A 72089-nucleotide genomic window follows, 5' to 3' on the forward strand; every position below is an offset into this window, starting at 1 on the left:
CCTTCCCAGCTCTATATAAGGAGCCTCGCACTTCACCGGAGGTACGCGATATCACATATTCGACGCCACTTGCTTGTTCGCTTACCTGACTTGAGCATCGGAGGGTCGTCGTCGGGAACCCCTTCCCGGCCCGACTTCTGTGCAGGTTCACCGGAGGCCCGTGCGAACAGTCAGGAGATCTATGTCAGCCACTTGGAGAGCGCCACGTGCCCAGCGTCCATTGATTCAGCTTTCGGACAGGATCAATTAGGATTAAGAGCACACAATTACATAATAACTAAGGTCTTGTTCTTTTATTACGTCAGCATAAAAAGAACTTACCTTAAATGGTCCTGCTCAATTCACTCAGAGTGTACTAGTGTAATTTTATAGTTAAGATAAACTAATACCAAATTACACTACCATTATTCCAATGATTTGTTCCTTTCCATTTTAGTCATGAGCTACTATTTATAATTTATAAGGAATTGATAATATGATCTTCTGTGTGTGACACCACACACCATGTTATCTACAATATAAATTAATTGAACAACTACACTTAGCATATAAATGTAGACATTTGACCAATGTGATTCTTATTTCTAAATAAATGTTTATACAAAAAGCTAGGTTTTTAGTATATACTCTAACAATAAAGAAAGGGCAGGATGAAGATCCTAATATTCAGAAGATCAAGCAAGGAATACAAGAAGGAGAAAATGGGGAGTTTCGAATATCATACCGTGGGATGCTATATTATGGTAATCATCTTTGTGTCCCTAATCAAGAAGAATTGCGAAAGAAAATTCTAGATGAAGCCCATAAAACACCCTATGCAATGCATCCTGGTTCCACCAAGATGCACCAAGATTTAAAGGAACGCTTCTGGTGGTCTGGAATGAAGAGAGATGTTACTAGATACATCAGTACCTGTCTGACATGTCAACGGGTTAAAACAGAACATCAGAGATCAGGCGGAGTTCTGTAGCCTATCCAGATCCTAGAGTGGAAGTGGGAGGACATATCTATGGATTTTATAGCAGGATTACCCAGAACTAAGAATGGTTATGATGTTATCTGGGTAATAGTGGACAGATTGACCAAGTATGCTCACTTCCTAGCCATCCAAACCTCCTACTCTACTGAACAACTAGCACAAATGTATGTTAAAGAGGTTATCAGATTGCATGGAGTTCCTAAAACCATAATTTCTGATAGAGATGGTCGTTTTACTTCACACTTCTGAGAGTGTGTTTGGAGAGCTCTTGGCACTAAGTTACGATTCAGTACTGCATTTCATCCTCAAACTGACGGGCAAACAGAACGGGTGAACTAAATTTTGGAGGATATACTACGGGCTTCTGCCTTAGATTTTAAGGGGAGCTGGTGTCGATACCTATGCTTAGCAGAATTCGGATACAATAATAGCTATCAAACTACTATCGAAATGACACCCTATGAGGCTCTATATGGGAGGAGATGTAGATCTCCTATTTGTTGGTATGAAGGTGGTGAAAAGAAGGAAATGGGACTCCAGACAGACCTCATCGAAGACACCACCAAAGCTATTCAGAACATTCACCAGAGAATAGAAACTGCTCAGAGCCGGCAGAAAAGCTATGCGGATGTGCGTCGTAGACCGCTAGAATTTGAGGTTGGGGATTCAGTATTCCTCAAAGTAGCTCCTATGAAAGGCGTGATGCGGTTTGGGAAGAAAGGAAAGTTAAGTCCACATTATGTGAGGCCATACCTTATTACTAAAAGAGTTGGCAAGGTAGCTTATGAGCTGGAACTACCTCAGGAAATGTCAGCTATTCATAATGTCTTTCATGTCTCAATACTGAAGAAGCATGTTCCCGATGTAAATCAAGTGATTGAGCCACAGACGGTACAAGTTCAAGAGGATCTCAGTTTTAAAAGTCGACCTATTCAGATAATAGATCGAGAAGTTAAGAAGTTGAGGAACAAAGAGATACCATTAGTAAAAGTGTTGTGACAAAGTCAACAGTACGAAGAAGCAACATGGGAACTGTTATGATGTATACTAAAAGCCTAGCTTTTGGTATAAACATTTATCTAGAAATAAGAATCACATTGGTCAAATGTCTACATTTATGATAAATGTAGTTGTTCAATTAATTTATATTATAGATAACATGGTGTGTGGTGTCACACACAGAGGATCATGTTATCAGTACCTTATAAATTATAAACAGTAGCTCACGACCAAGATGGAAAGGAACAAACCATTGGAAGGTCGCAGTGTAATTAGGTATTAGTTTATCTTAACTATATAATTACACTAGTACACTTAGAGTGTATTGAGTAGGACCATTTGAGGTCGTTTCTTTTATACTGACTTTATAAAGAAACAAAGACCTCAATTATTATGGAAGTGTGTGCTCTTAATCCTAATATAATAACAAGCACATATATTTGATATTTATTTCTTTAATTTATCAATGGGTGAGATTTAGTTCGATAAATCAATAAGCCCGATAAGTTGGGAAATGATATCACTTATAGTGTGTGTTGTTGATTATAGAAGGAAACTGTGTCCTAGTAATCTAGGTTGAGAATGTCCCCAAGAGGAGCTCATAAGGATTGTCATGTTAAACCCTGCAGGTGGACTTAGTCCGATGATGGCATAAGGTTGAGTGGTACTACTTTTGGAAAAGATATTAATTAAATGAGGTCAAATCACTTAATTAGTGGGCATTCGACATCTTAAAACAGGGAGACTAACACACTCATAATAAGAAGGAGCCCAAAATGTAATTTGGGATTGGTGCGGTAGTTCAATAATAGTTCTCTAGTGGAATGAAGTATTATTGATAAAATTAAGTTGTGTGTTCGAGGCAAACACAGGATGCTTAATTTTATCGGGAGACCAAAACCAATTCCTCCTCTCGGTCCCTATCGTAGCCTCTTGTATATAGAGATTTATACCCACCACATACCCACCTTCTTACCCATCCAATGGGGTCGGCCAGGCTAGCTTGGAACCCAAGCTAGGGCCGGCCAAGACCAAGTGGATGAGCCAAGTTGGTGGCGGCCAAAGCTTGGGTCCCAAGCTTAGGTGGCCGGCCACTAGAATATTAAAAAGGATTTTTATTAAAATTATTTCTTATGTGGATATTATGGTTTTAAAAGAGAGTTTAAAAATTAAAAATTTCCTTTTATACCTTTCTACAAAAGATTAAGAGAAGAGATTAATCTCTTTCCTTATTTGTAGATTAAAAGGATGGTTTTAATTTTTGATAAAAACTTTCCTTATTTGTAAATCATCTACATGTTTAAAAGAGAGTTTAAAATTTGAAATCTTTCCTTATTTGTTGATTAAAAGGTGGATTTTAAATTTTTAAGAAAACTTTCCTTTTTAACCATGTTTATGATTTAAAAGAGAGTTTAAAAATTAAATATTCTCTTTTATAAATTTCTACAAGAGATTAAGAAAAGATTTGATATCTTTCCTTATTTGTAGATTAAAAGAGATTTTAATTTTTAGAGATAACTTTCTTTTTATCCACATGTTTAAAAGAAAGATTTTAATTTATAAAATTTCCTTTTTACTAACCATGAAGGGATTAAATTATTGGAGAAATTTTATAAATTTCTGGAGACAAATTAGGAGGTTTTAATTAATTAAAACTCTCCTTGTTTATAGCTTGTGGTGGTCGGCCATATGAATTGATGAGAAGAAAATTATTTTTAATTAAATAAATTTTCTTTTTCAATGGAAAAATAATTAAGAAAATTTTTATTAAATTTTCCTTATTTGCCAAGACCAAGGATTATAAAAAAGGGGGTAGAGGAGGCTTCATAAAAAAAAAACCTCCATTATTTTCTCCCTCTTTTCTTCCTTGGTGTGGCCGGCCTCCTTCCTTTCTCTTCTCTCCATCTTGTAGCCGAACCTCTCTTCCTCCTTGGAGATCAAGTGGTGGCCGAATTTTAGCTTGGAGAAGAAGGAGAGAAAGCTTACATCCCTTGGATCTTGGTTGGTGGAAAAAGATCTTCATCTTTTGGAAGCATAGTGCTTGGCCGAAACTTGAAGAAAGGAGAAGAAGGTGCTTTGGTGGTTTCTCATCTCGAAAGATCGTTGCCCACACAACGTCCGAGGTTAGAAGAGGAATACGGTAGAAGACCTAGAGGTTTTTGCTTGCAAAAGAAAAGGTATACTAGTATTTAATTTCCGCATCATACTAGTTTTATCTTCATGTAAAAATACCAAATACAAGACGCATGTGATTCTAGTATTTCAAATTTGTTTTCGATGTTGTGTTCTTTTGTTTTTTATTTTCCTTGTGATTTGATTGTTCTTTTTGGTTGACCTAAAGTTATTTAAGGAAATTAAATATTAGCTTTCCTTAAAAGGCTTTGTCCAGGCGGTGGTGGTTGTTCCCATATCCAAGAAGGTCATGTGCCTCGCCATGCAGTCCTAGAAGCCAATTCTGGAAATTAATATTTAATGGAATTAATAACCTAGGTGATTTGGATCGAACGTGTTAAGTTCCGCAGGAGATCCAAGTCTAAACCTAAAAGAACAAATAAATTAAACTTTGGATCAAACGTGTTAAGTTCCGCAGGCGATCCAAGTTTAATTTAAAAGAACACATGGTAGCTAGGAAAAGGTTCAGACCTTTGTACAAAATTTTGTACAGTGGAACCATTAGGTTTTCCGAGTAGCAACCAACAGGAACGCGAGGGTGATATGAGACAGAAGTATCCACAACTGTTTTAAGTTCGAGGATGAACTTTTTATAAGGTTTGGGGGATTGTAACACCCATAAATTTATTCTATTTAAATACAGCGAAAAGAAGTAGAAGAAGAGATAAAAGAAATAAAAATAGATTGATAAATGGCCTTGGGCTAGGATTGAACCCAAGACCTCTTATTTATGATTGGTTAAAGTTGTCATTAGGATAGTGGTAAAGCATCACATGAGCAATAGGAAATAATTCATTATATATAGAATATATGTGAAGAGATGCTTCAACTTCCACTTGGTATAAAAGGGAAAGGATGAGATGAAAACCTAACTTTTCATCTCCCTCTTCCTCTTCTCCTCTCTAGCCGAAATCCTCTCCTTCACCTTTGTGGTTTTCAGCCAAGATCTAGGACTAGGGTTTCTAAAGTTCTAAGTCTTCAAGGGGAGGATCTAAGAGGATAATTCCACAAAGTTCGTACGCACGTGAAGGGTGTTTTGGAGATCAAGGTATACAAAAGAGAGGATTTTCTTCCCTACACCCTAAGATCTAGCGAAAGGATGTAAGTACTACTCACCTGCAGTATAAGTTGCTTCGATTATGCATGTATGAACCTTCTTGTTGTGGGTTGTTATGGTTGTATGCATGATTAAGAGATATACATGTTAAAGAAGATATAAGACATGTTATGTAAGATGCCCTCTACAATTTTTGGGATTAAGAGCATGTTTAGAGGGTCTTGGATTACTTCCCATGTAGTTTGGAGCTAAGAAGTATATTCCAATGCCCTAAAGTGCTTCTCTATAAGTGTGAGGGATTAAGTGCACACAAGGTGTTTGTTGAAATGACAAGCTAGTGCAAGTATAAGAAAGCGATATTTAAAGAAAGTATTTTACTTTGATGTGGCATTGTACTGGACACAAGGTCCATGGGTGGGCTCCTAGATCGCCCCTAGGCTCCTAGATCGCCTAATAGTACCTTAATAGGTTTGGGATTAGCTACCTCGGATATTATTAAGGATGCGCGCAAAGTAGTACAATGCTGGACCCAGAGCAAGTTGATTATTATTTTCACTAGTACATAATATGATGTTTTCCCAAGTTCATTGTTTATTTAAGTGAAAACATTCTTAAGTTTGGGAATTAGAGATTATAAGGTGCAGTTTTGATGAACTCTATTGTATAGCAAGGTCTATGGTTTTCATTACTTGTTTGCAATACAAGCATGGTTTTATGTTGACGTCTCATGATAATCCTATTTAAAAATGTTGATGTTTGCATGATGAGTCTATTTAAAAATACATGTTATGTACATATTTCCAAATTATGGGTTTTAGCATGAGTAATTATTGAGTGCATGTTTTGTGTTTCTTCAAGCAGTTTTGCAAAGCATGTTTTCCCTTTTTAATGCATTGTTTTGTGAGTAGATGGTACTTAATAAGTGTTTGCTTATAGATTGTATTTCCTTATACTACAGATAAAGGTAAAGGAAAGCTCGAGTAGGAGGAGGCAGCAGGAGCAATGCTTCGGGGTGTGTGTGTGGCGGAACAATGGAAAGAGATCTAAGAATTATTAATTTGGAGAACATGTAGAACTTTAGTTTGTTTCTTCTCTCCATATTATATAAAATACTAGCATAAGTTGGTTATGAAGGAATTGATGGCTTGGCAGAATGCTTGGATGGCAAGTGAAAGCGAAAAAGAGGAGAACAAACTCTTCCGGAAGCGAAGGGGGAGCCTCCGCACTGTTGGTTGCTACTCGGAAAACCTAACGGTTCCACTGTACAAAAAATTTTGTACAAAGGTCTGAACCTTTTCCTAGCTACCATGTGTTCTTTTAAATTAAACCTGGATCGCCTGCGGAACTTAACACGTTTGATCCAAAGTTTAATCTATTTGTTCTTTTAGGTTTAGACTCGGATCTCCTGCGGAACTTAACACGTTCGATCCAAATCACCTAAGTTATTAATTTCATTAAATATTAGTTTCCAAAATTGGCTTCCAGTACTGACGTGGTGAGGCACATGGCCTTCTTGGATATGGCAACAACCACCACCGACTAGACAAAGCCTTTTAAGGAAAGTTAATATTTAATTTCCTTAAATAACTTTAGGTCAACCGAAAAGAACAATCAAATCACAAGGAAAAGAAAAAACAAAAGAACACAACATCGAAAACAAATTCGAAATATTAGAATCGCATGCCTCTTGTATTTGGTATTATTTCCAAAAATAACTAGTATGATGCGGAAAGGAAAATACTAGTTATACCTTTTAGAAAGACCTCTTGATCTTCTACTATATTCCTCTTCTAACCTCGGACGTTGTGTGGGCAACGATCTTCCGAGATGAGAACCACCAAGCACCTTCTTCCTCCTTACAAGTTTCGGCTATCAAAACTTCTCCTAGGATGAAGAGGTTCGGCCACCACCACCATGCTCCAAGGGATGCTAGAAACAAAACTTTCTTTCTCTCCTTCTTCTTCTTCTTCTCTAAACTTGATCCGGCCACCATATGAGTCTCCACAAGAAGGATGAGGTTCGTCCATCAAAGAGAAGAGAGGAGGAGAGGATGGCAGACTACACCAAGGAAGAAAAAGAGGGAGAAAATAGAATAGAGTTATATGCCATGAAACCTTCTCCACCTCCTCTTTTATAATCCTTGGTCTTGGCAAATAAGGAAAATTTAATAAAAACTTCCTTAATTCTTTTGCCATTGAAAAGGAAAATTTATTTAATTAAAAATAATTTTTCTTTTCAATTTACAATGGCCGGCCACACCATAAAATTTCCAAGCAAATAAAATTTTAAACACAAATTAAAACTTCCTTATTTGCTTCCGGAAATTTATAAAAATTTCTCCAATAATTTTTATCCCTTCATGATTGATTAAAAGGAAATTTTATAAAGTAAATCTTTCTTTAAACATGTGGATAATTTCCGGAAAGTTATCTCTAAAAATTAAAATCTCCTTTCAATCTACAAATAAGGAAAGATATCAAATCTTTTCTTAATCTTTTGTAGAAACTAATAAAAGAGAATTATTAATTTTTTTAAACTTTCTTTTAAATCATGAACATGGTTAAAAGAAAAGTTTTTACCAAAATTAAAATCAACCTTTTAATCTACAAATAAGGAAAGAGATTTAGCTCTTCTCTTAATCTTTTGTAGAATCTTATAAAAGGAAATATTTAAATTTTTAAACTCTCTTTTAAATCATGTTATCCACATAAGAAAAATTTTAAAAAATAAAAATCCTTTTATTTTAATTTGGGCCGGCCACACCAAGCTTGAACCCAAGCTAGGGCCGGCCACCTTGAAGCACCCATGAACCAAACTTTGGCCGGCCCTAGCTTGGTCTCCAAGCTAGCTTGGCCGGCCCCTATGGGATGGGTAAGAAGGTGGGTATAGGTGGGTATAGTACTCTATAATTAAGAGGCTATGATAGGGACCGAGAGGAGGAATTGGTTTTAGTCTCCCGATAAAATTAAGCATCCCGTGTTCGCCCCGAACACACAACTTAATTTTATCAATAATAATTCATTCCACTAGAGAACTATTATTGAACTACCGCACCAATCCCAAATTACATTTTGGGCTCCTTCTTATTATGAGTGTGTTAGTCTCCCTGTGTTTAAGATAACAAATGTCCACTAATTAAGTAAGTTACTGACAACTCACTTAATTAATATCTAGCTCCAAGAGTAGTACCACTCAACTTCATCGTCATGTCGGACTAAGTCCACCTGCAGGATTTAACATGACAATCCTTATGAGCTCCTCTTGGGGACATTCTCAACCTAGATCACTAGGACACAGTTTCCTTTTATAATCAATAACACACACTATAAGTGATATCATTTCTCAACTTATCAAGCTTATTGATTCATCGAACTAAATCTCACCCATTGATAAATTAAAGAAATAAATATCAAATATATGTGCTTGTTATTATATTAGAATTAAGAGCACACACTTCCATAATAACTGAGGTCTTTGTTTCTTTATAAAGTCAGTATAAAAGAAACGACCTCAAATGGTCCTACTCAATACACTCTAAGTGTACTAGTGTAATTATATAGTTAAGATAAACTAATACCTAATTACACTGCGACCTTCCAATGGTTTGTTCCTTTCCATCTTGGTCGTGAGCTACTGTTTATAATTTATAAGGTACTGATAACATGATCCTCTGTGTGTGATACCACACACCATGTTATCTATAATATAAATTAATTGAATAACTACATTTATCATAAATGTAGACATTTGACCAATGTGATTCTTATTTCTAGATAAATGTTTATACCAAAAGCTAGGCTTTTAGTATACATCCTAACAATCTCCCACTTATACTAAAAGACTAAGCTGCCATATCTGCTGCCATACATCTGATTCCCAACATTTCAAAAGTCTTGCCTTAAGGACCTTAGTGAAAAGATCTATAGTTCATCATCTGATGCAATCTAGGCAGCAACAACTTTTCCTCGTTTGTATTGGGTGGTACTTGCGCTCTATTGTGTTTACTTGCCTTATAGACTTATGGTTTCTTCGAGTTTGCTACTGCACCAATATTATTACAATAAATTGTAATCATCTTTGGACAAACCAGAAATCATATCTAAGTTTATCCTGAGGTTATTGAGTCATTCAGCTTTTATGGCTACCTCGGAGGCTTACCATATACTAAGCTTCTATGGTGGAGTCCAGAAAAACACCTATGCTTATCACTCTTCTATAGTTATGACTGTACCTCCTAAAGTAAACACAAAATCCCGAGGTTGACTTACTATTGTCCCTTTCCGATTGGATGTTAAAATCCATGCAACCCACAGGGAACAAATTATCTGCCTTATAAGCTAGCATATAATCTCTAGTGCCTCTAAGGTACTTCAATATATGCTTTACCACAGATCAATGTCCTTGTCCAGAGTTGCTTTGATATCTACTAACTATGCCCACGACAAAATAGATATCCAGTCTCGTACACAGCATTGCATACATTAGGCTTCCCATAGCCGAAGCATAAGGAACTGCCTTCATGTCCTTTATCTCCTTTTGATGTCTACGGAGACATTTCTTTAGATAAAGTTACTCCATGCTAAAAAGGTAAGAAACCTTTCTTAGAGTTTTGCATGCTTAAAACGAGCAAGGATTTTTTCGATATATGAAGCTTGGGATAAGTAAAATATTCTTTTCTTGCGATCCCTTATTACTTTGATCCCAAGAATATATACATTCTCCCAAGTCTTTCATATCGAATTATTTGGACAACCATACCCTTACTTCTGACAACATTTTGATATTGTTTCCAACTACCAAAAATGTTATCTATGTATAGTACAAGAAATACCACCACGTTTCTATCTTACTTTTTGTATACACAAAACTTATCTAGTTACTAAATAAATCCATAGGTCAGGATTCCTTTGATAAACTGAATGTTCCAAGACCTTGAAGTTTTGCCTCAGTCCATAGACTGATTGAGCTTGCACACAAAATGCTCTTTGCCCTTTGCAATGAACCCTTCTGGTTGTTTTGCATGGATGCTTTCTTCAAGACTTCCATTAAGGAATGATGTCTTGACATCCACTTGCTAAATAGATAAAAGAATCCGGATAGACTTAAGCATGACTACCAATGAAAAAGTTTCCTTTTTCATCAAGCCTTGCTTTGAAAGTTTCCACCTTCCTGTCTATCCATCTTTTCCTATTGTAGACATATTTTCACCCAATGGCTTTTACACCATCTGGTGGTTCTACAAGCTTCCAGATTTGATTAGAATACTTATATTCTAATTCTGTATTCATTGCTCTTTGCCAAGATGCTGCATCTTTATTTTGGAGTGCTTCATCATATTTCCGGGATCAGACTCATGTTCATTTGGGATCAAGTCCAAAAACTTTCCCAAAACATGAATCCTTTTGGTTGTTTGACAACCCTCCCACTACGATGATGTACTGTCTATAATTGTGTATCAATTGTGATACGTGTTGCAGTTTCTTGTGATATTTCATCTTGTACAGTTGGTACTAGATTAGACATGTCCTTTATAATTTGTTTAAGAACAAATTTACTTATGGGCTTGTGGTTTATTACATAGTCCTTTTCTAAAATCGATCATTGATGCTAACAATGACCTTCTGATTTTTAAGACTATAAACCTACTTTCATTTCTCTAGGATAACTTACAAACAAGTGAATTCCTGTCCAACTTATCATTGTCTCTCTTCAGCATATGTGCTGGACTACCCGAATCTGAATATGCTTCAAAATAGGCTTATGCCTATTTAGCAATTCTATATGAGTAAAGAGTTCTGACTTTGGAAGGTACAATGTTCACTTCTATTTCCAGAGTATATCTTAAAATGAATTTGGTAATTTTCCAAATAACTCATCATCAATCTACTTATTTCCATGAGAGTCCTATACCTTCCTTTTTCTACACCATTCTGTAGGAGTGTACCAGGTGCAGTTAGTTTGGATTGAATCCCTACTTCTGATAAGTGACTCCTAAATTCTCCCAAGAGGTACTTGCCACTACGATCTTACCGTAGTGTCTTGATACTTTTACTTTGACGTTTCTCCGCATCAGCCTTGTACTCTTTGAACTAATCAAAGTACTTAGTCTTGCGGCACATTAAGTAAATGTATTTATATCTTGAATAGTTATCTATAAAATAGATGAAATATTCGATACTACCTCTTGCTTGGATAATCATAGGATCACACAAATCAGAATGAACCAATTCCAACATATCTTTGGCTCCATACCCCTTAGACTTAAAAGCTTCTTGGTTATTTTTCCTTCCAAGTAAGACTCGCAGGTTGGAAAGATTTCCACTACTAATGAACCCAAAAGTTCATCAGCTACCAATGAATCCTACTTAAGTTAATATAACCTAGCTTTAGATGCCAAAGATATAATTGGTTCATTTCCGAAGGTTGCTTTCTCTTAAAGTTAGAAGATGTGTTACTAATTTCCATTTGTTACATCATGGGAGTTATTGGATTATAAATTGTCAACCAACATACCAAAATAGATAACTTCCCTATTTTTCTTGATAACAACTTTGTTATCAAAATAGACACAATATCTATTCTATAATAGTTTAGAAATTGAAATCAGGTTCTTTCTAAACTTAGTATGTAAAGACAATTTCTAATAATCCATATTTTATTCCTATTAGAGAATAAACCTCTCCCACTGCAACAGCTACTACTTTTGCAGTAGTGCCCATGTGGACGGTGTTTTTTATTTTCATTTAGTTGTCTGATTTCCTGGAACCCTACAATGAATTGCAGACATGATTAATGGCATCTGTATCTACACTCCAGGTTCTGGTAGATAACACCACTAGACATGTTTCAACTAATGAATTAAATACACCTAAATTGTTCTTAGTTCTAAGAAGACAGTCTACCTTAATGTCCAAGTCCTATTTCCAATCATTACAATTAAGACTACTAAGTCTTTTCTATAGTATAACAACTAGGGGATTGACAAACATTTTAAATCCTAAGAATCACAAAAATATTTGGTCAAGATCAATTTTTTTAAAATCCCTATGAATTTTGTATGCCACGATAGTGTGGACGTATACAAAATCAAAGAGGAGATTTTATCCATTAATTTTATTATCTCGTCAACTTTACTTTATGACGAATAAAATTAATAGTTAATCTGTCTTTGATCAAATATTTGATCAAAACTCTTTGAATTTAAAATAACATTGATTCCTCAAACAATATTATTTAAATTCACCAACACCTCAAACACCGTGAATTTTGCATGCCACGATAGTGTGGACGTATACAAAATTTAAACATTTGTAAGAGGAGGGTTTTACCCATTAATTATCTTGTCAATAAATCTTTATGACAAAATAAAATTACCTCAAACACCGTGAATTTTGTATGCCACGATAGTGTGGACTTATACAAAATCAAACATTTGTAAGAGGAGTTTTTAATTTTATTATCTTGTCAACCTATTTATTTGACAAATTAATAGTTGGTTTTCTTCGGTCACACAAATAATAGCAGTGACTCCGATGGGGAGGATACTATTAGACGTGCCTAAGTGTATACCATTACTTGACACTAAGTTCATTAATAAGATTGTGCCCCTTCCGATGGGGAAGATCACACGCTCTTAATTAACTTCCTATAGTCATCCATAATGGAAGTTTAAGCTAGTGATCTGCAAACAAGCTCATCCGATATGGAGGAAGGCACTCAGAGCCAACGCGCAAGCTTGTTGCATCACTTATAAACCAGTAATGGAGACCGTGGAATTTATTTAAAAATAAATCCCTCTCCCACTTAGTTATTTAAAGTGAGGAATTTTGACTATGCTAGCCTACTTAGCATGCATACTAACAAGCACACATCACACAGCATAAAAAGCAATAAATAGAAAAATTAATTTTCAACTATTATGGCTTTTATCTATTGCTGTCCTCCGTGTGTCGCCAACCCTAGCTGCTGCCATCTTTGGCCACCGCCACCGGGTCTAGTTGTCGCATTCATCTTGCTCCTTGTTCCGCTGCGCCTCTGGTCCTCAAAAGGTTCCACGCCTTGCAAGATTCGATCCGCGACATAAATAGAATTTTATATTTTTTGATCCTATATTCCTCGAAGGAATGTACCTGTAAACTAGATCGAACATAAAATAAAATTTACATCCATCGATCCTATATTCCATAAAAGGAATGTACATGTAACTATATCAAAAAATAAAATCCTAATAAAACTAAATACAGCTCCTGCTGTATTTTATAATACAATCATACACACAGAATAAAATGCCCTTGACATGTCCAAGGGTCCAATCACACACATAATAACTATAAGCCATAATAGTTGGATCCTGCATCCACAAAGTTAGCACATCCTACTATTAACCTACCTAAATTATGTATGACATGTGCATAATTAAACTAATACCAAATACACAGAGGCAAAACTCTAGCTCTGATACCAATTGTTGGTTGCTACTCGGAAAACCTAACGGTTCCACTGTACAAAAAAATTTGTACAAAGGTCTGAACCTTTTCCTAGCTACCATGTGTTCTTTTAAATTAAACCTGGATCGCCTGCGGAACTTAACACGTTTGATCCAAAGTTTAATCTATTTGTTCTTTTAGGTTTAGACTCGGATCTCCTGCAGAACTTAACACGTTCGATCCAAATCACCTAAGTTATTAATTTCATTAAATATTAGTTTCCAAAATTGGCTTCCAGTACTGACGTGGCGAGGCACATGGCCTTCTTGGATATGGGAACAACCACCACCGACTAGACAAAGCCTTTTAAGGAAAGTTAATATTTAATTTCCTTAAATAACTTTAGGTCAACCAAAAAGAACAATCAAATCACAAGGAAAAGAAAAAACAAAAGAACACAACATCGAAAACAAATTTGAAATACTAGAATCGCATGCCTCTTGTATTTGGTATTATTTCCAAAAATAACTAGTATGATGCGGAAAGGAAAAATACTAGTTATACCTTTTAAAAAGACCTCTTGATCTTCTACCGTATTTCTCTTCTAACCTCGGACGTTGTGTGGGCAACGATCTTCCGAGATGAGAACCACCAAGCACCTTCTTCTTCCTTACAAGTTTCGGCTATCAAAACTTCTCCTAGGATGAAGAGGTTAGGCCACCACCATCATACTCCAAGGGATGCTAGAAACAAAACTTTCTTTCTCTCCTTCTTCTTCTTCTTCTCTAAACTTGATCCAGCCACAATATGAGTCTCCACAAGAAGGATGAGGTTCGGCCATCAAAGAGAAGAGAGGAGGAGATGATGGCCGGCCACACCAAGGAAGAAAAAGAGGGAGAAAATAGAATAGAGTTATATGCCATGAAACCTTCTCTACCCCCTCTTTTATAATCCTTGGTCTTGGCAAATAAGGAAAATTTAATAAAAACTTCCTTAATTCTTTTTCCATTGAAAAGGAAAATTTATTTAATTAAAAACAATTTTTCTTTTCAATTTACAATGGTCGGCCACACCATAAAATTTCCAAGCAAATAAAATTTTAAACACAAATTAAAACTTCCTTATTTGCTTCCAGAAATTTATAAAAATTTCTCCAATAATTTTTATCCCTTCATGATTGATTAAAAGAAAATTTTATAAATTAAATCTTTCTTTAAACATGTGGATAATTTCCGGAAAGTTATCTCTAAAAATTAAAATCTCCTTTCAATCTACAAATAAGGAAAGATATCAAATCTTTTCTTAATCTTTTGTAGAAACTAATAAAAGAGAATTATTAATTTTTTAAACTTTCTTTTAAATCATGAACATGGTTAAAAGGAAAGTTTTTACCAAAATTAAAATCAACCTTTTAATCTACAAATAAGGAAAGAGATTTAGCTCTTCTCTTAATCTTTTGTAGAATCTTATAAAAGGAAAGATTTAAATTTTTAAACTCTCTTTTAAATTATGTTATCCACATAAGAAAAATTTTAAAAAATAAAAATCCTTTTATTTTAATTTGGGCCGGCCACACCAAGCTTGAACCCAAGCTAGGGTCGGCCACCTTGAAGCACCCATGAACCAAACTTTGGCCGGCCCTAGCTTGGTCTCCAAGCTAGCTTGGCCGACCCCTATGGGATGGGTAAGAAGGTGGGTATAGGTGGGTATAGTACTCTATAATTAAGAGGCTATGATAGGGACCGAGAGGAGGAATTGGTTTTGGTCTCCCGATAAAATTAAGCATCCCGTGTTCGCCCCGAACACACAACTTAATTTTATCAATAATAATTCATTCCACTAGAGAACTATTATTGAACTACCGCACCAATCCCAAATTACATTTTGGGCTCCTTCTTATTATGAGTGTGTTAGTCTCCCTGTGTTTAAGATAACAAATGCCCACTAATTAAGTAAGTTACTGACAACTCACTTAATTAATATCTAGCTCCAAGAGTAGTACCACTCAACTTCATCGTCATGTCGGACTAAGTCCACCTGTAGGGTTTAACATGACAATCCTTATGAGCTCCTCTAGGGGACATTCTCAACCTAGATCACTAGGACACAGTTTCTTTTATAATTAACAACACACACTATAAGTGATATCATTTCCCAACTTATCAGGCTTATTGATTCATCGAACTAAATCTCACCCATTAATAAATTAAAGAAATAAATATCAAATATATGTACTTGTTATTATATTAGGATTAAGAGCACACACTTCCATAATAACTGAGGTCTTTGTGTTGGTGCAACCTTAGGTCAAGGTTGACCTGGTTGACCAGACTCGAGTTGACTTGAGTCGAGTTGTGTTTTGATGTTTGACGAGTTATGTTTGTACCTTGGTGTTTTACAAGGATACAAGCTTGGAAGATTGTGGGTGCAACCCGTGGTCAAGGTTGACCTGGTTGACCCGAGGTGAGTTGACCTGACTCGGAAAAGTCCAAGCAGGGAGCTTGGCACGGGAAGAGTCCAAGCAGGGAGTTTGGCATGGTGAAAAGTCCAAGCAGGGAGCTTGGCACGGGAAAAGTCCAAGTATGGAGACTTGGCACGGAGAAGTCCAAGTATGGAAGCTTGGCACATGGGAAGTCGGAGAGGGCTCGGTAGCTCGTTCTCCGGACTGTGGTCAGAGAGGGCTCGGGAGCTCGTTCTCTGGACCGGATGGAAGTCGGAGAGGGCTCGGTAGCTCGTTCTCCGAACTGTGGTCAGAGAGGGCTCAGTAGCTCGTTCTCTGGACCGGATGAGGAAAGTCCTGGTGAGTGAAGCCAGGCAGACGGATAAGTCCTGGTGAGTGAAGCCAGGCAGTTGTGAAAACCCTAGTGAGTGAAGCTAGGTGAAAGTCCTGGTGAGTGAAGCCAGGCAGTGGGAAAGTCCTGGTGAGTGAAGCCAGGCAGTTGGAAAGTCCTGGTGAGTGAAGCCGGGCAAATTGGAAATCCTAGTGAGTGAAGCCAGGTGAAAACCCTAGTGAGTGAAGCTAGGTGAAAGTCCTGGTGAGTGAAGCCGGGCAAGGGAAAATCCAGATGGATCAAGGGTGATCGGACATCTGGTGTTGAGAAGGTCAAGTAGGTCAAGGGAGTGACCGAATACTTGACACGAAGAGAACAGTCCAAGTGGGTCAAAGGGATTGACCGGACACTTGGTGGGGAGTCTTAGCAGGTCAAGGGAGTGACCGGATGCTAAGCATGATGTACCAAGAGGTCAAGGCTGACCGGATATTGGTTTGGACTTGGTTTGGGCAAAAACCAAGACCTGGATCGGTCTGGAGACCGATCAGAAAGCGATCAGTGCCTCTGTGAGCTTACTGATCGGTCTGGGGACCGATCAGCAGGAAGCCTGATCGGTCCCCGGGACCGATCAGGGTACGCACAGAGAGTTGGGCAACTCTCTGTGAGAGTATTCTGATCGGTCTGGGGACCGATCAGCATAGAGCCTGATCGGTCCCCATGACCGATCAGCAGCACTCTGGACCGATCAGGGTGGAGCCTGATCGGTCTGGCCCTAGCCGTTGTGACTCAACGGCTAGGCTATTTCGGGCTTCTGTGTTCTGGCCTTTTTGCCTTGCAGGTTCGCAGGTTGGCTCAGGATATCAGAGGTTATAAAAGGATCGAGAGGCACTACAGATCTTCTTCCTTCTTCTTCCTCCTCTGAACTGAGCTGCTGTTCTTCTGAAAGCTGTGCTCTTGAGCTTTGCTGAGCTCCGAAGCTTCGTGTGAGCTTCTTTGACTAAGTTGCTTGTTGGCATTCGTCCGTGAAGTTGGTGCTTCATCCGGGACTTCAGTCGACAAGAAGGCAAGCGAGTATTTGTACATTCATTGTGTATTTTGTTCTTGCTCTTCTTTGTATTTCCATATTGCTGTTGCAAGCTATTGTGGCGAGGTTTCTCCACCCACAAGGAGTATTTATTAGCCGATTCTCCGGGGACTCATCCACCGACGGATTGATAGGCTTCGTCCACCTTACGGACACGCCGAGGAGTAGGAGTTTATCTCCGAACCTCGTTACATCGCTGCGTGTTGAGGTTTGATCTTCTTGTCTTTGTTTCTTTGTTTTATTTTCCGCTGCGCTAACTCGACTTGTAGAAAGAAACGAAGATTTGGGGTCGGCTATTCACACCCCCCTCTCTAGTCGCGATCATCGATCCTAACACTTTGTTCCTTCATAAAGTCAGTATAAAAAGAACGACCTCAAATGGTTCTACTCAATACACTCTAAGTGTACTAGTGTAATTATATAGTTAAGATAAACTAACACCTAATTACACTACGACCTTCCAATGATTTGTTCCTTTCCATCTTGGTCGTGAGCTACTGTTTATAATTTATAAGGAACCGATAACATGATCTTCTATGTGTGACACCACACACCATGTTATCTACAATATAAATTAATTGAGCAACTACATTTATCGTATATGTAGACATTTAACCAATGTGATTCTTATTTCTAGATAAATATTTATACCAAAAGCTAGGCTTTTAGTATACATCCTAACACGCACGGCCTCGGGCTGTCTCCTCTCGGCCAAGGCTACACGGCCGTGTGGAAACACACGGTCGTGCCCTTCCTCCTCTCGGCCAAAGGTGACACGGCCGTGTGATTCCACACGACCGTGCCCTTCTTCCTCTCGGCCGAGGTGACACGGCCGTGTGGGATCACACGGTCGGACACCTCCTCCTCTCGGCCATTGCTACACGGCCGTATGATTTCTACATGGTCGTGTCTTTCCTTCTCTCTGCCGAAGTGACACGGCCGTGTGAGGATCACACGGTCGTGCCCCTTCTATGCTCTACCAAGGGTCACTGCCGTGCAACCCTCACACGGTCGTGCCCTGTGTCAGTTGAGAGTACAACACCTGTCAGGGTCACACGACCCAGACCCCTCAACAAGTTTAGACTAGATTTCTGAATCGAACGAAGTGCAAATAACAATGTCCTTAGAAGGTATAAAAAAACAGTACTAAGAAGGGAGTAAAGTAACGCCTGTACTCTAAGGAGGGTCTTAGTCAGGCGATCGTTACACTAAGGGTAATATACATTGTAATATAAATTTGTGGATTATATTTAGACGTGTATCTGGGTCCCACTATCGACTGACCGAGGGTTGTTTGACCTGGACATCATTAACTCGGTTGTATTGAATGGAGCTATCGGCTTGTTCTTCACTCGGTCTTACTATTATTGGAGGCGTGCATTATGCCTGATCGGACCTAAGGTTCGATCGGCAAGGGCAGTGGTCGGATAACTTAGTATTTGGATCTTAACCTCGGCTGCAAGTGTTATGGATGGTTGCTTGGATGGTCTGGTCGGCCTTTTATGTCTGACCAGCTCTCGAGGCCCTCTCTGCCATCCACAGTCCCTGGTCTTATTGTCTACCCGACCTTGTGACTTTGACCGTTTGACTTTGACTTCCATGTTAGCCGATCTTTATTTCTTTGACCGACTTTTAGAGGGTCTATCTTCATCACTGTATCACTAACTAATTGGATCAATGATTCTTAAATAATCGATTGAATAAATGAATATCTTATCATAACTTTTAAGGTGTGTTTGGTTCAAGATGTCATAAATAATCTCGATTAAGTGATCATTACGTAATCACATAATTAAGATTATGGGGAATAAAATATAACCTAATTTATATGGTTCAACCTAAATAATGTAATAAAAATTTATTTATTTAAAAATTTTAATATATAATTTAATTTAATATTTTATTATATTACCCTCCATTATAAAATCAATGGTAACTTTAGGTGTTTTGTTTTTTAACTTAACGTTTTTTAACATTTGTTTTTTTAACTTTACGTTATTTTTTTTAACTATACGTTTTTAAAAAAAATTTAAAGTATATTTTTTTACTTTCCTAATAAAAAATACAACTTTATTTTTTAAATAAAATATCACTTATTTTAAATTTTACTTCATTTTTATAATTTAAAATAAATTACTTATGCAATTGGTTAATCAGCATTGATGTTATCACTCAGATATTCAAATCCTAATTATAATGTATTTGTAGAGTGTAATCAAATTTCTAACTGGATCGTCGAGAGATAGTTAATAAAACTAAATAGAATTATCATTTTTTAATTGACTAATTTGAAATGTTTATATTTTTATTAAAAATATAAGAATGTGCGTAAAATGATTAAATAAAATTAATCATGTAATATATAAAAAAATATTATTATTAATAATAAAATTAGGATTAAAATAAACAAAATAATTTATTTTAAGAATTAGGCAGGGGCTGCGTGAACGCGTACCCCCACTACCACAAATTATGACATCCACTTTCCCAATTTAGAGAAATGGTAGACCAATACCCCTCCAAAGTGCAATAGAAGTCATTGGGGTAGATCATAGGTCATCTTGATCATCCATAGACCCCATCCAAGTAAGTATGGAGCAAAGACTCATGTCCATATGCTTTAATAGCAACTTTCACATTTTGCTTCTTATTATTTTAATGGTATGGGACTAATTATACTTCCTCTAGATTAAGTGTAGGATTTTGTTAATCCTTCCATGATTCTATATATAGTTTTGTTTATTTAGTTTTAAAAGTTCTAGGAATATTTGACTATTTTAATTAAATAAGAATATATATTATAAAAATGATTAGATAAAATTAAAATGATTAACTACCTGGAAAAAAATTCCATCTTAATTTTTTATAATAAATAAATAAATTTTTTATTTTATTATTGTGGGTTAAATAGATAAAAAATTAAGTGGGCATATAATTACTACCCAACAAGCCAAGTTGTTTAGCAAAAAACTTGTCTAATACTTAAAGACAGCGTGAAACTTTGTATTATTTTACAAATTAAGTAATGGTTTAGGTATTTATGTATTTTTATAATTATATGTATTTTTTATATTTTAGTTTGCAACGCCAATTAAAAATTAATATTATAATAAATCTCAATATGATGAATTAAAAAGTGAATGAAGTAAATTCTTCTATTCTTATGTGTATGTTTAAGGATAATGTATGTTATAATATAAATTTATAGATTGTATTTAAAGATTTATGAATATATTGATATTTATGATATATTTAACAAACCTACTTAGCCTTCTATATTTGCCTAACTCTTATTGAACTTATTTATCTGTCAATACCTTTTGCTAAATTTCTTATTAACATGATTTATTTGGACTTCTTTAAATTGTTGAATTTTTATACCTCAACATTTAATAAACCATAATCAAATACATTATTAAATCAAAACCACTTGATTCAACTCATCTAGTTGAAATATAATTGCATCAAAACATCACCCACGAGCAAAAGCAAGAGTATAGGTTTTATTAACCTAATTAACCGATTTGATGGTTTCAAATTTAACAATAACAAGAAATATAGCTTCATTTATTTAGTTTTTTTCTAAATTTATTAACTTTTAAAAGGAATAAGAAGTCAAGAATGTAATAGAGTACTTTTAATATTTTGCCCTATAAATATTATATTTTAATTAAAATATTTGTTTATTTCTAATTAAATTTTGCTTTCTTTCAAAACGTAAGATTATAATCCTAAATGATTAACATGATTAAATAAGACTAGATATAAATTATTATTATTATTATTATTAATAAAATTAGAATTAAGATAAATAAAATTTTATTTTGAGATTTGGATAGGGTTGTGCAAACACATAATCCTATTACCACAAATTATGACATCGATAGACCAATGTCCTTCCAAAATGTAATAGAGGTCATTGAATTAGGTCATGACCTTCTTAATCGCTAATAAACCCTGTCCAAGTAAGTACGGAGCAAAGTTCATGTCCACATGCGGTAATAGTAGTTTTTACATTCTTGTTATTTTAACGATATGAGATTAATTATAATTTAAAACTTCATTATATTAGGATTAGGGAAGTAACTTGGATGTTTTAAAAATATTTCCAATGCACATATGAAAGTTAAAATATTTCTATTTTATTAAAATTAAGAATAAGCAACCAAAATAAAAAAAAACATAGAAAATAAACATAAAATATTTTTTCATGGATTAAAATCCTAATATTTTTATTTCTATGAATCAATCTTAAAAAATCATTATATCAATTTTTATTATAGAACCTTTTAGAGAGAGAGAAAGCTTTCTATATGCATGAAGTTTGAAGTTAAACACTTCAAGCTCAAAATGGAAAAAAAAATATAAATAAAAAATTAAATATAAATTTTGAGGTGGAATGAGGAAAATAAATAATTTTTTTAAGGAGAATTCTCTTATTTATTTTTTTAAGTTTCCCTACCTCATCCAACACTTAGAAGTATTATTTCACCAACATTTTTTATAATGGTCGACTATAATTTCTTGATTTACCTTTTTACTAATTGTGAGACCAACTTATAAAACCGTTAGAGTGATAGATTTCATTTTTTACTATAATTATTTCAATGTCCCTCAAAAGTTCAATGAAGATCATTGAGTTAAATAATAGGCCTTCCTAATCACCCAGGGACATGCCCAAGTATGAAGGAAAGTTCATTAGGAACTTTCACACTTTTCTTCTTATCAACGTGGGACTAACTAAAATCTAGAATTTCATCACCGATGAAGATCTTACCATGAGTTTTAGAGAGATACAAAAGTAAAAGCATATGTATGGGATCACTTGTGCAATTGGTTAATCAACACTTACATCGGTCAACCCATTATATAATTGTACCAATCCATCACCCATGAGCAAGTGTATAGGTTTTATTAACCAAATTAAGAAATATAGTTTCATTTATTGGGTTTCTTAGACTATATTAACTTTTTGAAAATGTAAGAATGTAGGTAAAATGATTAAATAACATTAATTAAGTAATATATAAAAAATAATTTGTTGGTGCGGGAAACATCTGACGATCGAACTTGAGTTTTGATAATGACAAAGGGTTCAAAGTTAATGTTATTTGTGATCTAACGAGTTTGAATGAGATTGTAGGAAAGTCCTAAGTGTACTTAGGCAAAAGTCATAGCTGCGGTTAGGCAGGTGGAAAACCCTAGGGGGCGGTAACCCTAGGTCCTAGGGGTGGTAACTCTAGACGGAAAGTCTTGGCGGGTCGAAGGTTTCGGGCAAAAATCCTAGAGTCGAGGACTCTAGGTTGAAATCTTGGTGTCGCGAACCGGATGGAAGACTGGACGGGTCGTAGAGCGAATGTCCAGCAGAAAGTCCTAGAGATTTGGACGCTAAGCAAAAATCCAGTTGATCTAGTGGATCATACTTGCAAACAGGTAAACTTTCTTGAGTAGAGTAGGTGAGGACACGTTCCTCGGTGAGGGAACAGTAGGCGTCGGTTCGACCTAGGGTTTTCAGAAGTGAAATCCGAAGTCAGAACCGGACAGTTGGGAGATTGTCAAAATTACTTTTATTTGTCTTATTTTATTGTACTAACTTTATTTTGCATGGTATACTTTGTTTGTAGACTAACATACCTTGCGGGACAGAAATCGCACAAGAAAGCCTCGGATGAACAGCCCTGAGGCACCCTCCATGAAGCTTGAAGGCGCCTCGGGTGACTTGGTCAATAGCCCCGCAGCAAGGCGCCCTCCATGGAACTTAGAGGCGCTCTGGATGCTTGATAGAGGGCGTCCTCTATGGTGCTTGGAGGCGTCCTCAGGCGGATAAGCAGCAAAGATGCAGGAGCTCATCAACGTTGTGGATTCTGCGGGATTGGAGGCGCCCTCCATGAGGTTGGAGGCGCCCTCAACAAGCTATATAAGCCTGATTCGACCAGCAGCTTAGACAACACTCAAAATTGTGATCCTTCTTCTGTATGTTGCTCAAAGAACGATCCGATAAAACTGTAACTCAACTCCGACGACTAGAAGCTTCAAGTTTACTGATTTTTATTGTAGGTATAATTTTATGTTATTACTTTAATCTTGTATTTCAAATTGTAATTTTTCGAATTGATAGTGATTGCCCAAAGTAAATATTCAACGAGTGTAGGCCTTGGAGTAAGAGTCGCCATAGGCTGCGAACCAAGTAAAAATCCTTGGTGTTTGTATTATCTACTTTTCCACTGCGTATTTTACTCTAACGAATTAATGAATTAGCCACGAGCGTTATTCATTCCCCCTAACACTTTCGATCCTACATAATTATTATTAATAATAAAATTAGGATTAAAATAAACAAAACAATTTATTTTAAAAATAAAACAAGGGTGAATGCATACCTCCACTATCACAAATTTCTACTATTACAAATTATGATGTTCACTCTCTCAACTTGGAAAGATAGCAGATCAATAACTCCAAAGTACAAGGGAGATTATTGGGTCAGGCCATAAGCATCACCTATAAATCCATCCAAGTATATTTATAATAACTTTCACACCATCTTTCTTATTATATTAGTGATGTAGGATTAATTATAATCTAAAATTACATCATCTAAATTAATTTTAAAAGTTCTTAAAATATTTAACTATTTAATTAAATACAAATATATATTATAAAAATAATTAAATATAATTAAAATGATTGTTACATAAACAAAATGAAATTCCCATCTTAATTTTTATAATAAATAAATAAATAATTTATTTTGTTATTGTGGGATTAAATAGATAAAAAATTTAAGTGGGCATATAGTTGCTATCCAACAAACCAAGTTATTGAGCACAAAAACTTATCTAATACTTAACAAAAAAGTAGATCTATTATCTTAATAATCTTTCTAGTACCGACCTCATATATATGGAGAGAAGTAAATATATGTATACAGGCGTTAGGTATATAATGAAGTAAATCCTATATTATCAGTTCCTGAGAATTAATCCCTGATCATTATGTTAAAAATATCATACATCTACCATCTGTACTACCCTATGAAGATACTTATTTAATAATTAAAGATAGCACGAAAGTTTATATTATTTTATAATTTAAGTAATGATTTAGGTCAAGAATTTGATTGCTTAGAGAATTAGAACTAACTTATGTATTTTTACGACTACATAAAATTAAAAAAAATGGATTTCAAGACTCAACCAGTAACATTCCAAACCTTAGGACAAGTTACAAGATCATAAATCGATTAAGATGAATTTTGTGACTTGTGGTGGTTGACTAGATAGTCACTCAAGTCAACTATACTGACCTAATAAATTAGAAGTCAATTGATTTAAGAATTTATTAAAAAAAAACTATAACGAAAAAGGAGACACCTTTTTTAATTTTTACCTTAAATTTACAAGACGTTACACAATACTTATGAAAAGGTAAAAAATTATAATAGTAAAACTACTGGGGTGTTCCAGTAATATTTTAAAGTATAGGGTGATAATGGACTTTTCTCCTCAAATAACCAATGGAATAACGACTGGAAGGCTCCACGCCACGTGTCGGCTTACAATTGGGATCCATGGTTTCGGCTCCTCTTCTCATTGGCCCAATTTATTGGATCCACGTCCTCGAAGTCTCGTCTCGTTGACGCGCCACAGTTGATTCTATTTTTTATTTGCAAAATAGAAAAAGTTTTGAAAATATTTATTAAGTTTTTAATAAATAAGCAATTCGATCTTCCATCGTCGAGAGGCGAGCGGCAGCGGCCGGATCGGAGAACCCCCGGATCGATCCTCCCATCGCAAGGCTCCCCATGCCGACTCCGGCGAGAGGTCTCCTCCTTCTCCTTGCCTTGGTCCTCGCCCACGCTCTTTGCGCGCTCGGAGGGTACGGCTCGATCAGTTCCCTCATCGGTTTCCTTTTCGCTGCGTTTGAGATTTGAGCTTTGCATCTCGATCGATCGCTGAAAATTTGGGGTTCCATGTCCAGGAAGAATTATTACGACGTGTTGCAGGTGCCGAAGGGTGCTTCGGAGGAGCAGATCAAAAGGGCCTACAGGAAGCTCGCTTTGAAGTATCATCCGGACAAGAACCAGGGAAATGAAGAGGCCAACATGAAATTTGCGGAGATCAATAATGGTGGGTTGAGAGAACTTAGGATGAAGAAATGTGATATCTGTTTGCTTTATATTGGAGTTTAGTGCTTCAATTCTTGCGATCATTGGTCTGTTTTATTAAAAAAAAATGGTCTTTTGGTACCAGCTTATGAAGTGCTCTCTGATGATGAGAAAAGGAAAATCTATGATCGGTATGGTGAAGAGGGACTGAAACAGCATGCTGCTGGGGGTGGAAGAGGCCAAGGAATGAATATTCAAGACATTTTTAGCAGGTAAAATGATTATTTATTTTAATATTTTTTTTTTGTAATCTGGTGGGAGTTTGTATACCAAGAAGCATAGGTATTGCCCCTTTGCCGGAGATACTTTAACTGCTTCAATTTGATCAGTTTTGTTAGGCTCTGTACATAATCTACTGTGACAATTTATCTCATAGTTACCATTTTATTTCACCAATTAAAATTATATGCTCTTGCTGTCTTCCTATCGATGCTAGAATATTTTTAAAATGTAAGGATAATGAAATTTGTTTAGGAACATAGTGGATAATATGTAATGTGGCAGTGGCCAAAACAAACATCCAGACAAATATGGATGTTTCCTGTGAGAAGGTTTTATTTTAAAATGATAGATTTCTTTATAAGTTAAATGGCAGGAATCAATATGAATACCTTAAATTTGAAGGTATAATTTTAAAATGATAGATTTCTTTAGAACATGAATAAGACAGAAACATAAGATTCTACTGTGTAGCAATTTTGGGGAATCCCCAAAATTTTGTCACAACTATCTGCACTCATGTTAGCTGTTGTGTCATATTTAACTCGTTTCTAGACTTCATAACTTGCTATCATTCTCTATTCCAATCAGAGGGAAGAAAAATAGCAAATTCTTTTACTTGTTATTTCCTAATCTAATGCTCTAATGGGGGATCCCTTCCTAGTTATGTTCAAGGTCAAGAACAGCAACAACAGTGGAAGGCAACTTGCCAATACATTTTGTAAATTTCAGTTTAGCATCAAGATGTTCAATTTTACTCTGAGCTTTTATTACAAAATCATACTCAAGTGGTTTTACTGACCAAATAATATTATACAAAAATTAGTAGCCTCAGTCATCTGAGTAAAAAAATATTAATAAAAGACAAGGTTCTAAAATTCACTAGGCGCTAGTCGGGCGCTAGACTAGCGCCTAGCACTTAAACCGCTTAGGCGGGGACTAGGCGAGGCGTCGCTAGGCGGATTTCACGGTATCAACATAAATTACATAATCAATCGCATTCTATAACTCCAATACAATAACATCAAATTTAAAATGAGTTCAAAATTACACAACTAATAAAATATCACAAAATTATTCTACTTCTCCATAATTTTCAGCAACTTGTTCTTTATCGGACACAAACTCAATATCATCATTATGATCCTCCTCTTCTTCTTTCTTTGGAGGCAAAATCATCCTCGTGAAGTTCTCTCACTCTAGAGCTTTTTCGGGGTTGTCTAATGAAATGACGTTTTCAAAGGATGAGGCTTTGGCCAACCTTCGATTCAATCGCTTCTAAGTCTCTCAGTTAAGCAATTTTTTTTCAAATTGATTTCTCCAGCCTGTTAACTCTCTGATTTCTCATAAATGTGGACTTCTTCATTTGCTCTGATTTCTCCTGCTCTAATTACTCAGTACGATGAAGATGAAGTTTGATACTGATCGCTAGGGCAAGCCAACAAATCGATTTTCTTGTTGGACCAAAGTTTATGGCTTATAAAACTTAAGCCCAATACAAAAAAATGTATATTTCTATTTTTTTTAATGGGCTTTAAATTTAAAAGTCCAAACTAAAAAAATCATGAAAATCCTACACTATTTTCGCCGTGCCTAGACAATTCGATCGACTAGTTGGCGCCTAGGGCCGCCTAATCCCACCAAAGCCGCCTAGGCGGTCTACTAGCATGTTTTCAGTGCTGTTGACTGACGCCTAGAGCCTAGGCGGCGCCTAGACAAACGCCTAGGCTGTTTTTTAGAATAATGATAAAAGATTCATCAAACAACAAACATCTAGATGCAAAAGGGTTTAATCATGGTAAACTATTAGGATGCTTTTTCTTTATATATTGGTTTTAATTTTTCATGTTTTTGATGTGGCACACATAAAGATCCGCATTTTCTTTTGTTTTGATCTTATTTTTTCAAGTAATGTTTTTAGTAACTTCCGAATTACTTCACAGAAGCTGCTTATCTTTCTTTTTATATCATCTAAATCATTTGTTCAATGACTTAATAATGATGCAGTCTAATAAGCATTGTTTACACTGAGATTTCTTCAGCTTCTTTGGGGGTGGTCCAAGAGAAGAGGAGGAAGAGGCAATACCAAAAGGTGATGATGTTGTTGTTGAATTGGATGCCACTTTGGAAGATTTATACATGGGAGGCACACTAAAGGTAAGAAACCAGTTTATAGGTTTCTTGTGGTTTTCTGTTCTAGATTTTCTAGACCTTAGAGCCTTTGTTGCTGCAGTAAAGGGTATTGTATTTTTTTTCTCTCAAAGGCTAATCAATTAAAGAATAACCAGTTGTTCTTTGGCTTTACAGAATTATGTTTATCACATGTTTAAATTTGACATTAGTGAAGAAATTACTTGCACAATGCTTATCCTAATTTATTTTGTGATTTGGCGATAAGATTTGGAGAGAGAAGAATGTCATCAAGTCAGCTCCTGGAAAGAGGCGCTGTAACTGCAAGAATGAAGTCTATCATAAGCAAATTGCTCCAGGAATGTTCCAACAAATGACTGAGTTGGTAATGCTGGTGTCTATAAACTATCTTTTTCATTTTATTTGAACTATTTGAAATTAGCATCATTTTTTAATATATGCTTTTGTAGTTATGCTTTTTTTTATTGAAATTTCACAATGTTTTGAAATTTTCAGGTATGTGAAGAATGTCCCAATGTGAAATTTGTGCGAGAAGGCTATTTTTTGACAGTGGATATTGAGAAGGGAATGCAGGATGGTCAAGTAAATTACTAAACCTTATACTTCTTACCTGTCACTGCTAAATGGTTCAGTTAGCAAATGCCTCTTGTTCTCTTGAATGGACCAGTTCTTTGCAAATAGATAAAATTTTTTCTTCAGTTGATGCTTGCAGGATTGCTTGTTTTCAAGTTTACAAAAGTAGATTTGCTACTAAATATCTTATTGTCGATTGCAAATGTTGCTATGTTGTTACTATCATTACCAATTATAAGGATTCACCTTTATCCATCTTTAGTATGAATAAACTGATTGATGAGTTCAAATACAATAACAGTACAGGCACAGTATATTTAATCACACACTCTGGATGGCACAAGGGAACTCAGATCTCTCCCCTATTGAGATAATATGGTATTAGCTCTAGGCTCAACCTTTAGCTGATGTGGATCATCCATGACAATGAAAAACAAAATAGAATTTTCTAGTTTGTGAACTCTTGGAGATGAATTGACTATTTCCGTCCTATATCTATTTCTTCTCTTCCTTTTGTGTCTATATTACTAGACTATCCTTTATTAGTATTAATACTTATTTTAAATGGAAGAATGGGGGTGTGATTATGTCCTGAAGCTTCTTCCTTTGCCTTTTTTGTTCACCTTAAAATTGCCTAAAACAATATACTCATGTTATAGGAGGTGATGTTTTACGAGGATGGAGAACCCAAAATTGATGGTGAAGCTGGAGATTTGAAGGTATTTTTAGTCATTGCATCTTAAATGCCTTTGCTAGAACATATAACTTACGATTGGAAGCTGGCTTTCTGATGAACAGTTCAGGATTCGAACAGCACCTCACGATCGCTTCAAAAGAGAAGGAAATGACTTGCATATGACAGTGACTATCAAATTGGTATTTTTTTTTTCCTTCTCTAAATGGCTTTATATCATCTTTCTTTCTCGGAATTATTATTTGTGCGTGCCATTGCAAGCTATGCCTAATAGCTCTTGCCCGTTCTTCCAGCTTGAAGCTCTTGTTGGTTTCGAGAAAGCCATCCAACATCTTGATGGACATCCGGTTGAAATAGGTAGCAAGGTCAGTGAACACTCCACTCTTCTCCTAGCAGCATCTTCTCAGTTCCATTTACTTATCGAGAAAATGAACACCAGGGTATCACTAAGCCTAAAGAGATCAGAAAGTTCAAAGGGGAAGGAATGCCTCTCCACCTGAACACCAAGAAAGGAGATTTATACGTCACTTACGAAGTTCTATTCCCCAAGTCGCTAACCGAAGACCAGAAGACAAAGATCAAGGCAGCGCTTTCATAAAAACAAGACCTCTTCTATTGCACCACCACAGAGCTACCCCCTCCTGAAGTGCAAACACTCAAAAGAAAAAAAAAAAAAAAAAAAAAAGTAAGTCTACAAAGAACTGAAAGATTTGTTATCCTTCTTTTTCTAGCCATCAAAATTTTTCAGGCATGAGACTTAGGTTTAGAACATTGAATCAAACTGAGTCATAGCCTTTTATGTTCTCCAAATTATGTATGTTTTGAGAAATGTATTATCTAATACTTTATTTAGACATGCTCATGTAATCATCCTTTGTATTTGAAGTTTTTTAGACTAAAATTAAATTTTTAAGTTAAAGTTTGGATGAAAAGGTTGGTGATTATGTTAGGACACTTTCGAAGTTGGAGGGCGGGTGATTAGCTCCGTTCGCTTGGTTGATGAGTTATTGTAGTGGAAAGCACTCAAGCAAACGCTAACAAGATGAATTTACTTGGTATCCACCTCAAATAAGGTGACCAATCCAAGGATCCGGTCCTCTCTCACACATCCAATATGTAAACACTCCTCAGAAATACTCCGAAGGTGAAGAAATCTCATATAAACTCTCAATACAACAAAAAGAAAAGAGAAAGAAATACAAATGAAATCTTACAAGATTTATAACAATGAAACTCTAGCTTGCTCCTTTTTTATTTGGAAACATCTCTTGATGTTTGGAAATGCAGCAACACTTTGCTCAAGAACTTTCAAGAACCGACGGTGAGAATCAGAGAAGAAGACGTGAGAGGGGTGCTGAAATAGTGCACGCAAAAACCCTTTTATCAGGCTTATAAAGGCTAATTTTTAAGCATAATTAATTACCCTAATCGATTACGCCTTCCTAATTGATTAAGAAGCGTTTTGTTTGCGCGAGAAAGCCTCTTAAGCGATTGCCCTAAGCCTCTTAGGCACTTTGCTATGCACTCACGTAAAATTACCTTAATCGATTAGGGTAATCGATTACGGCCTGCTAAATCGCTTATCCTAAGCGATTCAACAATCGTACTCGAGTCCTAAGGTTCCTTACCTAGCATCCGGTCAACCTTAACCTGCTGAGACTTCATCAAGTGTTCGGTTAATCCTTTGATCCACTTGGACTTTTCTCCTTGTGCCAAGTGTCCGGTCAACCTCGACCCACTTGGACTTACCATCTCGTATTAAGTGTCTGGTCAGCTTTGCCCCACTTGGACTTCTAATCACCGGGTGTCCGGTCAACCGTTGACTCACCTGGATTTCAACTGTCTAGCTTCACTCACTAAGACTTCCTCACTACCTAGCTTCACTCACTAGGGCTTTTCACCTGCTTCACTCACCAAGACTTTTCATCATCTAACTTCACTTACTAGGATTTTTATCTGCATATTTTCATTTACTAGGACTTTTCACCTGATTTCACTCACTAGGATTTTCCAACTATCTGGCTTCACTCACTAAGACTTTCTATCACCTAGCTTCACTCACTAGGATTTTCATCTGCCTAGCTTCACTCACTAGGATTTTTCACCTGGTTTTACTCACCAGGATTTTCCAATTGCCTAGCTTCACTCACTAAGACTTTCCATCACCTAGCTTCACTCACCAGGACTTTCGTTCACCTAACTTCACTCACCAGGACTTTCCATCACCTAGCTTCACTCTTTAGGATTTTCACCTGGCTTCATTCACAAAGATTTTTCAACTGTCTGGCTTCACTTATCAGGACTTTCACACCAAGTGTCTGGTCAATATTGATCCACTTAAATTTTCTTCATTTGCCAACCTTTCCGTTAGTTTTGCCCTTGCCTAACCTCCAGTTAGGACTTCCCAATTAAGTATTTTTGGTCAACTTTGACCTACTTGACTCTTCTTCACATCGAATTGGTAAAATCTTGACCAGAGAAGAATTACACCAATAATCTCTCTAAACGAACAATTGCATCTACAATTTTCACATATTGTCAAACATCAAGACTCAAGTTTGAGCCAACTCAAGTTTAGTCAAACTAATCAATCTTGATATAAGAAAATTGCACCAACATATTACATTAAAACTAGACAATTAATGATAACATTTCTTTAAACTTATAAACATTATGAAGATTAAAATGTGCATTGCAATGTTAGGGAATTGCGACAACACCTTACAGAACAGTTAGTAATTAGTCTTTCAAATAATTTATCTCCACATTATGAACACGAGTGAAGTATATTAAAAGTATATTGTTTTGTTACATTTATTTCACAAAGATTGTGTCCAAAGTTTGGGCTGCAACGTGCTTCCCGTAGGAGATCGAGATGGCATTGATAGTTTGATGCATCTGCACGAGTGCTTGATCTTCATTGTAGCATAGTGAGTTATGACTCGTCTTTGTTTTTTCAAATGATTATCGCAAGTGGTCAAATTCAATCATCGGTTTAATGACTCGGAGGACTTTTCCGAGATAGACTAGGAATGTACGGAGCAAACTCGGAGAGTTTGGTGTCTTTGATGAGTAGGATTGGAAGTCATATTTTACTGACTTTGCTTCAACTAGTTAGTATTAAGTTTTACATTTCATCTTTTACTCGAAGAGAATTGCATTACAAAGTAGTTCAACTAGTTAAAACAATTTAGTTTTCGACTTTTAGGTTACGTGATACGGTTAGTTCGATGTCGATCTACTAAACCAATCAATCAATGCTTAGTGGTTGGCTCGGGGTCTCTTCAACCAATAGTTCTCTGTACCATTGTTGGGATCATTATTGTTAATAACTTCTCTCATGTATTATTAAGATTCATCTGTTACCCCTCTCATCCACATACCTAAATCCATTCAATGCATTTTGTTGTGCTGTGCCACTGACAAAAACCCTAACCTAAAAAAGAATCAGACTGATTCAACTAGTTAAACCAAGGATTCATTTGTTTCACATAAAATATTTTCTAGAGTTTGCGTTTAAGTGATCCCATTCTGGCTAACAGGATAAACTACAGAAGCTCTTTGTTGTTGCATCATAGTCCTGAAGATATGCATGAAGTTTTACGAGTCGAGTCTAGTCTATTGTAGGTAGTCTTATCTTATATTGTGTACGGTTATTTTAACGATTCAATCCCGTGATTGGTATGTCGGACAGCAATAACTTTATTATTGGCCAAGATTTCTCTTTAATTTGAGAGGAAGGATATTTTTAAAAAATATAAACATAGGCTGTCGTTTGGTAAAAAATAAATACGACGTGTGATTTAGAAATTCTTAAAATACTAAAATGCCTATCAAACTACAAAACTTAAATAAAATGTTTTCAAGCAAACAAGCCAGGCTTTCACATCGGAGCTCAGCATGATTCAGGACAATCAAGACCTCGCGGGTCATTCGAGTTGGTATGTGACGAGTGTTGCCACAATAAGATCGTAGAGTCGATCTTCGGGATAGCTTGGGAATAAATCCTCTATCCCCGTATTACACTCTGTCCGTCACATGCTCGCTCGGATGTTTTGATTTACCTCCCTCGTGATGGCTTTGAGTTAGATACGGCGAGAGCACTGGGGACGAGCATTTCACCTTTTACCACAATGATTCAGGACAATCAAGAACAGTGACTAATAAACTATTGCAAGAATTCATCACCAATAACTGAATTAATTTAATAAAAACTAGTAAATTCACATGATCCAACACTCCTCTAGAATGAGAGCCTCTGGTGGAGGTTTATCCATCTATATGATAGTTAAAGCTTACAGTGCATCGTCAGCTGAAGTAGAAGCCTTCAATTCTTCTTTGTTCTTGGTCTTCTTCCTCTTCCTTTGTGAGCATTCGATCACCTTCGAGCTGGCTGGGGAAGGGAGGCGCAATGCATAGCTCAAGGTTGAGGTCCGGCAACTTGGGCTTCCGCTGCCGCCGCCATGTCGGGGACTCATATTCCTCGCTGCTACTGCTGGTGGCGGCGGTGGTGGTGGGGGTGGGGGTGGTCTTGTCTTCCTTCTTGACTTCCGTTTGATTTGACATGAATCCGATCGCGGAAGGAGGCTTCTTTTCGGTCGAATCGGCGATCGGCCGGTGAGTCACCGGATCGACTCCCCTGCTAAGTAGCTTCCTCCTGATGTGAGTGTTCCAGTAGTTCTTGATCTCGTTATCGGTTCTCCCCGGCAGCCGCGCGGCGATCAGCGACCATCTGCGATCGAAATCGGATATTGGGGATTATTTTTCTCTGAAAAGATGGAATTTTTTTTCTAGGGCATCGCGTCGTGATTACTTGTTGCCGAGGAGAGCGTGGAGGTGGATAATGAGCTCGTCCTCGTCGTCGGTGAAGTTTCCGCGCTTGAGGTCTGGGCGGAGGTAGTTGATCCACCGGAGGCGGCAGCTCTTGCCGCAACGGAGGAGGCCGGCGGCCTTGGGCAGCGACCGCCAGCAGCCCTCGCCGTGGGCTCGGATGTAGGCGACTAGCCGGTCGTCCTCCTCCTTCGTCCACGCCCCCTTGTTCGTGTGCGCCTTCTCGCAGCACGGCGACCTCCCCATCGACTGATTGATTGATTACTCGCCGCCGATCTAATCCGCCGCTGCTCTGCGGCCGATCGCCCTCAATCCGCTTATAAAGAGAGAGGAGGGTGGCCGAGTTGATGAGTAAGGGATGAAGAAGGCCGAGAGGAAGGTAGGCGTCGCCTTCAAGAGCCACCATGGCGTCACCCTCTCGCTCCAAAAGGCACAGCGTCTCATCATTGGTCGCCATGACCGACCTCGAGGTTGGTAAATACGAACTGCCAATTGAACCCCGGCCCGATTTAGGATCAAAGATGCATCAGACCAACTCGGTCCGGTCTGATGCATCTACTATGGCTACTATGGCTTCCGACCGACAAGGTCACTGACAACGTTTTGCCCTTGTTTCAAAATTGGGTTGAGATCCTATCGACCAGACTAGTCTGCCCGTAGTTAAACAAACTAATGAACTCCCATTTGCGGTTCGACAAACCAACTCCATCTACCATGATTTTCGATCGAGAAGGTCACCTATAATCCTATGAACCAAGCTTAAATTTACGAAGAATCACTTAGCATCTCCCATCTATATCTTGTTTAGATTGGTTCTGTGTGAGTTTAATCGCACCTTTGATTTCGTAACCCACAAGAACAAGTTAATTAGCGACAAGGGTTGGGCATGGAAGAAGAGAGGAGGGTGAGAGGGGCTATCACAATATGAATTCGTCATGTGGAGCATAAGATTATGCATTATATGGCTCATATCGCTCTAGTTTGGTTTGGTGTACCCGAGCAATGATTGACTCTAATCCGCCATGGGGGGTCCCTTTGTATGTCCACCATTCATCTCGTTTAGCTATACTATTGAAATAAATTCGAAGGGGAATTTGTCTCCTCGATAATCCATTAGGGTAGGGCGAGCCGCGAACACTCTCTCGACATGCTTGCAAGGTGAGCTCGAAAGTTGTTTGTTCAATTTAACAAAGGTGGAATCTTCTTAGAAGGAAATAGGCAAAGTGAGGCATCTTGCAATGTAAAATGTCATGTCGTTTTACTTTATAAACATTAGCAACTCATTGTGCATGTGCCACACTCCGACCAACTATTGTGATTTCAGTACATTGGTGAGATTGTGTTTGTAGGGTACATGAACATGATCAAGACCAGGCCTTGTATGTCTCGGCATGTGGCAGTCGTATCGAATACCTTTTAACCTAGTTGAAGGAATAATCTTAAGGGAAGACAACATGGAAAAATTCCTTTACTTTTGGTCAGTACTAGTGTTGTTTTAAAGTGAATAAACAATTGATGGGTGGCTAACTTTAGAGGATATTTTTGGTTCGTGTCACTTTTGATTAGGTAGAGTTGTCTAAGATGCCAACCGCTAATTCCTCGATGATATATGAATCTAGTAGATGGAGGTGGTGGATAAAGCTACAAATTGAATGGTGTGGTTGCGGTTGTAGTGCTATGCGCTTTGGTTCACCTTCCACTTGTCTTGTTTCCTTTTCCGCATATTCTTTTTCGCGTGTATATTTTATGTTTGGTGCAAGAATCAAGTGGGAGTTGCGAGAAGGAAAAGGAGGTAGGTTTGTTTGGACATAAGTGTTTATGTTTATCCCTATTTCGTTAGGGATACGAGGGGAAAGGGGGAGGGTCTCTCTTACTCAAATTTGAAAAATTTATCTAGGAGATCGAGTCAAACGATCGATTGATTATGGTAAAACATAGCGATATATCTATATGATTGTAGTAAAACCTTATACAACATGTAGAATCCAAAGTCCTTGTCATTTCTTTTAGAGAAAAATCATGGCGCTCGCACACTAAATTCTACAAAGCTTTGATATTATTGAATATCTAAGGGTGCATTTTGATAAATTTATCAAATGATGGGTTGCATTTGAAATAAGCAACGGGAAAAAGACATTTAAGTAAATTACCCTCCTCTTTTATTTCGTATTTGTTTGTCAATCCGCAACGGCTACATTTCCAACGGTCGATTCTCCCACGCTTCCTTCCTCGCGGCTCCTCCTCGTCCTCCTTCCTCGTGATCTTCTTATTCTTCGATTCCTTCGGCCGCAGCACATTACGCTGCATAAGATTCGAAGAAGGAGGAGTTGATGATGCACGAGGCCTGGAATGCCAACGCCCTCACCTGCAACCGGTCGGCGTCGAAGTCCGCACCTTGCTCCCCCATCAAGCCCATTCCGGGACCAATCGCTCGCTCCGTTCCCTTCCATGTCGCCCACAAGGTCCCCGTCGGCGACACCCCCTACGTCAGCGCGAAACGGGTCCAGGTGATCCATTGCGCCTCCTCCCTTCTCGATCGATCGATCGGCAAGGTCCCTTTTTTTATTGCTGTCTGTTCGATGCACCTGGTGGATAAGGATCCGGATAGATCGCGCTTTTCTAGGCCGCCATCAACGCCGGCGACCGCGTTGACAGCGCTCTCAAGGACATGGCCATCGTGATGAAGCAACAAAACCGATCGGTCGCTCCGGCGGCTGTGATCCGACCAGGCGCAGGAGTCGTTGTACCACATACTGTTGGACTTGTACAAGGTCCGATTTTTATCCCAGGTCCTCATTGAATTGCTCGATTTCGATGCGAATTTGGATTGAATTGGAGTTTTTTCGGCAGAGGTGCGGGAGATTGGACGATTAAATCGCGCCCCTGATTCTCCTGAAGCACAGGCTTCAACTGATCCAGAAGGAGCTCGCCTTCAACAGAAGCGAACCAAGATGGCGCGATCGAAGGGGAGGAAGTTCTAGGTGACGCTGGAGCAGGAAGCCACCAGACTCATGGTGAGAGATCGCCGCCGCCATTGTTGGTTCGCCATGCACGGAAGAAGATGCTTGTCACGCACTTGAAGTGTTTGATGTATTGCCTGTGTGGCAAGGGAACTTGGGATGGGCGCTGATGCAGAAGAAGTACGCGGAGGCGGCCTACCGGCGCGCCATTCAGATCGGCGCCAATCGCAATAAGATGTGCAACCTCGGCATCTGCCTGACGAAGCAGGAGCGTATCGCGGAGGCCAAGGACACGCTGAAGCGCGCGCGACCGGTGGCGGCAGACGTGGACAGCCTGCGCAGCGTGGATGCGCACCTCAAGGCCTTCGAGAGAGAACAGGAGATGCTTCGGGATCTCGAATTGAAGCTCTAGTGCCGCACCGCCGGCGGCAGCGCCGATCAGAGTTGGCTCTTTGTTCGTCGGTTCCGCCTCTAGATATGGCAGCCCCAACCTTGCGTCGACTACCTGACAATGCCACCTCTTGCTCCATCTCCGGACGATAAACCTCCTCGCCGACGAGAACATCGATACCCTGAATGCATCAATAATAAAACTGAAGGATACATTTACAGTAGAATCAAGTTATCATCCATTTCTAAAATAATATTGAAATGGAAACAATTGCTAATAAAGAGCTAACCTAAATTATTACTTCTTATTTGTCACAAACACATCTTTAATAAAATATATCTCTTCCTTTATATACTCGATCGACCGGGGACTATCTATATTCGAGTGCGGACTATCGATCATAAATTTCATCCATCATTAACAATCCATTAATGTTAATGAACCGGATTATTAAATTTACATATTGAATCCACTTTTATTTAATCCAAACCTCTTTATATGTAATTAAGAATTAAATCACTTAATTGAGGTTTATTTTCTTTAATGATAGTTAGTTATGTGTTAATCAAAAGTAAGTTCACCTTGTGGAAATTAAAGCTCATCGATGTGGACTTAATTAGATTTAGTCCACCTATATGAATTTTTAATCCTATAATCTCCCAGACTATACTTGATTTCTTATACACCACAAAACCCCTTAGTTGAGTTCAATATACCAAACTTTATGGGTTAAATACCCCTTTAAACAATCTAGTCCATTAAATTAATTAGAATAGGACTAAAAAATTCATAGTTACTATAACTATAACAAGACCAAAAGTAATTATAGTACTAATATCATAAACGATATAGATCAAATGTGGATGTGTAGTACAAAAATGACACGAAATAGATCTATAAGTGTTCATTCTCAATAAGTCCTCTTTATGACCCAACCGGGTCTAAATCATATAAACCAAAACTTTATGCTAAACCGCAATGGTAAATAATGATTCAACTTATGACTTTAAATGAAATCTACATCATATTTACAATAACAAAAATGGAAAACCGCAATGATATCCATATGTCAGAGAAAGTTAAAATAATGCACACATATATAAAATCTACAGAATATATAATGAACTAAAATATATGTTCATGAATATATATAGCATCACACAAAATATAGATTCTTATATAATAGGTACATCAAAAAAAAGAACCCCTATATTCCAGCACATGCTGATGAAACACCTTAGGTGACAAGCTCTTGGTGAGTAAATCCGCTAATATGGAATTTATCCTTATATGCTCTATCATTATTAGACCATTTTGAATTCTTTTTTTAACCACTAAAAATTTTATTTCGATGTGTTTAAACTTCGACGAACTGCAGTTATTTTTGGAATACAATTCTACAGTTTTATTATCACAGTTGATCTTCAATGGCCTATCAACACCTCCAATGATCTATAAACCTGTGATAAGATTTTGCATCCATATCCCATGATTAGAAGCTTTATAGCAGGTTATAAATTGTACCTCCATAGTAGAAATGACTATAAGTGTCTATTGGATGATTTTCCATGACACAAACCCTCTTGTCATCATGAAGACATAGCCTGAGGTGGACCTCCTAGTATCCAAGTATCCAGCAAAATCGAACTCTAAATATCCAATGATCTTCAGATGACCTGATCTCTTATATGTGAGCATGTAATCCTTCATTCATTGCAAATACCCCATAGCCCTCTTTATAAATTTTCAATGCTCTGGTCCAGGGTTACTCAAATATCTGGCCAACATTCCCACAATGTACGCAAGATCCGGACGCCTACATACTTGAGCATACATCAAACTCCTTACTACAGATGCATAGGGAAATTACTGTATTTTCTTAATCTCAAGTTCATGACGTGGACATTATTGCTAGCTAAGTCTATCACCCTTTGCCACTGGAATGTCACCGAGAGCACAATTCTGCATGTCATACCATACGAACACCTTTTCTATGTAGACCTTTTGTGATAGTCCAAGTGTGTACCTTGAACAATCACGTGCAATCTGTCTGCTTAAGACAAAAGATACCTCACAAGATCCTTCATTTCAAATTCATCGGATAGAAATGACTTGGTTTCTAGTAGCAGACTCATATCATTATTTGCAAGTAATATATCATCCACATATAAAGACAAGTATAATAAACTTATTCCCACTGAACTTGATATATAAACATTGATCAACTGGATCCTTTTTGAAATCATATGAAGAAACTACTTGATCAAACTTTCAGTACCATTGACAAGATGCCTGCTTTAAATCATAAATGAACTTCCTTAGTTATATACTAGGTGTTTTGAATCTTTTGACTCAAAGTTCTCCAGTTATAACATGTATATATTTTCCTTAATATTTTTATTAAGAAACGCAGTCTCTACGCCCATTTGATGTAGCTCTAGGTCATAGTGAGCTACAAGTGTCATGATTACACTAAGGGAGTCTTTTGTCGAAACCAATAAAAAAGTCTCTTTGTAATCAATGTCCTCATTTTGAGTGAATCCCTTAACAACTAGATGTGCCTTATACTTTTAGACATTGTCATGTGAATTTTGTTTGGTTTTAAATATTCATTTACAACCAATAGGTTTTACACCTTCAGGCAATTCGACAAGTTCCTAACGTTATTGTCCACCATAGACTTCATCTTTTCCTTCATGACTTTGATCCATTTTTTTGGATGAGGGCATTGTTTGACTTCTTTGAAAGATGTGAGACATCTTCCAACCCAATGTCGAATTCAAACTCTTGGAGATATATATAATCATGAGATATCGTAGATCTCTTTTCTCTAATGGATCTCCTTAGTAATACTTGATCTTGAGGTGGTTGACAGTTGATACAGTGATGAAGAGGAGCCCTACCAAAGATAGGTCAAAGTAAGGAAAACCAGCTGATATGGAGGTCAAAGTCAAGGAAGGTAAAAGGACATTGTCCACAGATTAGGCAACATCGGTAGTTTGATTGAGTTATGGCCGGACGGGCGACACTCCCGAATGGACGAGCAGGGCCGAGCGAATAACATAAGGTTACTAGATAAACAGACACTACCTCCCACGACCACCATCCTTGCTGAGTGGGTGGCGTGTTTATTCGGGGAGGAGCCCTCCGATTATGGAAAAGCTAAGTGAAGGGAGATTGCTCCGTGCAACACAGCCGAGCGGGACGTGCCCCAGCCGAGCTACCACCGATCGACCTACAGTAGGACCCACTTACGTATCTCCTTGTATCCTTTTAGAGGTTTATGTCACTGATAACAGAGCATATTTTGTAGGAAAATAGTACGATAGAAGATTTCCAGCCTGTTACATTAGGGATTTGCATGCTTGCTTAAGAAAATGTATCAGGAATACTTTTGGACTTGCTTTTTCCTAAGATGCTTAGGAAAGCGTATGCCCGATTTAAGATGCATGTGTAGACACTACAGTGACACTATAAAAAGGAACTCCTATCTACAGGTGGAGGTATGTGCAATTTCGTTATCTCACACACTCTTTACTACAACATTCTAATCATTCTCCACTTCGTTGGAAACTGACTTGAGTGTTGAAGGGTCAACGTCGGGAACCCCTTCCCCGCTCGACACTAACGCCTCTTGTGTTGCAAGACCACATGAAGTCTTCACTTTGTCAACCTTCAAGCCACATTCCTAGCTTGCCATCTTCCTCACTTTCGGACAGGAGCAGAATTCATTCTCAACTATAGGAGGGAATTCCTCTATTTGAAATGGCTTGCCTTCTAATTGAATTGGAGGGAACATGAAAATATCATGATCAACTATCCCTTCTGATTGTACAGCTTCAATTGTATATGGAATGATAATCATTTTGCTATTAGCTACATCGGTAGTTACCATATTAGGATCATCATTGTTCTTCTCAAATGATATTTCCCTAACTTTATCATTCTCACCATCCTCAATAAATTTGACATTTTCCGTTTCAAAAAAGGATTTACTTAAGGGGTTGAAAAACTTGAAACCTCTTGAGTTTTCAGAGTATCTTACAAAATGACAGTTAACAGTTCTTGAGTCCAATTTCCTTTCGTTAGACCTGTAGGGTCTAACTTCAGCTGGACAACCCTAGACAACTTCAGAGTATAGATGTCTAAGACTAGGCACTCTATCTGTCCACAACTCGTATATGATTTTTGTTACCACCTTATTAGGAACTTTGTTGAGTAGGTGAACTGTAGTTTTGAGTGTCTCACCCTATAAGGACTCTGATACAAAGAAAATATGATCATACTAAAGGTCCGATTTTGTCGCTCTGCTACACCATTCATCTAAGGTGTCCCAGCATGATGTATTGCGTCATGATACCGTACTCAAGAAGGTAATTCACAAATGGCCTAGAATGTTGTTCACCTGATCCGTCAGATCTACCATAGTATTTACCACCACAGTCTAATTTTATGGCCTTAATCTTCTTACCAAGTTGATTTTTAAGTTCAGCTTTGAAGATTTTGAACATGTGCAAGGATTGTGACTTCTCATGAATAAGGTACAAGTATCTGTATCGAGAATAATTATTTATAAAGCTTATAAAAGCGATCCACATATATCCGTATATATAAGCTCTAAGACATCATTACTCTGCCTTAAACCCTTATTACTTTTTTTAGTCATTTTCCCCTTAATACACTCAATGTACATTCTAAAATTTGACATATCAAGAGAATCGAGAATTCTTAGTGACATTAACCTCTCTAGGCATTGTTTAGAGATGTGCCTTAAATGTCTATGCCACAACATGGATGAATTTTCATTTGTCACACCACGCTTCACACCTATACTATGCATCACAAGGTTATTTGTATGAGTTTTTAGTGTCCAATCTATATATTTTGTCAATTAAGGAACCAATATAACATAAGATAGAATTTCAAAAAATATTACACTTTCTATTTCCAAATGAATAGGTGTATTCGAAGTTGTCCAAACATGAAATAAAAATTAAGTTCTGTCTAAAAGACGACACTATAAATGTATTCCAAATTCAAAAGTATATTATTCCCTAAACAAACTCTAAAGACACCTATTGCCTTCACTATTTCCTTCTTACCAAATTCTTATATAGATGAATCTTTTAGTATCAATTGACATTCGGTTCCTGAGACAACCCTGTATAGTTATACTTATGTGAATAGTTGTACCAGTATATATTCATCAAGTGTTATTAGATACATTAGCTAGGTTAACTTCTAAACTAACAAAGTTGAGAAGTTTGTCTTTTTTAAATATGCCAGTTGACGTATATGAGGCAATCTTTCTTCAGATGACCTTACTTTTTACAAAAGAAATAAGTTGGGTCCAGATCTTATTATTTTTGCACCTTATGCCCTGAAGCCCTAGTCATTGTAAATTGTTTATCCTTACTCTTGTCATTACCTTTTTTCTTCTTCTTATTCAAATACTAAGATGAACATGTATAGTGAGCATTATGAGATGTGCCACCCCTCAATCTCTCTTCTTCTTGTACACACTGAGCCATGAGCTCATTTAGTGTCCATTCTCCTTTTGAGTATTATAGCTAATCTTAAAAGGAGTGAATTGTGTAGGCAGTGAGATTAAGATAAGGTTTACAGGGACACTTTTAGACATATCTAGCTTTAGTGCCTTAAGTCTTGTAACCAAGTTGGACATCTCCATGATATACTCTCTAATGTTATACCTCCTATTGTATCGTATATACACTAACTTCATGAGAAGTGTAGTAGTCTTGACCTTTTCGTTTGAGGTGAATCAGTCCATTAATTCCTTAAGGAAGGTTTTGATATCATTATTCTTAATTATTGAACCCTAAGTGATTCTAGAATAGACATCTTCATGATTATCATACTCATGCAATTTAATTGTTCTCGCTTGTCAAAGTTCACCTTTTGATTCGCAGTGAAATCATTAGTTAAAGATGCAGAGCGATCATGCCTAAATGCAAAGTATAGATTCATGGATCCCAATAAAATTGTAATATGCTTTTTTCATTGTCCAAAGTTTTGGGTCAGTGAGCACAGGGATATTATTCAGATTAGCAAACATTGAGAGTACTAAACAAAATTAAAGAACATATCTTAATTTAACAAACAAAGCATGTATCTTTATAGTTATGCAATAACAAAATGTAACAAACAAAACATATAACTATATGGACATTAATAGAGATACCTAGTGCAACATTACATTAAGTCTTCGGACTAAATTATAACTTGCTATTGGTACTCTCCAAACAACTCATAATTGCCTTCATCTGCCATATAACTCGTCTTCTTTTGGGCCAACTTATTATGCGCATGATACTTTATTTATGAGTTTCCTTAGCTTATTATTTCAACTATCACTCAAAATACTTCTAAACGACCACATAGTGACCCTTCCTTTGGGGCGACACACCATGCGTATAAGTTAGAAGTTTAACTTAATTCATGAGCTTCCTCAAACATACGTCCAGCATAAGAATGACCTTCCTTTAGGTCAATCACCTTTAGTATGGATATATATACCACTACACAAATAGTCAAAGTTTCCCTAATAGTTTTCACTTTAGCGATAGTACAAGTTTAACTAAGTAGCAAGAGCGAAGAAGAATCTTGGAAAAACTATTAAAAACTAATCTAAATTCAATTATCAATCGATTGATATCAAATATTAATCGATTGACACTCTTCTTAATCAATTAAGAATAGATGAGACTCGATTCACACACGTGCTAATCGGTTTCCCAACATTAGTAATCGATTAGTACGCAACAATCCATCCCCTGATCAATTTCGAAGGTCACTGTTTGCAGTTCATCCACTTTAATTGTTGGTGTAATTGATTGGTGAACACTAATCGATCAGTCGATCTATTCGGAAACTCTCTATGGACAACCCAAATAACCGTAATCGATTACCCAATCGATTAGTGAAAACCAATCAATCAGCCGATCGATTCAGAAACTCTCTGTGGGCATCCTTAAATTTTGTAATTGATTGGCTTCTCATGGTAATCGATTGATGAACGCCAATCGATCATCTAATCGATTTGGAAACTCTCTGTTCACAAATTAGGTTCAAGTAATCGATTGGCTCAATTGATTAATGAACACCAATCAATTTGGAACTCCGTCGCGATCTGATAATCCCAATCGATTGACCCTCATGCTAATCAATTGGTAAACACCAATCGATTTGGGAAGCTTCGTTGTGATCTGACAATCCCAATTGATTGACTCTTATCCTAATCGATTGGTAAACATTAATCGATCAACCCAATCAATTTGGGAACTTCCTTTTCGCAATTTTGAGCATCTTAATCGATTGAACCCATATGGTAATCGATTAGTGAACTCCAATCGATTACCTAATCAATTGGTAACTAAAAAACCTAATTTTTTATCGCAAATTTCTAGCCCAAAGAACCTTAAAATTGCGTCGCCAATTGTGTTCTTTGCGAATAATGTGAAAACATCAATTCATAGATTAAATCCTAACTTATCCATGCTACATTCAACGGATATACATCAATTTTACTCATCTATATGGAATCAAATGCAAAAATTGATGTATATGTGCCAAATTATTGAAAAATAATCGTCTTAAAAACTGATAATAAGTTAATCCTTAGCTCTGATACCAATTGTAAAAATTATGATACACTAATAATGAACTAAAGGATGCATCTACAACAGAATCTAGTTATCATCAATTCCTAAAGCAATATTGAAACCGAAACAATAGTTAACGAAGAGCTGACCTGAATCCATTGCGAGACTATTGCTTCTTAGTTGTCATCAGAGATCCTGCAAGTGCAGCGGATGCCTTCCACAGTATTGTGCCACCAACCTAAGGTCTTTCTCAATAGAGGAGAAAAGGCAAGTGAAAGAGAGCAAGATTCAATGTGTCCCAGTGAACCATATCTCTTCTTTTATATACTCAACCCATATCCACTATAATAATTTAAACCTCCTTATACGGGATTATTTAATTGAAATTTATATTTTTAATGACAATTAGTTGTCTTATGGATATTAAAGCCACCCATAACCCACCCAGATAGACTCACGCTCAACATCGACGCTGCCGTTCTTCTCGTCAAAGTTGGTCAAGGAATTGAATCAACATCCTCTGGGGAACTTGAAGAGGATGAGGTCGTCGAACACGGTTGACATCGCGAAGGTGGCGATGGAGGTGGTAGAAGAGGAGGATGTTGCCGGAGAGGTGGTCGGAGTTGCCAGACAACAAGGAGTTCAATGGCGCGATCGTTGAGGCTCTTCTGGGCCTTGTTCTCGAGAACGAACAGAAGGGAGGAGGCGGCAATGGCGGCGACATGGATTCGAAGACAAAGGCTGGGAAGAGATTGAGGATGTTTCAAGATTTAACGTAGGAGACGAAGAATCCAATAACAGATTGAGGTGACGTTTGGTTTAGAAGTTTGAGAATGAGGGAATGAATTTATTCTCAAACCTTGTGTTTGGTTGATGGGAATGGAATCAAAATTTTGGAATGAATCCTAAAAATTTGGGTATGCATGAAACCTACCATCTCCCTTGAGTTTTGATGGAATGGAAATAAGAATTAAGTTTGGATGAAAATATCCTTAGTATATTTGTTCAATTTTTCTTTCATTTCACTCTCTCTCCTTGTTCTCTCTCATTATACTTTCTCTCTTCTCATTCTATCATTACATTTTCTCTCTCCTCAATCTCTCTCATCATACATTCTCTATCATTTTCTCTCTATATTCTCTCTCATCATACACACTCTCTCTTCATTCTCTCATTTTTTCATCATACTTTTTCTCTCATCATAATTTCTCTCTCCTCAATCTCTTTTACCATACTCTCTCTCCATATTTTTTTTATCACACTTTCTCTCTCTTCATTCTCTTTCATCAGACTCTCTCTCCTCATTCTCTCTCATCACAGATTCTCTACTATTTTCTCATTGTATTCTCTCTCATCATACACTCTCTCATTATTTTCTCTCTTCATTCTCTCCTTATTTTTCCATCATACTTTCTCTCTCATCATATTTTCTCTCTCCTCAATCTATCTTACCATACTTTCTCTCTCCATATTTTCTCTCTCTTTGTTCTTTTCCATCACACTCTCTCTCCTCATTTTCTCTCATCACACTTTCCCTCTCTTTATTTTTTCCCATCACACTTTCTCTCATCACATTTTCTTACCATACTTTCTCTCCTCAATCTCTTTTTTTTTCTCATCACACTTCCTCTCTCTTCATTTTTTTCCTATAACACTTTCTCTCTCAACACACTTTCTCTCTCATCGTACTTTTTCTCTTCTCAATCTCTTCTATCACGCTCTCTCTCCTCATTTTCTCTATCACATTTTCTCTCTTTTCAGTTTTTCTCATCACATTTTCTCTCTAATAATACTTTTTATCTCATCATTATTTTTTCATCATATAATGAGGAAAGACTTCCAAAATATATGGGGTCAAATGAAATTTTCTCAAAGAGAAAAGAAAGGGTGCAGAGTGCATTGAATTGAGTATTCTTTGCGACCGCTTTTACCGCATCGATTTCTCCTCTTCTTCCTCCGAAGCCTGCGCTGCTCCCTCGCCTCTTTCTCTCTCTTCTCTCTCTCCCCTATAAATTCCTCTCGCTCGATCGCCAAAATGCATCGCATTTGTCGACTTCCTCTTGCGGCTTTCAGGTGCGTCGCGCTTGTTGAGATTGCGAAGAGCCGCAGAAGCGAGAAAACGCGGTCTTCTTAGGGGTTTGAGGAGGAGGCGGAGATGAGTGCCTCGAGGTTCATCAAGTGCGTCACGGTGGGTGACGGCGCCGTCGGCAAGACCTGCATGCTCATATCCTACACCAGCAACACATTCCCCACGGTCAGTCTACAACTAATCTCCCTTTTCCCCCAATTCTTGGTGATGCATTATTTTATGTTTGTATGATTTCCTCACCTGATTCTGAAATGAGGAAAGATCAAGAATCTTTAAGCTTTCTTGCGATTCCCTTCCCGTTAATTTCTTTTTTTGGATTCACAGGATTATGTTCCGACTGTGTTCGACAATTTCAGTGCGAATGTGATTGTTGATGGGAACACAGTTAACTTGGGCCTCTGGGATACTGCAGGTACCCTTTCTTCCTGCCTGCTGCTCCATTATTGTCTCCCAGCGATCTGTTCTAATATGATGGTGTGAGGAACCAGGTCAAGAGGATTACAACAGACTCAGACCATTGAGCTACCGAGGTGCCGATGTCTTTCTACTAGCTTTCTCTTTGATAAGTAAAGCTAGTTACGAGAATGTGGCCAAGAAGGTAATGCTAGAGCAAGAAGTTCTCTTTGTTAAATCATTGTGTTCTTGATTCACTGTCTTTTTGGATTGCAATTGCCATTTTTCAGTGTAAAAAGTTATGTTTGTTGTAGTTCTATTTTTCTTGCTTCACTTGTCAATGCCTCACTTTGTTCTGGATTGCAACATTTCAATGTTTCAGTGGATTCCTGAACTGAAGCACTACGCCCCTGGTGTGCCAGTTATTCTCGTCGGGTCAAAGCTCGGTACTCATAACTCTTTCATCGCCTTTTGTTGAATTATGTGGCTGTATTTGTATAGATTCAAACTCCAAGCAACCTTTTCTGAATGTTATTTAGAAATCTTGTTGGGGGCATTTTGATAGGTAGGGATTGAAATTATGAGTAGTAAAAGCGTAATAAGATAGCATTTGATGTGTCGTTCGGAGTTGGGTACAAGTATATGATGCGAAGCTAAGTGTTGTATGCAACTATTTCTGAAATATTTTTGTTTGTGTTCAAGTAATCTCACCTAGGTATGGAGTTAAAAGGAAGATTGCGTCCAAGCATTGTTGAAGGGCATTTGAATGTAATCGTTTGGTTCTTGGCCAAGGACCATGTTTGTTAAAACTTTGTTCAATTCTAGAACTGCAACTTGAGAAGTGTTTCTGTCGATCATCTAGACCAGGTAGAAGCTTTTGCTTTTGAATGCAGCAAGTGACTGTGTGTAGCATTGTTGGCAGATCTCCGTGATGATAAACAGTTTTTCATCGATCACCCGGGTTCTCAACCGATAACTACTGCTCAGGTACCAGTTGCAACCCATTTTAAGCTTGAACTGTTTGCTGACACTATGAGGAAACCCATGTTAAGCTTGAACTGTTTACTGACACTGTCTAGTTTATTGACAATAATTCTCGCCATGATTCAAGGGGGAAGAGCTGAAGAGAACCATCGAAGCCCCTGCCTATATCGAATGCAGTTCCAAGACACAACAAGTATGTCGCATCCACAATGCTACAAACTTTCAGATCGTAACATCTTTACTTATAAGTTTCCACTTTATTGAAAATATGATATGCAGAATATTAAGGGTGTTTTCGATATGGCAATCAAGGTGGTTCTTCAACCTCCAAAACAAAAGAAGAATAAAGGGAAGGGGCTGTGTTCCATTCTATGAATACGAAATGGATCACGGCCACCTTTCCTCATAGTGTCTAGTTTGATTTACAAAATTGGTGTATATTCAACTAACAACAGCTACAGCAATTCTTTTGTGATCATGGAAGCAAAAAGTCGCCCAGTAGCTATCTCGACATCTGAGGGTGTGGGGTGGAAAGAGCCAGTACCTGATGATGGTGCCCACCGTGAAGCTTGGCCTCAAACTTGAAGAAGCCCGGCGCAAAGCTCCTCTAGAAGAGGAACAACTCCTTCGAAGCACCGTGGGCATTGCTTTCGCTCTCGCACACAAAGCAAGAATCATACCAGTAGACCAAATAGCCACCGCACGCTTACTAAATCTGAAACACATACATTGATGAAAGTACTGTCTTGATTGTAGCTTTGTTATCTTTAGTTAACTACATGGGGAATAAAGCTTGTGTTATGAAAAATACATTTCCATGATGCCTTTTAAGTTGTGTAGAAATGCTGCATTGGTGAAAATTTTTACGATCATCATGAAATTCAGAGTTGATTTTTATCCGAAATACTATAATGAGAGTAAAAGATGAAGTCGTCATCTTCGTGGCTACGCAAATCACAGAGGGTATTTATCTTTGTGTAATGATTCTTTGCATAAAGGGGATCAAGTACCTGATGATGTATTTTTTATCTGAAAATACTTCAATGATCGATGAAAGGGGTATTGATACACTTTGCACAATTAACTTTTACTCGAAATTACTTAAGATGATGCACAAACAAACATATCTAAATGATCATTTGATGAATCGATTAGAAGACAAATGGTCATTTCAAGTCAATAGTTAAAAGTCCAATCGACTGAACCAATCTTATAGTCGATTCAATGTCGACAAAGAGTTTACAACCAACTAAATACTTAAATCAGCTCAATTTGCTATAGCTCTAGGATCGAGCTTGACCATAAACTTGAAAGCTTGATCACATAATTTCTCACACTTTACCATCTTTCAGCCTCGTCTTCACGTAATTTCTCAAAACTCATCGCCTCCTGTTAGTCTTCAAGTCTTTGACATGCTGTCTTTAATCCAACCATTTGTATAAAAGTCGTTGCACCCACAACCTTGGGAGGCCTAACGATTAGAACTGTCAATTTAGCTGGATGTTTTATCAAATAATTTAAACGGATTGAATTAAAATTTTATTTATCAGTTCATTTAAATACGAACCTAAATGGATTAGCTCATCGAATTGCTGATCTAGGCGGTCCGACTTGTGGTGAGCCTGGGTTACATTATGAGTTTAGAAATTTTGATTTCAAAATTTAAAATTAAAATAAAAAATTTAATGGGAACTAGCCTCTTCACAATTCAAATTTAAAAATTCAAATTTTTCTATATTTTTTATTTTTATTTATTTATTTAGTGAGCTGATGAATTAACTTGTCTAACTCATAATTTACTTGAATTTGGTTGAAGATTTCCTAATTCGGGGTCCGTTCCACCAGGTCGGACGGCTCAAATAAGGATAGATGACATGAATATTTTTAAGACAATAAAAAATAATAGTAAAATTATTTTTAAAACCATTTTAATTAATATTTATTTAAATTATAAAAGGTAAAATGATTAAAAAATTATATTAATGAGAAAAGAATTGTAAAATTACGTGGAATAAAATGAAATTTTCCCAAAGAGAGTAAATTCTACGGAGCCTTCCTATGCGACCGCCTCGACCGCTCGATTTCTCTTCTCCGCCACTGCTTCTTCTCCCTCCGAATTCTGCGCTGCGCCTTCGCTTCTCTCCCTCTCTCCCTCTATATATTCCTCTCGCTCGATCGCCGAAAGGCATCGCATTGCAGACCTCCTCTCTTTAATCCTTCTCCTGCTTGTGGCTTCTCTCGGCTTTCCCTTTCTGGCTTCGGCTGACGAACTTGGGACTTCCTCTTGCGTCTTTCAGGTGCGTCGCGCTTGTTGAGGCTGCGTGGAATAAGGGTTCGAAGATCCGCAGAAGCCAGAAAACGCGGTCATTTTAGGGTTTCGAGGAGGAGATGAGTGCCTCGAGGTTCATCAAGTGCGTCACGGTGGGCGACGGCGCCGTCGGCAAGACCTGCATGCTGATATCCTACACCAGCAACACATTCCCCACGGTCAGTCTACATCTAATCGACCTTTCCCCCCAATTTTTGGTACATTTTGCTGTTCGTATGATTTGACATGGGATGAGGAAAGATCAAGAATCTTTAAGCTTTCCTCCCATAATTCTTTGAGATCTCTTGCAATTTCCTTCTCTTTCCACTGCAGATGTGAGGGGATGAACAATGATTATGCCCAATAACTTCTTGTTTTTAATGCACAGGATTATGTTCCAACAGTCTTCGACAATTTCAGTGCCAATGTGATTGTTGATGGAAACACAGTTAACTTGGGTCTCTGGGATACTGCAGGTAACTCTTTTGACGAATGCCCATTGTCTATTTCTCTGTTCTAATGTGATGGTGCGAGGGACCAGGTCAGGAGGATTACAATAGGCTGAGACCTTTGAGCTACCGAGGCGCCGATGTTTTCCTACTAGCCTTCTCCTTAATAAGTAAAGCTAGCTATGAAAATGTGGCCAAGAAGGTAATGTTTCAGTAAGAACTGACAATTGTCATTCTTCAGTGTAGAAAAGTTATGCTTGTTAAAGTTTTATTCTTTTGCTTCACTTGCTGATGCCTAATTTTCTTTCTCTGGATTGCAACATTTCAATGATTCAGTGGATTCCTGAACTGAAGCACTATGCCCCTGGTGTGCCAGTTATTCTCGTCGGGACAAAACTCGGTACTCGTAACTCTTTCCATGCCTTTTGTTTAAATTATATGTCTGTATTTATATAGATTCAAACTCCAAAAAGCCTTTTCTGAATGATACTGTGTGAGCCAATGAAGCTTTATGTACACTTAATGGATGCTACTGGGCACTATCCCAAGTTCCTTTCTACAAAGAAGTCAACTTAAATTCTTGAGTTGAAAAGGCATAATAGAATAGCATTTGATGTGTTGCTCCTAGTCATGCATCAATGTCTGACATAGATGCAAATCTGACTCAAATGTTCTCCACGTTGAGTGTCATCTATCAACATTTGAATGTTGTAAACTTGAGGTTTTTCTTGACCAATGCCATTGTTTGTTAAAGTTTGTTCAATTCTAGAACTGCAATTTTCCGTTATTGAGCTAGATCAAGAGGACTTTCTGTCAATCATCCACTAGATCCATGTAGAAGCTTTTGGTTTTGAATGCCGCAAGTGATTGTGTGTAGCTTTGTTGGCAGATCTCCGCGATGATAAGCAGTTTTTCATCGATCACCCAGGTTCTCAACCAATAACAACTGCTCAGGTACCAGTTGCAACTGATTTTTGAGCTCGAACTGTTTACTGACACTGTCTAGCTTATTGACAATAACTCTTGCGCGTTTCAAGGGGGAAGAGCTGAAGAGAACTATTGAAGCCCCTGCATATATCGAGTGCAGTTCAAAGTCCCAACAGGTATGTCGTGTCCCCAATGCTACAAATTTTCAGATTGTAACATCTTTACCTATAAATTTTCACTTTATTGAAAATATGATATGCAGAATGTTAAGTCTGTTTTCGATATGGCTATCAAGGTGGTTCTTCAGCCCCCCAAGCAGAAGAAAGCTAAGGGGAAGGGCCTATGTTCGATTCTGTGAATACTTTTGTTCCAGAAAAATGAGCATTCCTTTTAGTGTCTAGTCTGACATAGAAAATAGATTTATATTCGACTAACAGCCGTAGCAACGCCTAGAAGAACAGATAAAGTAAAAGGCCACCGAAGCTAGGAGCGGATGAAGAAGCAGTACCTAATGACAACACACTATGAAGCCCACCCCAAACCCGGAGAAGTCCCACGCGGTGCTCACCCTCCACTCCTTCCAGAACACCATCATAGTGATTTGGGCGTTGCTCTCGCTCTTCTATTATCCTCCTTCCCTTGTTGACGGAGGCAGTGAGGCGTGTGGATTGAAATAACGGTGATCATGGCGGCGACGGCAACATGATAAATTGAACCTACTTGGTGCTTTGTGATCATGGTGTATATATTTTCAATCTCTACTTAGTGCTGCGTTTAATTTTATTGGCTATTATAAGATTGACATTGTCTCAAACACGTAACTTTGATAATTCTAACTATTTTAGTCACTAATACTTTGATTTCCTCTTCTCTTTGTCGAGTGGAGTATCAATAGACTTTGTTACACGAGTAGATATGATGTTCTTAATCATGTAAGGATAAATCGAACCTCCCGCTAAACCTTTAAATAGAAGCTCTTAATCCCAAGTTTCTTGATCCTTTACGAATTCTCCATACACTATCAAGTCTCAATGTATGACTCTAAGGGTACGTTTGGTTCAAGTTATCAGGTATAACCTTGGTTATGTGATTACACCAAGGTTATGGGGAATAAAACATAACCAAATGTTGTTTGGTTCAACCTAGGTAATGCAACAAAAATTTGTTTGTTTGAAGGTTTTAATGAATATCTTAGTTTAATATTTTACTGTATTACCCTCAGTTACAAAATCAACTATACATATTATTATTATTATTATTATTATTATGTTTTTTTTTACTTTTCTTTTTCTTGTATATTTTTTTTTTACTTTTTTATGTGTTTTTTTTATTTTTTTAATGTTCTTATATTTTTTATATTTATATTTTTTATTTTTTTACATTTTATTAATTTTAATTTTAATTTTAATTTATTTATTTTATTTTAAAATTTTATAATTTTTTTATTTTAATTTTTTTTAAAATTTTTATAATTTTTTATTTTAAAAATTTTAAATTTTTTAAAAATTTTTAAATTTTAAATTTTTTTTAAAAAAATTTTAAATTTTAACTTTTTAAATTTTTTACATTTTTTAAAATTTAAATTTTTTATTTTTAAAATTTGTATTTTTTTAAAATTTTTTATTTCTTTAAATTATTTATTTTTAAAAATTTTAAAATTTTAAAATTTTTTAAACATTTTTTTTATTTTTTTTTTACATTTTTTTATATATATATATTTTTTTTACATTTTTTCTCTTTTTTCCATGTTTTTTCTTATCGGAGGGTATTTTTGGTAAAAAAAAATTCGTTAACCCCGGAATCAAGAAAAGCCTTAATTTTCTGAGGTTTTCCGATTCCGGGCTGCATGACCCTTTTGCTGACGTGTCGGGCATGGAACATTACTCGGGAATCATCGAATACCTAAACCAAACAAGGTTTTTGTTGATAACCTTGGATGGATAACCAAGGTTATCAAGAATAACCCCGAACCAAACGCACCCTAAGAGATATCAAATTAGGAAGAGAACAAAGAAGGCTTGATTAGTAGTAATAAAATAAGATAAAATTTATTTAAGTATAAATAATGATATAACAGGAGATATAGCTCAATGACATAAAACTTGTAGGATAAAACTTGTACAAGTCTCTTGTAATGCCATTTAAGTTGTAGAACGCTCTATTGGTGAAAAATGTTATAGTCATCGTGAAATGTGCAATCGAATGATGATTGTATAAGCATACACGAATGATATTTTCTTGGAGGATAGGGCATTTTGCTCAAAACATTTTAGATGAGCATATTTGAATGATGTAATAAAGTAACATATAAGCATACATAATTTGTTAGAACTGATAGCTAGAGGGAGTGGGGGTGGGTGAATAGTTCCTTCCGCATCGATTGAATCTTGTGTTAGTCTACAACACGTAGCGGAAACAAAAACAAAACACTACAAAAGAAAAGGCAAGCACAAAGACAAATTAATTTTACTTAGTTCACCACCTCCCAAGGTGGCTACGTATAAGGCCTAGTCTTAACGACTACCATCACTAACGTTCTCCTTCTCGGATACCTTTCGAAGGAGGAGAAGTCTCTGACAACCTATTTCTTGTAACAAATACAAGTAATACAATCAAATACAAAGATACAAATGGATTCAAAGTAAAGCAACTTTATAAATGAAAATTTCACTTTGAATGCTTTTTTATATTGCTTTGGATTATCTCTTAATGGTAAGAAATACAACATTTCGTCTCCAAACCCTCATGAACCAGCATCTCAAATTCTCTTCCAAATCCTCATTTATAAGGTTGCTTTCAAGTTGTTTTCTGCCTAATAGTCGGTTGTAGACACCATCAATCAATTGTTGTATTATGATTTCGACCGTTGCTTTGATCTGTCAGCTTAACGACTCATTTCTTGCTGCATTAGTCGATTGCTAAATATTATCAATCAATTGGTGTGCTTACTGATTGATTGATATTCCATAGCAATTGATTGGTAATCCTAAATATTGGGACTCGACCAATCAATCGATTACAAAACCTACTATATATTGCTACAGTGCTAGCAATCGCCAACAATCAATTGATAGCCGACTAGCTGAATCGCACAATTGAGTTCCAAACTCTCTGTTTGTTACTATAGTGTTGGTAGTTGACCAATTGAACCCCCGCAGTTGAGTTCCAAACTCTTTGTTCTAGCAATCAATTCGTAGTCGACCAATTGAACCCTACAATTTGTAGGATCATAGGGGGGGGGGGGGAATGAATCACATGAATTTTAAAATTTGTTTTTTTTCGGCTTTTTAAAACTGAGTGCGCAGAAGAATACAATTAAGTAAGCAAGAATAAAAATAAAACACAAGTAGTTTTACTTGGTTCAGAGTCTTCGACGACTTCTTCTACAAGACTCAGGTTCTTTGGATCTTCCCGATGGATAATCCACTAATCAATCATAATCAAATACACAAATGAACAAGAAGTGTAAGAACCTACACTTCTTTTATGCAGTAATTTAAATGACTTAAGAAAATATTACCAACACAAATATGAAGAATTGATTAGCTGGGGTGTTGGAGTTGATTCATCTGTAGTAGTTAGATGTAGCAGAGTCGCAATACAACAGTAATACGAGGTCGGAGCAGCCAAACAATCAAGGAATCGTGTAGAACATGTGTTGGATATTGGGTTTTAAAATGATCACTACAGTTTTGCAAGGAAAAATAGAGGTGCCATCAATCGATGAAAGTTAGAATTGACTTCTAAATCGAAATCTACGTTTCGCGTAGATGAATCTAGACTATTAATTTACTCAAAACCGATTACGGGTGAATGAAAAATTAATTATTTAAAGTTAAGCCCAAAATAGCGTTAAGGAAGTAAATGGGGAATACTTCCACATCCGAAAATTCCAAGAGTGACTGCTTCCTTATAAGTACTGCTGTGTTAATGAAGTTAACACAAAAAGCACAAGTGCTCTCTTCCCATGGGCGATCAGGTGAGCCCGTCACTCGTACACGCGTACGTGCGCAATAGGCGCTTTGTTGGCGCACTTTGCACTTTAAATTTATGCTCCAAGTGATGATGACATGACACTCGGATGACGTGTCATGTGCCTATGTGGCACGGGAGAGGGAGATATGACTGTGCAAAACGAATGGCAACCGTTGGATAAAAGAGGGTGATGGATCATAAGTGACACAATCTGGAACGTTGATCACAAAGAGTCGCAATCTGACCATTGACGACCAGACCTTATCTGAAACGTTAGATTGAATTAGTTAATCTAGCGGTTGAGATTAAAAGACAATCTGAAGGGTTACAACCCTTCAGATATGAAGGCTCAGATTAAAGGCTATCTGAAAGGATACAACCCTCTAGATTAAACGGCTCAGATAAATCCTCACCAAAAGGTACCTCACCTCTTTGTCTCTATAAATAGAACCCTCCAGATGTTGGAAAAAACATAGAAAAATAAGCACAAGAGAAAAACAAATCAATTCATTCATCCCATCTTCTGCATTCGGAGTCCAAAATGCCTATGAGAAGGTTCGTCGATCTCAAAATTTGAAGTGCTGCAATTTCGAGATAATGTCATTGTATCTTGGGAAACGAATTGCTGCTATCCGTAAGCACCTGTAGCGGCGCAATATCGTTTTACGAAGATAGTGGTGAGCACTAGCCTCGACGATATCCAATATCAGTTTGCATTCTCCCCGAGGCAATCCTCGACAGTGTCGATAGTCGTAAAGTGACTACAAGCACGAGCTCTTTCAAGACCTAACAAGCGTAAAATGTGTTAGTTGGTCCTAAGAAGATCGTACCGGTTCCACAGTATAAAAATTTTGTACAAGTGTCAAACCTATCCTAACAACCTATTGTGTTCTTTAGAAATTAAATTCGGAATTGCAAACGGAACTTAACATTATTGATTCCAAATTTAACTTACCTGTTCTTAATGGTTTAGACTTGGATCGCAAACGATGCTTAACATTATTGATCCAAATCCACCTATGTTATAAATTCAATTAAATATTAATTTCAGAAATCGACTTCCACGTTAAACATGGCGAGACACTAGGCCTTCTTGGATATGGGAGCAACCACCACTTCCTAGACAAAGCCTTTCAATGAAATCTAATATTTAATTTCCTTATATAACTCTAGGTTTAACCAAAAGGAACAATCGAATCACAAATTCAAAAAATAAAAAAAAATAAACTCGAATCACAAATTTGAAACTCTAGAATCATATGCCTCTTGTGTTTGGAATTCATACAAAGAAAAACTAGTATGATGCGGAAAATAATTACTAGTTATACCTTTCTTTGTATGCAACGACCTCTTGATCTTCTACCGTATTCCTCTTCTTATCTCGGACGTTGTGTGGGCAACGATCTACCGAGATGAGAACCACCCAAGCCGTTCTTTCTTCTTCACCAAGTTTCGACCACCAAAGCTCCTCCAAGGATGTAGAGGTTCGACCACTACCACCAAGCTCCAAGGGATGCTAGAAACAAAACCTCCTTTCTCTCCTTCTTCTCCTAACTTGAACCGGCCACCAACAAGAGCTCCAAGAGATGGATGAAACCGGCCACTAAAGAAGAAGAGAAGAGGAGAAGAGCAATGGCTAGGGTCGGCCACCAACAAGGAAGAGAGGGAGGAAAAATAGAATAGAGTTATCACCCATGAAGGCACCCCTACCCTCTCTTTTATAATCCTTGGTATTGGTAAATAAGGAAAATTTAAATAAAACCTTCCTTATTTTCTTTGCCATGAAAAGGAAAATTTAATTGATTAAAACCAATTTCCTTTTCTTAATTATAATGGCCGGCCACCTCATAGCTCCAATCAAGGAAATTTTTAATAACACAAGAATTAAAACTTCCTAATTTGTTTCCCAAAATTTTAAATAAAATTTTTTCTATTAATTTTTCCCTTCATGGTTGGTTATAAAAGGAAATTTTATAAATTAAAATCTTTCTTTTAAATATGTGGATGATTTCTAAAAAGGAAAGTTATCTTTAAAATTAAAATCTTCTTTCAATCTACAAATAAGGAAAGATATCAAATCTTTCTTAATCTTTTGTAGAAACTTATAAAAGGAAAAATTTGTAGTTTTAAAACTCTCTTTTAAATGATGAACATGGTTACAAAAAGGGAAAATTTTCTCAAAATTAAAATCTTCCTTTCAATTTACAAATAAGGAAAGATATCATATATTTTCTTAATCTTTTGTAGAAAGCTATAAAAAGGAAAGATTTAAATTTTAAACCATAAAATCCATATAAAAAAATTTTAAAAATTAAAATCCTTTTAATTTGATTAGGGCCGGCCACTTATGCTTGGGCTCCAAGCATTGGCCGACCACCTACTTGGCTCATCCTATTGGTCTTGGCCGACCCTAGCTTGGGCTCCAAGCTAGCTTGGCCGACCCCATTAGGATAGGTAGGAAGGTGGGTATAGGTGGGTATAATTCTCTATATACAAAAGGCTACGATAGGGACCGAGAGGAGGAATTGGTTTTGGTCTCCCGATGAAATTAAGCTTCCCGTGTTCGCCCCGAACACCCAACTTAATTTCATCAATAATAATTGTTGGTGCGGGAAGCATCCGACGATCGACCGTTGTTTTGATAATGGCAAAGGAATTGAAAGGTAAGTTGTTTTGTGATATAACGTACTTAATTGAGTGTTTCAGGAAAGTCCTAACTGCGGTTAGGTAGGTAGAAAACCCTAGGGGGTGGTAACCCTATGCGGAAAGTCTTGGCGGGTCGAGAGCTTCAGGCAAAAGTCCTGGGGGGGGGGGGTAACCCTAGGTGGAAAGTCCTGGTGTCGCGAACCAGGTGAAAGACTGGACCAGCCGGGAAGCGAAAATCCAGCAGAAAGTCCGGAAGCTTCGAACGCTGAGCAAAAGTCCAGTCGATCTGGAGGATCGCACTAGCAACAGGTAAATCTCCTGAGTGGAGTAGGTGAGGACGCGTTCCCCGTAGAGGGAACAGTAGGCGTTAGGTCGACCTAGGGTTTTCGATTGGAAATCTGAAGTCAGACTCGGACAGTCCGACGACTGTCAAGCATGTCTATCATATTGTTTCTGTGCTAGCTTTGTTTTGCATGTTTTGTGTTTGAGACTAACATATTTTGCAGGAACAACTTAGACCTCGGATAAACAGTGTCCGAGGCGCCTCCATGGGGCTTGGAGGCGCCTCGGGTGCTAGCCGAAGCCAGCTATCCAGAGACGCTGGAGACACCTCGGAGCTCATTGGAGGCGCCTTGGACCAGGCGTTGGAGGCGCCTTGGAGCAGCTTGGAGGCGCCTTCAGAGGGATAAGGCGCGACCAGATCAGAGCTGATCCACGCGTGCGACTCGGCGGCCTGGAGGCACCTCGGACAGGCTTGGAGGCGCCTCCAACACTGTTTAAAAGGGGACTTCGAGCAACAACTTGGAACAACGAAACACAAGCGATTCTTCTGTGTTCAACTGCTAACGAGTTCATCTCGAAGTGCTGTGATGACATACCGACGACCCGGAACTCCAGATTTTGATATTCTTATTGTCGGTATTGTTTTCTTCTATAGTTCTAATTGTAATAATCTTGTAACAATCTTTCGAGCTTATAGTTGTTGCCCACCGAAAGCGGTCAATGACCGCGGGCCTTGGAGTAGGAGTCGCCACAGGCTCCGAATCAAGTAAACGACCGTGTTCTTGTGTTGTTCCCTTCTCTTTCTAATTCCGCTGCATTTACTCGAACGTTTTTACGAATCCGAAATGAAATAGCCACGAGCGCTATTCACCCCCTCTAGCGCTTTCGATCTAACAATTGGTATCAGAGCGGGGTCGCGTTGATCTGGTTCAACCACCAATCACGCAATTTTTCGTGGTATTTTCAGTTTTACGGAGTCAATTAGAATTAACTTAATAGCTATATTCTAATTATTTTTTTCGAATCGGTTTTTGCTCGAGGCTGGTGCAACACCACTCGAGTTCGTTATTTCCTAACTTTATTTCCCTCACTGCTAATCCAAGACATAGTCTTGGGACATTTCTGTTATGTCTTTGTTTTTGCATATTTAACAAATGGCCCAACAAGAGGGTTTCAGCACCGTTCGCCCCCCACTCTTCTTCGGAGAAGACTTCGGGTACTGGAAGGGACGAATGGAAATTTACCTGAAGATCCAGTTTGATACCTGGATGATTATCAAGACTGGAATACAAATGCCAACCGACGAAGACGGCAAGTCGACACCCTGCGAAAAATGGGAACCGACCCTAATCAAGAAGGTGGAAGCTGATGCCAGAGCGACCTGCACCCTCCAGTGCGGATTGACCAAGGAGGAGCTCAACAGAGTCGGATCGTTCTCCAGCACAAAAGAGCTTTGGGAGAAGCTGATCGAACTCCATGAGGGCACCTCCGACACCAAGGTCAGTAAAAGAGATCTACTATTCAATAAACTATATAATCTAAAAATGCAGGAAGGAGAGACGGCAAGTCAACTCCACGCACGCATACAAGATGTTCTTAACGCCCTCCATGCAATCGGGCAGAAAGTCGAGAACCGAGACATCATAAGGTACACACTAAACTCGTTTCCAAGAAGTACATTGTGGGCATCAATGGTAGATGCCTATAAAGTCTCCAAGGATCTATCTTCTATAAAATTAGATGAGCTATTTTGTGAGTTTAAATTGCATGAACAGACTAATACACAACCAACCGAGAAGGGGGTTGCTTTGGTTGCAGGTACCAGTCGAGCACGCGAACCAAAATCACGGCGAAGAACTGAACCGGAATTGGAAGTCGAACCCGAATCAGACGATGAAGACGATGAATTGACAACCGAACTAGTAAATCTGGTAAAGAAACTCTACAAGAAGAAGAAGGGCTTCAACAAGAGAAACCTAAAGAAAGAAGTACAATCCAAGGAGGGTCAACCCAGCCTAAGAGTCAAGTTTGAGATGATCTGCTACGAATGCAACCAGAAAGGGCACATTAAGGCCAATTGCCCAAACCAAAAGGATGCAAAGAAGAAGAGGAAAAGGAAGGTACTGAAAGCGACTTGGGAAGAATCCTCAGAAGAAGACACCGACGATAAACTCGACCAGACGAGTCTACTTGTCTGATGGCCCAGGACCAGATTGAACTGTCCGAGAGCGAGAGCGAGTCAGAAGCCAAGTCCGAGCGAAGCCACGGATCCGTATCCGTTTCCAAAGGGCCTGACCCCGCTGTAAGTGTTCCTCGACTTAACAATTTAGTTAATTACTTACTACGCAAATTAGCTAAGTCAAACCTAAAGGTCAAGTCACTTCTAAAGGAAGTAGTAGTCCTTAAAGAAGTGACTAACCCCAAGACCTTACCTGACCCAGTTCAGACTGAAAGTTCAACTTGAGTTCAAAAACTTGAGGAAGAAAATTCTAGTCTGAAAACTCAGGTCAAGGACTTGAAAAACACTTTAGAACGGTTCTCTTTGGGCTCCAAGAAGCTTGACCCAATTCTTGGGACACAAAGAGCCGTTTACAACAAAACTGGGCTAGGTTTTAAAACTAAAAGAAAATATAAATCTTATCTGTTCTTAGTAAATAGACAAAATAATAAATCAGTCCAAGCATGTGTACCCAAGTCCAACTTGGTTAATCAAGTTGGACTTAGTCAATATTGGGTCCCTAAGGATCAAATACATTACCTCGATAGACCATATCGAGGCTATGATCCAGGGGGAGCTAGAAGAAAAATAATAAAAATAAAGCTAAATTAAATAAATTAAAAATTAAATTCAAATTCAAATTAAATTAAAAATCAGATTATATAAACTTAAAATTCAAATTAAATTAAATTAAAATCAAATTAAAATCAAATTAAAATCCAAAGGAATGCTCCAGAATAGCTGGCACCTCCGAACTTAATCCACCCGATAAGGGTAACCAAGAGTAGACTACCCGGCAGGATAATTAAGGTTAGATTAAAATGGGTTAGGTTTAACTTGACCCATGGTACTGGTGAAGTATTGGATGATAGTACGTTGGAGAAACTTAGTCATCGCATGTCTAGGAAGATATGATTTCGACTTGGTGCATTTGGCTAAGTGGAACTGACCGAAGCTACCCTTTATGGATCCTAACTAGTTAGACCAAGGTTTTGTACTAAGTTCAATGAGTAGGACTATTTGGAAAACCTCGAAGGCATGGTTACTTTAATGATGTCCTTGTGACTCACCATAGCCCAGAAGTTTATCCAAAGAACACCTACTTGTTGAACCCAAAGCTAAACCTAAATCTAACACAAAGTTAAACTAAACCTAAAAATTGAACCTAATTCATCTCACAAAAATTGTAGGATTACTTGATTGAACATTTAGATCGGGTGAGATGACTAAGGAATAGAAATTAAGAGAAACTCAAGATTCAAATTCGGATCTCGAATTAAAATTCAAAATTCGAAATTAAAATTCGTAATCAAAATTAAATTAAGATTCAACTTCGAAATTCGAATTAAAATTCGAAATTGGAATTAAAATTCGAAATTCAAAATTAAAATTCGTAATTATAATTAATTCTAAATTCAAATTTGGAATTTGAATTAAAATTCAAAATTCGAAATTAAAATTCATAATCAAAATTAACTCAAGATTCAAATTCGGAATTCGAATTAAAATTCGAAATTCGAAATTAAAAATAAAAATAAAAAATGAATTAACTTAAAATATTTTTTTAAAATTAATTAACTTAAATATTTTTTCAAAATTAATTAACTTAAAATATTTTTTTTCAAAATTAATTAACTTAAATATTTTTTTTCAAAATTAATTAACTTAAATATTTTTTTTCAAAATTAATTAACTTAAATATTTTTTCAAAATTAATTAACTTGATTTTTTTTTTCAAAATTAATTAACTTAAATTTTTTTCAAAATTAATTAACTTAAATATTTTTTCAAAATTAATTAACTTAAATATTTTTTCAAATTTTAATTAACTTAAAAATACTTTTTCAAAAATTTAATTAACTTAAAAATATTTTTTTTTTCAAAAATTTAATTAACTTAAAATTACTTGTCAAATTTAAATTAACTTAAAATTACTTGTCAAATTTAAATTAACTTAAAATTACTTTTCAAATTTAAATTAACTAAAAATACTTTTTCAAAAATTTAATTAACTAAAATTTTTTAATTAACTTAAAAATATTTTTCCAAAAATTTAATTAACTTAAAAATATTATTTTTCAAAAATTTAATTAACTTTAAATTACTTTTCAAAATTAAATTAACTTAAATATTTTTTCAAAATTAATTAACTTAAATATTTTTTCAAAATTAATTAACTTAAAAAATATTTTTTCAAAAATTTAATTAACTTAAAAATATATTTTTTTAAAAAACTCAATCAACTTAAAATTATATTTCAAAATAAATTAAAATAATTTTTTGAAAATTTAATTAACCTAAAATGAGTTTTTTTTTTAAATTTTTAATTACCCTAAAATTAATTAACTTGTTTTTTTAATTAAATCTAATTGTTAAAACAAATTAACTTAAGGGAGGGACACGTAGGCGCCCAGCGGAGGCGCCTCCCACACGAGGGAGGCGCCCTTAACCACGGCGGGAAATTTCCCGCCGCCTTAACCAAAGGCGCCTCGGATGGTCTCTGAGGCACCTCTAACTTCCCCCTGGAGGCGCCTTAAGAACCGCATAAGGCGCCTCCAACCCGAGATTTCAGAAACGAACAGAAGCTTTTCTATTCGTTCTTTCTCTCTGTGATTTCCTCTCCAAAACGTGCGATTTCCTACTCAAAGGCGCCTTCGACCCACCTCTTTCTTCTCTACTCCTAGCAATGCCTCCTACGTATATCTCAAACCTCCCTGTTGTCCTTATTTGCAGTTATTCTGCATCTTTTTATATATATTATCAAAAATAGGAAACGTCGCATTGTTGATCCTACACCGGCTAGGGCCCCTTCTACGGACCCTAGATTCCCCTCGGAATAGCATAGGATAGATTTGGCTAGGTTTACCTTTGAGTCCATTAAACCTAGGTATATAGGTAGGGTATTTTTTGCCCAATTTTGTCTCCCTGCAGTCCAGATGATAGATTTCTATCACCTAAGAAAACTGGTTGACTGCAACACCACAGTAAATCAAGACTTGTGTGCCCAGTTCTATCACAACCTTGAAAAGGTTGATGATAGTACATATTCCACCATAGTTGGTGGAACTGGCATTCAGTTTACTCCCTCCCTGCTTCGCACTAGCTTAGAGCTTAGGGAGTCTCAGTGTACATTTTTATGTTACCCGAGTAAGGATCTACCATTCGGTGATCCCTATTCCCATATTACCTTAGATGACATCAATATGCACTTTTTTGGGGAGGAGAGACCTCTTGGACTGACTGAGTTCAGGTCGACCCTTCTTAGAGTTCAGGACTATGTTATGTACAGAGTCCTGATAGTCTGCATTCTGCCCATCACATCTCGAGACCTCTCGAAGATGCGACCATCCCACTCATTCTTTTTGTACGCTCTTAGCTAGCACCTAGATATAGACATTGCACTGCATATGTTTCATAACATCATTCATGCATCTAGCACAGTCACATCTGGAGTGATCCATATGCCCTACTGCCATATCCTGACCCAGATTTTCTCCACCTCTAGGATAGACACTACCAGAGGGACACTCATCCCACTTACCATATATAATGAGTTAGGTCAGCGTAGTCTTAGATTAGCGGGTGTAGAGGTCACTGCCGAGGGGACTCTGGCCTAGAAGGGCCGGCCACCGCCAGTCGTTGCTCCTGGTGCTCCAGAGGCCGAGGACGTACCAGGCGAGGGTGAGGAGTGGCCAGACTTCTTAGCCGAGGAGTTTTCACAGATCCTTCCACCTCTGCCGGGCCCTCTACATCAGTCGGGCCTTCGACTTCAGCACCTCCTTCCGTCGAGGACAGACTCACTCGGCTTGAGATCCAGTCCATTCAGACGCGACGGGCTGTGCTAGATAGCCATCGCTTCCTCCAATCTCTCCGATCCGAGATAGCTGCAGGGTTCGCGTCTCTCCGAGGCGAGATACGGCGACAGGGACAACCTCAGCCTGCACTCGAGCAGCCTCTTGCACCACCTCCAGCTGACGACCCTCCAGCTGATGATCCTGCTTTCGATGATCCTGCCTTTTGACACTATCACTTGATGTATCTTGGACAGACACCTACTTGTCTTCTCTGATTGTACTAGTCTTTGATTGACCTCTACTTATTTATGTCTACTAGTTTTTAGTTGTTTACAATCTACACAAATGGTAACATGTTGGGTAGAATAGGTCCTGATTTTCATATTAGTTTCCAACTTGTTACTTTTTTTTTTTTTTTTCAAAATATGCTTAATTATATTTCTAAATTCTAGGAAAATATTGATTTTAAAATTCCATTTTACTAGATTTTCAAAATATGGAATTAACTTAGGCTCTACCTTAGAAATCATGCTCCCCTAGAATTCAGCCAGAGCATCTCACAAACACCTAGGCTAACCTTGCTTGTGTTTAAAAAACTTAGAACGACGTGAGATGCATAGGGTGCAGCCTGGACTCAAGAATGCTTATATCTGTGCATCAATATGAGTTTGGGCGTTAAACACCTAATTAACAGTGATCAAGTTAAGTCATCCAGCCCTAGTCAAATCTAACTGGATTTATTGGCTTAACTTGACTAACCAAGTGAAAGTTGTTGTCCTCTAGGTAATTAGCTAGTAGCTAGATGGTTAGACATGCGGCCAGAAACCTAATTGATTGACTTTTAAATTTTTTTCTCAATCAGGCATGAACATTAGGGCTCTGATACCTTACTTAAAGAGAAATTAGCTAATTTACAATCAATCTAATTCAACTCATGCTTGGACATTAAGGATTTAAGCTCCTCCCTTGCCCTCAAAAGTTTTAAATTGATTATTCGTCTAAAAGTAAAATCCTTTCAAATTTAGCTAAGTTTTCAGAACTTTAATTTTCAAAAGTCATTTTTTTTCTTTTTAAACTAAGCTTTCAAAATTCTTTTTGAAATAACTATTAACAAAGCTTTTTCAAATTTATCTAAGTCTTTCAAATCTCTTCAAAACACACTTTCTCTTAACTAAGTATTTTGAAAATTTAGCTAAGTATTTTCTAACAGGTTCAAAAAAAAAAAAAATCAGCTACAACTTTCAAAGACATGTATTTCAAAGAATTCAACTAGGTTTCAAAATTGGCTAAAAGATACATTTCAAGTCAACTTTTTATTAGCCTTTTAAACTCAGTTGAAAGAAAAAATTACTCTTTAGACTTTGATTTCACCTAGCTAAAGATATTAATCATAAAAAGCTAAATGTTACCAAAATATCTTTTCCTCTTTAAAAGCCTAAGGTTTCAAAATTTTAACTAAGTTGTTTAAAACTAAAATTGCTTTTGCTATGCTACAAAAGAAAAATCTTTCTATAGCAAAATTAATTGATAAAGTTTTAGAAAACCAACTTCGAGCTCAAACTATTTTATATAAAGTCAAGATTTTTTTTCAAACGTGCTTATTTTTTTGATGAATGGCAAAGGGGGAGAGTAGGGAAATTCAAAAGAAAGGTTAATTTTAGCCTTTATTAAGGGGGAGCCTGACAAAGTTTAAGTTTTAGCTTAACCATGCTTGCATTCTAATTTATTAAGCTTGCTCACTTAAACTTTATGCATCTATTTTACTTAGCTTTGAATTTCAGTTGCCATAATCAAAAAGGGGGAGATTGTTGGTGCGGGAAGCATCCGACGATCGACCGTTGTTTTGATAATGGCAAAGGAATTCAAAGTTAAGTTGTTTTGTGATCTAACATACTTAATTGAGTGTTTCAGGAAAGTCCTAGCTGCGGTTATGTAGGTAGAAAACCCTAGGGGGTGGTAACCCTATGCGGAAAGTATTGGCGGGTCGAGAGCTTCAGGCAAAAGTCCTAGGGGGGTAACCCTAGGTGGAAAGTCCTGGTGTCGCGAACCAGGTGAAAGACTGGACCAGCCAGGAAGCAGAAGTCTAGCAGAAAGTCCGGAAGCTTCGAACGCTGAGCAAAAGTCCAGTCGATCTGGAGGATCACACTGGCAACAGGTAAATCTCCTGAGTGGAGTAGGTGAGGACGCATTCCTCGTAGAGGGAACAGTAGGCGTCGGGTCGACCTAGGGTTTCCGATTGGAAATCTGAAGTCAGACCTGGACAGTTCGACGACTGTCAAGTATGTCTATCATATTATTTCTGTGCTAACTTTGTTTTGCAGGTTTTGTGTTTGGGACTAACACATTTTGCAGGAACAAAGGAGCAACTTAGACCTCGGATGAACAGTGTCCGAGGCGCCTCCATGGAGCTTGGAGGCGCCTCGGGTGCTAGCTGAAGCCAGCTATCTAGAGATACTGGAGACGCCTCGGAGCTCACTAGAGGCGCCTTGGACCAGGCGTTGGAGGCGCCTTGGAGCAGCTTGGAGGCGCCTTCAGAGGGATAAGGCACGACCAGATCAGAGCTGATCCACGCGTGCGACTCGGCGGCCTGGAGGCGCCTCGGACAGGCTTGGAGGCGCCTCCAGCACTGTTTAAAAGGGGACTTTGAGCAGCAGCTTGGAACAACGAAACACAAGCGATTCTTCTGCATTCAACTGCTAACGAGTTCATCTCGAAGTGCTGTGACGACATATCGACGACCCGGAACTCCAGATTTTGATATTCTTACTGTCGGTATTGTTTTCTTCTATAGTTTTAATTGTAATAATCTTGTAACAATCTTTCGAGATTATAGTTGTTGTCCACCAAAAGCGATTAACGACCGCGGGCCTTGGAGTAGGAGTCGCCACAGGCTCCGAACCAAGTAAACGATCGTGTTCTTGTGTTGTTCCCTTCTCTTTCTAATTCCCCTGCATTTACTCCAACGTTTTTACGAATCCGAAACGAAATAGCCACGAGCGCTATTCACCCCCCTCTAGCGCTTTCGATCTAACAATAATTCATTCCACTAAAGAATTATTATTGAACTACCGCACCAATCCCAAATTATATTTTGGGCTCCTTCTTATCATGAGAGTGTTAATCTCCCTGTGTTTAAGATGTCGGATGCCCACTAATTAATTGAGTTACTGACAACTCACTTTAATTAATATCTTAGTCCAAGAGTAGTACCACTTAACCTTATTGTCGTGTCGGACTAAGTCTACCTGCAGGGTTTAACATGACAATCCTTACGAGCTCTTCTTGGGGACATTATCAACCTAGATTACTAGGACACAGTTTCCTTCTATAATCAACAACACACACTATAAGTAATATCATTTCTCAATTTATCGGGTCTATTGATTTATCGAGCTAAATCTCACCCTTTGATAAGTCAAAGAAATAACTATTAAATATATGTGCTTGTTATTATATTAGGATTAAGAGCACACACTTCAATAATAACTAAGGTCATGTTCTTTTATTAGGTCAGTATAAAAAAAACTTACCTTAAATGATCCTGCTCAATACACTCAGAGTATACTAGTGTAATTTATCAGTCAAGATAAACTAATACCTAATTATACTATAACTATTCCAATGGTTTATTCCTTTCCATCTCAGTCGTGAGCTACTGTTTATAATTAATAAAGAATTGATAACATGATCTTCTGTGTGTGACACCACACACCATGTTATCTTTAATATAAATTAATCGAACAACTACATTTAACTTATAAATGTAGATATTTGACCAATATGATTCTTATTTCTAAGTAAATGTTTATATAAAAAGCTAGACTTTTAGTATACATTCTAACAATCTCCCACTTATACTAAAAGACTATGCTACCATATATCCTACCATACATCTGATTCTCATCCCTTCAACATGTCCATCAAAAGTTCTTTCCTTAAGGGCCTTTGTGAAAGGATCTCCAGGTTATCACCTGATGCAGTCTAGGTGGCAACAACTTCTCCTCGTTATACGATGTCTCGTATTAGGTGGTACTTGCGCTCTATTGTGTTTACTTGCTTTATGGACTTATGGTTTCTTCGAGTTTGCTACTACACCACTATTATTACAAAAATTATAATAATCTTTGGACAAACCAGAAATCATATCTAAGTCCATTATGAAGTTTCTGAGCCATATAACTTCTATGGCTGCCTCAGAGGCTGCCACATACTCAGCTTCTATGGTGGAGTCCGAAAAAGCATCTATGCTTAACACTCCTCCATAGTTATGGCTTCACCTCCTAAAGGAAACACAAAACCCCGAGGTCAATTTACTATTGTCCCTATCTGATTGGAAGTCAAAATCCGTGTAACCCACAGGAATCAAATTATCTGCCTTGTAAACTAGCATATAATCTCTAGTCCCTCGAAGGTACTTTAATATATGCTTTACAGCAGTCTAGTGTCCCGGTCCTGGGCTACTTCGATATCTGCTAACTATACCCTGGGCAAAACAGATATCCAGTCTCGTACACAGCATTACATACATTAGGCTTCCGATAGCCGAATCATAAGGAACTGTCTTCATGTCCTCTATCTATTTTGATGTCTTCGGAGACATCTCTTTAGATAAAGATTCTCCATGCACAAAAGGTAGAAAAACCTTTCATGGAGTCTTGCATGCTTAAATGAGATAGAATAGTATGAAGCTCGGGATAAGCACAACATTCTTTTCTTGTGATCCCTTTGATCTCGAGAATATATGCGCACTCTCCCAAGTCCTTCATATTGAATTATTTGGACAACCATACCCTTACTTCCGACAACACTTTGATATTGTTTCCAACTACCAAAAATGTCATCTACGTATAGTACAAGAAATACCACCACGTTTCCATCACACTTCTTGTATACACAAAACTCATCCAGACACTGAATAAATCCATAGGTCTGGATTACTTCATTAAACCAGATGTTCCAAGACCTTGAAGCTTTGCTTCAGTCCATAAATAGACCGATTGAGCTTACATACTAGATGCTCTTTTCCCTTTGCAATGAACCCCTCTGATTGCTTTATATGAATGCTTTCTTCAAGACTTCCATTAAGGAAAGATGTCTTAACATCCACTTGCCAAATCTCATAATCAATATGAGCAACAATAGATACAAGAATCCGGATAGACTTAAACATGACTACTGGTAAAAGGTTTCCCTTTTTCAACAAGCCTTGCTTTGAAAGTTTCCACCTTCCCGTCTGTCCCTCTTTTTCTATTGTAGGCTTATTTTTCACCCAATGGCTTTTACACCATTTGGTGGTTCTATAAGCTCCCAGAATACATAGATTCTATTTCAGTATTCATTGTTCTTTACCAAGATGTTGCATCTTTATCTTGGAGTGCTTCATCATATATCCAGGGATCAGGTTCATGTTCACCAGGGATCAAGTCCAAAAACTCTCCCAAAACATGAATCTTTCAGGTTGCCTAACAACTCTCCCACTACGACGAGACACTTTGTCCAATTGTGTATCATTTGTGATATGTGTTGCAGTTTCTTGTGATATTTCATCTTGTACAGTTGGTACTAGATTAGACGTGTCCTTTATTATTTCCTTAAGAACATATTTGTTTATGGGCTTGTGGTTCATTACATAGTCCTCTTCTAAAAATCAGACATTGGTGTTTACAATGACCTTCTGATTTTTAAGGACTATAAACCTCCTTTCATTTTTCTAGGATTACCCACAAACAAATGAACTCCTATCCAACTTATCAGTATCTCCCTTCAGCATATGTGCTGGCTACCCCAAATCTGAATATGTTTTAGATTAGGCTTACACTCATTCTACAATTCTATGGGAGTAGAGGGTTCTGACTTTAAAAGGTACTAGGTTCACTTCCGTTTCCAGAGTATATCCTCAAAACGAATTTGGTAATTCTGAATAACTCATCATTAATCCAACTATTTCCATAAGAGTCACATTCCTTCGTTCTACTATACCATTCTGTTGGGGTGTACCAGGTACAGTCAGTTGGGATTGAATCCCGACTTCTGATAAGTGACTCCTAAACTCTCCTAAGAGGTACTCGCCACTACGATCTCATCGTAGTGTCTTGATACTTTTACCTTGACGTTTCTCCACATCAGCCTTGTACTCTTTGAACTTATCAAAGCACTTAGTCTTGCGGCGCATCAAGTGAATATACCCGTATCTCGAATAGTCGTCTATAAGAGAGACGAAATATTTGAAACTACCTCTTGCCTAGATAGTCATAAGTCTACACAAATCAGAATGAACCAATTTCAACACTTCTTTGGCTCTATACCCCTTAGACTTAAAAAACCTCTTGGTCATTTTTCCTTCTAAGTAAGACTCGCTTGTTGGAAAGTTTTCCACCACCAATAAACCCAAAAGTTCATTGGCTATTATCCTTTGAATCCTACTCAAGTCAATGTGACCTAGCCTTAGATGCCAAAGATATGATTGGTTCATTTCCGAAGGTTGCTTTTTCTTATTAGAGTTAAAAGATGTATTATTAATTTTCATTTGTTGCATCGTGTGAGTTATTGGATTATAAATTTTCAACCAATGTACCAGAACAGATAACTTCTTGATAACAACTTTGTTATCAAAAGAGACAGAACATCAAGTTCTTTGATAGTTTAGAAACCGAAATCAAATTCTTTCTAAACTTGGTACATAAAGACAAATTCTCAAAATCCATATTTTATTCCTATCAGATGATAAACATCTCCCACTACAACAGCTGCTACTATTGCAATAGTGCCCATGTAGACAGTGTTTTTCCTTTCATGTAGTTGTCGGGTTTCCTGGAACCCTGCAATGAATTATAGACATGATCAGTGGCTCCTTGTATCTACACACTAGGTACTGGTAGATAACACCACTAAACATGTTTCAATAACTAATGAATAAAATACACCTATAT

The 72089-nt window shown here is 37.3% G+C and overlaps 4 protein-coding genes, 2 non-coding genes and 2 pseudogenes across 7 annotated transcripts; 4 read left to right on the forward strand and 4 right to left on the reverse strand.

The window, feature by feature from the left end:
• Nucleotides 1-19920: 19920 nt before the first annotated feature.
• Nucleotides 19921-20082, reverse strand: LOC122018131. Its single transcript, XR_006121600.1, has one exon. It is a non-coding gene; the product is annotated as a U1 spliceosomal RNA (small nuclear RNA).
• A 1240-nt stretch (nucleotides 20083-21322) lies between these two features.
• LOC122018144 lies at nucleotides 21323-21461 on the reverse strand (annotated as a pseudogene).
• A 2384-nt stretch (nucleotides 21462-23845) lies between these two features.
• LOC122018153 lies at nucleotides 23846-24013 on the reverse strand. The gene has a single exon (XR_006121617.1). It is a non-coding gene; the product is annotated as a U1 spliceosomal RNA (small nuclear RNA).
• A 1170-nt stretch (nucleotides 24014-25183) lies between these two features.
• On the forward strand, nucleotides 25184-30148 carry LOC122016541 (dnaJ protein ERDJ3B-like). Its single transcript, XM_042573874.1, has 10 exons — nucleotides 25184-25366; nucleotides 25469-25617; nucleotides 25741-25867; nucleotides 27917-28031; nucleotides 28273-28389; nucleotides 28521-28607; nucleotides 29258-29317; nucleotides 29397-29474; nucleotides 29586-29657; nucleotides 29732-30148. Exons 1-10 carry the CDS (start codon nucleotides 25293-25295, stop codon nucleotides 29888-29890), a joined length of 1038 nt encoding a protein of 345 aa, XP_042429808.1. The 5' UTR covers nucleotides 25184-25292; the 3' UTR covers nucleotides 29891-30148.
• A 3324-nt stretch (nucleotides 30149-33472) lies between these two features.
• On the reverse strand, nucleotides 33473-35655 carry LOC122017655 (myb-related protein Zm38-like). The gene is made up of 2 exons (XM_042575321.1): nucleotides 34106-35655; nucleotides 33473-34024 (listed from the first exon to the last, which is right to left on the reverse strand). The coding sequence occupies exons 1-2, from the start codon at nucleotides 34366-34368 to the stop codon at nucleotides 33601-33603; spliced, it is 687 nt and encodes a 228-aa protein (XP_042431255.1). The 5' UTR covers nucleotides 34369-35655; the 3' UTR covers nucleotides 33473-33600.
• An 800-nt stretch (nucleotides 35656-36455) lies between these two features.
• Nucleotides 36456-37823, forward strand: LOC122013858 (annotated as a pseudogene).
• A 9184-nt stretch (nucleotides 37824-47007) lies between these two features.
• On the forward strand, nucleotides 47008-49369 carry LOC122015356 (rac-like GTP-binding protein 6). Of its 2 annotated transcripts, XM_042572208.1 has the most exons (7): nucleotides 47008-47349; nucleotides 47509-47596; nucleotides 47673-47782; nucleotides 47960-48023; nucleotides 48500-48564; nucleotides 48689-48754; nucleotides 48841-49369. In XM_042572208.1, the coding sequence occupies exons 1-7, from the start codon at nucleotides 47251-47253 to the stop codon at nucleotides 48934-48936; spliced, it is 588 nt and encodes a 195-aa protein (XP_042428142.1). In that variant the 5' UTR covers nucleotides 47008-47250; the 3' UTR covers nucleotides 48937-49369. The 2 variants fall into 2 exon arrangements, with proteins under 2 accessions (XP_042428142.1, XP_042428141.1); XM_042572207.1 differs by having other exon boundaries at nucleotides 48689-49369.
• Nucleotides 49370-50628: 1259 nt separating this feature from the next.
• LOC122015357 (rac-like GTP-binding protein RHO1) lies at nucleotides 50629-53049 on the forward strand. Its single transcript, XM_042572209.1, has 7 exons — nucleotides 50629-51048; nucleotides 51258-51345; nucleotides 51411-51520; nucleotides 51655-51718; nucleotides 52208-52272; nucleotides 52356-52421; nucleotides 52508-53049. The coding sequence occupies exons 1-7, from the start codon at nucleotides 50950-50952 to the stop codon at nucleotides 52601-52603; spliced, it is 588 nt and encodes a 195-aa protein (XP_042428143.1). The 5' UTR covers nucleotides 50629-50949; the 3' UTR covers nucleotides 52604-53049.
• Nucleotides 53050-72089: the final 19040 nt, after the last annotated feature.

Source organism: Zingiber officinale, chromosome 8B (assembly GCF_018446385.1).
Source record: "Zingiber officinale cultivar Zhangliang chromosome 8B, Zo_v1.1, whole genome shotgun sequence".
NCBI classification, from domain to species: Eukaryota; Viridiplantae; Streptophyta; class Magnoliopsida; order Zingiberales; family Zingiberaceae; genus Zingiber; species Zingiber officinale.

Bases quoted from the DNA above. Each gene is read 5' to 3' on its own strand.
- LOC122017655 (XM_042575321.1), bottom strand. From the start codon at position 34,368: ATGGGGAGGTCGCCGTGCTGCGAGAAGGCGCACACGAACAAGGGGGCG. The intron at 34,025-34,105 runs GTAATCACGACG...TTTCGATCGCAG, and splicing joins CACGCTCTCCTCGGCAACAA to ATGGTCGCTGATCGCCGCGC.
- LOC122015357 (XM_042572209.1), top strand. From the start codon at position 50,950: ATGAGTGCCTCGAGGTTCATCAAGTGCGTCACGGTGGGCGACGGCGCC. The intron at 52,273-52,355 runs GTACCAGTTGCA...GCGCGTTTCAAG, and splicing joins AACCAATAACAACTGCTCAG to GGGGAAGAGCTGAAGAGAAC. The intron at 52,422-52,507 runs GTATGTCGTGTC...TATGATATGCAG, and splicing joins GCAGTTCAAAGTCCCAACAG to AATGTTAAGTCTGTTTTCGA.
- LOC122015356 (XM_042572207.1), top strand. From the start codon at position 47,251: ATGAGTGCCTCGAGGTTCATCAAGTGCGTCACGGTGGGTGACGGCGCC. The intron at 47,350-47,508 runs GTCAGTCTACAA...TTGGATTCACAG, and splicing joins CCAGCAACACATTCCCCACG to GATTATGTTCCGACTGTGTT. The intron at 47,783-47,959 runs GTAATGCTAGAG...TCAATGTTTCAG, and splicing joins ACGAGAATGTGGCCAAGAAG to TGGATTCCTGAACTGAAGCA.
- LOC122016541 (XM_042573874.1), top strand. From the start codon at position 25,293: ATGCCGACTCCGGCGAGAGGTCTCCTCCTTCTCCTTGCCTTGGTCCTC. The intron at 25,367-25,468 runs GTACGGCTCGAT...TTCCATGTCCAG, and splicing joins GCTCTTTGCGCGCTCGGAGG to GAAGAATTATTACGACGTGT. The intron at 29,658-29,731 runs GTCAGTGAACAC...AATGAACACCAG, and splicing joins CGGTTGAAATAGGTAGCAAG to GGTATCACTAAGCCTAAAGA.